The following is a 72,089-nucleotide window of genomic DNA, read 5'->3' on the forward strand; positions in this document are numbered from 1 at the left end:
GCATATAAAATAACCTCATTGACCTGTTTTTGACTTGAACATGCACTTCCATAGATTTCAACTAAAGTTGTTTGAGCATAACAAATGGTTTTGTTTAATAGAATTTTGCTTTATTTCTACTTGAGCAGTACACAGAAGATAAATGTGTTTATTGCAGTGGAAGTAGCAGGAGTGTCAGACTAATAGCAATATCATTGCTATAAATTGGAAGATGGACAATATTTTTTTCTAGCTTTGCTTCAGATATTTAAATCATTATCTGAAGTATGTATGAGTGCCAAAAATAATTCTGTGTGAAATACTGAGAAAAAAGATGTCAAAAGGTTAAGGCAAAATAAAATGATACATTAGACTTAGAAGACAATACATAATTCTCTTTTTAATATTTTACTGAGCTCAGATAAACCTTTTTGAAAAATCTCTGTACAAAAAATAACTGTTATCATGACTGTTGGTCTGGAACATTAGAAAGAAATCTGCTTCTGCAAAGTCAAAAAAGTTTTTACTTTTAGAACCAAAGTGTTGCTGCTTGGTTCAACTTATCTTGACCTGTATGCACTGAATATACCTGTAATGCCTGTGCTGCCCAAATACTGTGATTCAAGTGTCTTTTGCTGTCAGTGGCTTGTGCTCCAGTATTAGTCTTTAGCTCCTCTGAAGCACTATTTCAGAGTTGCGGGACAGAAGAGCGTCACAAAATCCGGCTGTCTAAAGAGAGAGAATAACACAGAGAATGACGGCTTGAGGAAATTGTACTACAGTTCTTATGAAACCTAACACAAGCTTCTGCTTGACAACCTAGAACAAAATATCACAGTCAATTTGAGATGGGATAGTTTCACCATGGAATGCCTTGACTTTCTAAACTAATACCTTTTATTTATTAAGAAAATTAAAACTAGAATTTCCCTGAACAAAAAAAAAGCAGTTGTAAGGAAACTATATTTCCTACTGATAAATGGAAAAAAGAATATCCTGAGCCACTCTACTTAAAATATGATGTTCCAGATGAGAATTTATTGTATTTTTTCAGTGCCATTCAGAAATTATTACAAACAGATCTGTAATATTTTTATGAAATATTTATGAAAACACAGTAACACTGTAATATTAGTAATATTTCAAATAGATTGAAAATTATACATTTGGTTACTCAAGAGTGAGGAGCATTTTCAATTATGTGGTTATGTTAACTCAAGCAAAATAGTAGACTTTTAAAATTTTTCTTGAACTGTGTGGTGTTTTAGTATTGTAAGCAGTAAGTGCTGCTCACAACAGTTTAAATATCTTATTTATTACTACAAAATCAGGACTGAGTAAAAAAAAATTGAAATCTACAGTTCAAATTCAGATAGTGTTCCCAAGGTAGAAATCTAATGAGATCCTCAGCTTGTGGCTCTGTTTTCTTCCATGGCAGTGTACTTTTTGTGCTGCCAAGATCTCAGCGAGCCCATATAAAATTGTAGGATCCTGCTCTACAAAACCCAAGTAAAAAAAGAAAGCCATAGACTCAATGTTGCATGCTGCTGACACTTTAATAAGAGGTTTTTTGCTTTAAAGGTTTAAACCAGGATTAGTATCACTACTCAAAAGTTGTCTTCCTTTCCTGAAAACCATTCAGTCTTCATTATTAAATGACATGATTAAAGATACGACAGGCAGCAGGCTTCTAAATTACAACTGAAATAAAAGAAATAAAACTAATGTGTTTTAGTCAGGATTAAACTGTATGCTATTTTAAAAGAAAAAAACTAGAAAAAGAATTTGCACAGAATTTTTAATGAACCAAGCATTTGTTCACATCTTCAGATACATTTTTCTCCCACAATTCGCAGTAACTGAAAAATGTCCACATCTCACTAAGAAAGCAACTTTAAGAAAGTTTGCAAAAATTATGCAGCAGTAGAAATTTGTATACAGAAATGGACTGGAACTGCACTGAGGGATAATATTGTGATCGCTGTTTGATGTGCAACACCAATATGAAAAACAGCTAGCAAACTTTCAAGAAGTTGCATTAAACAATATGCTGTTTATCAATAAAAAGTTGGTAAAAAGTAGTATGAGAAGTAGACAATTACTGCTTTACCAAAAGCTGTACTTTGAAAAATCATTTTTTCTCAAGCAGTTCTTCCCCTTTCTATTTCTAGACACGCAAGAGACCATAGCTAGTTCAGACACTCGTACTTCACACAACATTACTGTTCAGTAGGATCACAAAGAATTCAGCATATGTTTCTGAAGACTAGATATTACTATAAAGCACAATTAGGAAAAATATTTCTGATTTACATAAGGTGATTGTGGAAATATTTACACAAGACTTCATTTCATTTTACATTAAAAAATCTCTCTGATGGGCTTTGGCTGTATGGCATAGACTTTCCAAATGTCCAGAAAGTCATACGTATTTCAAATATTTGCCTTTTTATCTAAATATGTGGTTAGCAAAATGAAAGAGAGCTTGTTAACATTTTAGTAAATTTCAGCACAAATTCTCCAGATATAAAAGAATACAGCTTTATATATTAGTACCACTTTTTCTCCCTTAAAGAATGTTTCCAGAAACCATACTTACAGTTGGTGCTGTAAGATATAGGAGATACCAGTCCCACTGAAGTCAATGCAATTTTAGTGATACTTAAGATAATCAAGGCTACGGGACCAAGTAAAAATAGCAATACTTCAGATATTATGGGTAGAGCACATAGCATACTCAATTGCTTCAGAAAAACTTGAAGAGCTGGAAGGGACACTTTCTTAAGGTAGCATGGGGTTTAGTCATGGTTCCTGGGGATTACTGGTGCTAATGGCTGTGGCATTGACTCAAAGGGCATCAGGAAGGATCTTTTAAAAAGCATTTTCCTGATAGCAGACTCAGAAACTTGTCATCCAGTTCTGACATGAGTTAATCTGGTTATGCAACTGAAAGTTTCTTCTCCAATTTATAGAATGAGAGGTTCACAGACAACTCTCAAACTTTTTGCTAACCTATCCATCAAAGCTGAAGAAGCAAAATTTGAGGGAAAACTACTGATTTGGTGATCTAGGAAAAAAAAAAAAAAGCTAGTCCCTCTATATAACTCTGTTGTATTTGCACAATGTTGTGTACACTATGATTACTATAGATATGATACAGAAGTAAAATGACATAGGTAATATATTTCAGTATTTTGCTTCTTCAGATCATATTCTAAGCCACATTAAGGTATTATTGGAATAACAGAATCCAGTAGAGCTGTTTTTGTGGGAAAATAAAAGCCAGATTTAATTAAGATTCTAGAATCATAAAGACATCTTCAATTAACACATTCAAATAAGCTTTCAAAATATCAATGCAAAATACATTGACATATGAAGTAACAATTCTCCATGTTGCTTATTAGCAAACTTATATTGTTCCCGAGTGTTTTTTCCTCTTCTTGAAGGACTTCAGCTACCAGTGTCAGTGATAGAATACTTGCTATTGCCTCCTCACGTCACAAAGGTTCTAAGATTTTATTTTCTTGTCAGTGTTAGAAAAGAGAACTGGCACAGTATATTATAGCCCTCTCAGTATAACCTGTCTTTGGAGACTTAAATGGTAGTCATAGTTTGGCACAAAAATCTGACTAAAAGTTCCTGGTTGTCACTGAAGTCCTTTTAGACTTAAGTAAAGCTGTAACGGTATGGAGAAAAGATGAAGCCAACGTCCTCCTGGGTGACAGTGTCAATGTGGCAGCGACGGTTGTGGGAAATTGTTGGTCATGCTCCCCGCCATAAGAGTGAAAGCATGACAGGCCATGGTGGGATTTTTGTTTAACTGAGAACTTCATAAAGGGATGAAAATATATTATGTTTATATGATTATTATTTATAACTATTGCTGGTGATGGGAGAAATGATTGAAAGTGCCGTTTTGTAGCGTTCCTTGAATGACATGCAAAATAAAGCGATGCATTTGAAAGTGCTTATTTAGTCTTGAGTTGACTAATTATTAATTACATTCTTTCCCTGCCTTGTCAGTGAGGTGCTATTAACTCAAATCTGCTTATCGTAGGAGATCACTCAGCAGTACAGTAGTTTAACACTCTCTTATATGACATTAATTCATGCCAATGCTGTATGCACACAAGGATCCCCTCTTACCGCTCCGCTCTGTAATCAGATCTCTCAGATCATTGGTACCTGTTGGTACATTTGTAGTGCTAGGTGGAGAGAAAGAAATAAATTTTAAGCCAACTTCAACTTTCCCTTCACTGACAAAGTCCTGCTTTTGACCTTGAAACGGGGCATCCTTTGGAGATCCTCATATAAGTAGGAATCCCTGAAATTTTAGCACTATTTCCTAGTTATAAATAATAACAATATTCCTGATGGTTGGCAGATAAAGAGTGTCAGTGTAAAAGGAAATTTCAGTAGGAAGGGGCCTTACTGACTGGAGTACTGCACGGTGCTGTACTTTGTCACTCTTCTCCGGGAGGTGCCAGGGGATACTGTGCCCATTGCCTGGCCAAGGTGACAGTCGGCGCTGAGCATCTGACCTGCGCTGCTCAGGCCCCCCAGATTTGTCCCTCCCAGGCTTGTGCCCCCCAGACTGCTCATCCCAGACCCTGACACTACCCTCTCGGTGACCACCACGTTGTGGGCATTTGATAACTCTGAGGGAATATTTATTAAGCTGCCTGGCATGCCAGAGGCAGGCCTGATAACCCTTTCTGTCACCACCACATTCGATCCATCTACCAAATCGGGAATGCTCAGAGAGGCTGGGAGCCGGGAGTTGGGAGCAATTACTCTTTCTGTGACAATAACATTGGACCCTTCTGTGAGATCAGGGATATCTAGCATGCCACGCAAGTCAGAGGCAGATGCAGGACCAACAACCCTTTCTGTTACAACAACGTTGGATGCACGCAGAGGGTCAACACAAAGAGAGGGGGAGCCAGAGGTGTAGGTCTCAGTCACTGTCATGTTGCCATGGAGCAAAGGATCTGGCATCGGCCTTGGGGGCTGTATGGTTGACCCAGATGTGTAGGTATTTTCAGTAACGACTGTTGTAGTGCCGACTGGGGGAGGAATAGGTGCAGATCCATTGACAATGATGGTTGTTCCAGGTGGTGGGAGGTTTAGATCACTTTCAGGACTGGGAAAGGTGACATTAATGCCTGGCCAAGGTGGGTTGACATCAGGGAATGGTTCAATCTCTTTGCCCAGACAGATCTCCGCCAGAGTCTTAAATTTTGGTCCTAATGTATCCAAATACGTTTCATCTGTATCTTCTCCAATAAAGCTGCAGCAGCCCACAGAACCAACAGGAGTACCAACTCCTTCATGATCATATATTAGTAGGCAGTCATTTGCTGGACGACCTTCATCTTCATCTGCATACACAAATGCTTTCTGTAGTTTGCAAAAACAGAAAAAAAATGTGGAACAGAGTGACTTTTCATCAGGTTTTTAACCATGGAGACTGAAGCATTAGTAAGGATTCCTTAGCCACAATAAGACCCAGCTGACTTGAAAAACAGGACATCAACTGGACTAATTGTACCTTCAACATTTTCATGATCTTGAAATAAGTTTTATTCAAATATTATGGATATTTTATTCTTGTTTCTGCAAACAGTATCTCAAATTTGGTCTGCTATCAGTGGATCTGAGTGTTGGGGTGAAGGGAAAGAGTGAAAGGGACAGAAGAACAAATGTATTCTTCAGGCAGCAATATCCAGACAAAGCAGTAGGAAGAAATGCAAAGCAGGATAGTGAGGGGAGCAGTGGAGAGGCCAGGACAGAGAGGATGGGATGGAGGGTTGGCCACAGTGGGGAAGCCTTGGTGAGCCCAGAGGGGATTCCATTTTTAGCAGGATGGAGATCACAGATTTGTGATGGCCTTGGAGATGGTGTGATGGTCGGTGCAGAGGTACTGTGCAGGAAAGAGGAGAATTTCAAGTGAGTGAAGGGTTGTTTTGGATGAAGCAGGGAAGAATGGAAGGGGAGGGCTGTGAAGGCAGAGTTTGGAGACTGAGATGGTCAGTAGATGAGGTAATCTGTGGGGGCCTACAGCTGGCAAACAGCTAATACGTAATACTCCTAGCCTAGGCAGGGAGATCGCATTCTGGGAGTAGTCTGTGCTCAGGACTTAAGACTACTCTGTCCTCTGCTTCATGGAATCTTGTTTACATTTTGAAATGCATCAATACTTATATATTAATTGATATTTTAGTGATGTATGGAATTACAGTAATTATACCTCACAGTTCATGCTAATTATGAAAATATATTCCATTAATCATGCAAAAAACATAGCATTTTTCTTATCCCATATGTAAAGAATAATTATATGTTGCCAATTACAAAATAGCAAATTTGTGTCACTTGTAATAGGCTCACAGATATAATGCAAAGAAGATCAGGTCATTACCTCAGAGAAATAGTTGTCTAGAAAGGCCATGTTCACCCCTCCTTCTCGATACTCTTTTATTGTTCCTCCAATTGATCCTTTTGCTTCCCCTGTTCCAGAAATTCCTCCAGCTGTTCCATAACCAGTACCAGTGCCATATCCAACTCCTGTAGTTTCTTCAACACCAGAAGCTACTACTCCTCCTCCTCCATATGTGTTTGTATATATGTCTGAAAATAGAAAAATAAAAATTTTCCTTCCTGTGCTCTGTGAAAATTTACATAAATTTGCTAGTATTTTTACAAGTAGTACAATGACATTACTGAGTTTCTAAAAGTATTTTAGGCTAGTTTAAGTTACAAATGCATGCATGTGCCAAACATTGAAACTACAATAAAAATTAAGTGCATATTAGCAGACATCCAATATCTTGATTTTATTCCTGAGTCTAGGGAGTATGAGAATATATGCTTTAGAAAATCAATGGTTTACTTGTGTAATTGGCTGGAAAGATTCCTCTGTCCAGTGTACATGTATGCTGTCATGGGATTTGCATTAGAAAAACAGGTAATGCTTATGGATATTTATGCAAAAGCCATAAATACATATTTATGATCACATCGGGGTTAAAATTGTTTTGCCTTAAACTGTTTTCAAAAAGAAATAGTTTTGTAGCTCTCTTCATATTTTCTAGTCATCAGATGGTTAAGTAGGATTTGGAAGAACAACAGTTGATCCTAATAACCACCAGTGTTCATAATCCAGAATGAAAAGGACCTTTACAATAAATTTTAAAGTCATACTTGCAGGATTTTATCTTCTCCAGATTTTTTTCATATGTGGTAACAAAGAGTGAGTGGTCTTAAATATCAGCATGTAGTGTAGTACTTGCACACTGTAGTCTTGACTATGATTACATTAAGAAACATAGGCTAAATAATATATTTTTTTAATTTAATCTTGCTGGTCTCAGTTTATAGAATTTGAATCAGACACTTTCACTGTAGTAGTAATGAACAGTAGAAATAAAGTAAATCACGTGTAAGTCTTAAACTTTTCAGTTTTCATGGCAGCAGAACTTCCCTGAGAAAGAAGACTCTTAATTTATGTTTATGCCCAAAAATGTTCTTTTTTTTTTATTTTAATTTAAAGATGAGAACATTTTTGAAGAATCAATAGTCATCAGAGAAGTTGTCTTGCAGAGTGACATTTCTTCCTTTCAGAAGCTAGTGAAAATGGATCTGAGTAAGCATCCTTACTTCCTGTTGTGGAGTAAGGAATGGAGAAAAGGAGAAAGTGGCACTGCATATCTTGGCTTATTATCATAGTATCATAGTATCATAGAACAGTTAGGGTTGGAAGGGACCTTAAAGATCATCTAGTTCCAACCCCCCTGCCATGGGCAGGGACATCCCACTAAATCAGGCTGCCCAAGTCCCCATCAAACTTGGCCTTGAACACCTCCAGGGATGGGGCATCCACAACCTCCCTGGGCAACCTGTGCCAGTGCCTCACCGCTCTCATGGTGAAGAAATTTTTCCTAATGTCCATACCAAATCTGCCCCTCGCCAGTTCATACCTGTCCCCCCGGTCCTATCCCCACAAGCCATTACGAATAGCCCCTCTCCAGCTTTCCTGTAGGCCTTTTCCTGTAAGCCCCATGTTCTCTATGGCCATAAAATTCCTGGGGAAACCTTATCTCAGAAACACGAATATACTGTCCTATGTATCCAGCTTTGTGTCTCGGCTTGTGCATAAATGGTCAATAATTAACCAGCTACTTGACAGGTTCTTCCTGTGGGAAGTACCTTCCTGTGGTCCTTCCCTTGTGGGAAGCAGAGACTGGAAACTTGGAAGAACTAAACCTTTCACCATGGAGTTATGAAAGAAAATTTCCTTATTCCGGCCTCAAGACTGATTTCTACTAAAACTGGTGTCTTGAAAAGGCCCTCCATTCACTTGATGGAATGGTAAAGAAAAATTCCGTGAAATTTGAAAGCTTTCACAGGTATTTCAAAATAAATGTAGTTTGCAGAGATTAATTTGCTCAAAGGCTCAAATCTCAGATCCTTTATTCATACCGGAAGTCCTACTAGCATCAGTTTGACAATCTGCACGTGTAAGATTGGAAGGCCTTAGTTACAGCTGAAAAACCAAAGTGCTCGTTGAATCAGTAGACCTGAAGTTCTGAAGGACAGTTTTATGTGACAGTGCATATAAAAAATCTTAGGATCTGCTTACCAGAGGGTTCACCAAAATCACCTCCCGCAGCTGTTGTTGGGGCAAGAATGTGTGAGACATCCTGGAAAACAACAATTTGATTCCTTCAACAATGACTTTGAAATTCCCATTTGAAGACAAAGATTTGTAAATCATGTTAAGGAATTAGCAGTCTATGCTATTAATGATAGCTATTAATAAACATCTCCAATAATAATAAAAAATTCTCCAAGTTTTTCTCGTTTTCAAAGTAGATGCTAATCAGTGAAGATGGTTTATGTTGTCTTGTCCTACTTTGCACTGAGAAAGCTTGCTAGTTATTTTGTTTCAGACGAGGGAATAGTAACGGGACGCTGTTGTGCCACACTAACTGGACACAACTTAAAACAAAAAAACTCCATCTGCAAATGTTAATTAAGAATCACCTTTAATATCTGCCTGGCAATTACTCACAATGCCAGGTTTCTTTTAGAAGATGACACGGTACTACCATCACTTTCATGCTTCTCGTCAAATGCAGTCTTATCTGTAAACATGAGTTACTGTAGGTTTTAGAAACATGGGATGTACTGACCCTGTCTTCAGGCTGTGCACCTTCTATTCCCCATGGATGAATTGCTCCTTCTGTGCACTCAGGTACAGGTTCAAATCCAGCTCCAACTCCACCTGCAGCACCGGGTCCACAGCCACAACAGTCACTCATTGACATCAAAATTGGAATCACTTAACAGGAAAGAAATGGGAAACAGGAATTTAGAATATCTCTTCCTCATAGAAATAGCTGATTTTCCCAGAGGGCAAGTGCTCAAGAACTTTTGAAAATATGTATTTTAAAATATTGCAAACCAAGAAGCCTGCAAGTCTGGCTCTCAGAATCATTGGCTGCTTCTGGAAATGTGTGTATTTGGAAATTCAGAATAGCTACCTTTAGTTAGAGCTGAGCAAAGAGGGAGTGGAGTCAGGCTGTTACTCCAAATATATGCCTATACACCTGGGAACAGACTTTGATCTATCTCAGCTGAATGCATATAAGTTGCATACAGATGAAAATTAAACAAACGGAACCAGTTTTGCTATGTATAGCATTCAGTGATATTCTTGACACATAAGCATACATTAGTCTCTTCAGATATTGTAACTGAAAAGAAATACACATTAATAATAATAAGCTTATGAGAATCAGTGGAGAGATGCTTATCTGGCTATACTGATCCTTGGCTAAAACTCCAGCTGCATTTTTCACATCACATATACATAATGCTTTCTTTGAAAAAACAGTAGAGGCAAACCCTCAACCTCAAGTTTTAACAAACGATTACATAGAGTGAGTCAGATTTCCCAGTGTGCTGTATTGTGCTTAGTTGTTTTAGTTTTTTCAAGAACTTGGTGTTAGAAATTGCAGAATGCTTTAAATGTCAACACTGAAAACATTGCTCATTTTAGAGAGGCTCTCCAATGTTAGTTCTGGCTGTCTTTATCTCCTTAACCTAGATGGCTAAGTTAGTAACCTCATATTACTGCAGGAGTGCAGAGAGACACTTGCCTACACTAAACTAAGCAGAGCATCTAAAACTCCCAGTTTAACATCAAAGTAAGCTAAAGAGAAAAGAGGAAAGGGCTATACAGTGTACAAAGTGCACAACTAAGGGCATGTTTACTCCAGACTACTAACTAGCAAAGGAGATTTCCAAAGGCAGGAAGACAGTCTGTCCTGTAACATCAACCACCTGGGAACTACAAACAATGCAGCTTCAAAATTTTCAGTTTGTTGATTCCCACTAATCAAAGATTAAACACCCAAATGTCCTGTCTCCCATTCTTCTTCAAAAAATCACTTTTCTTTGGTTTTATAGTCAGTATTTCTGCACTGAGAAATTTCAGATGTTCATTGCTTGATGCCCAGACCAAGAAAGACAGATGGTCACATCTGTTTAAGGTTGTCTGATAAGTAATTGCTTACATAAAATCTAACCTGACTTATTCCTGAAACTCATGTTTCTTAAAAAATGCCAAGATGTGAATGAATGATTTGCTGTTTTGATCCTGTTATCACGAATGACACTTGTTTTTAACAGATGTAATGTTTGGCAGCAACAGTGAAAAGGTTCAAAATTCAAGATGATTATATTTATTGTTTTACTTCTAAAATCTGTCTTTAAGTTCAAAGAAGGCTTATTCTTTACATCTTTTCATACCCGTCTTTGAGCTGATACTTGTCCATTTCCTTTGGTAAGGTAATGGAGGTATGAACTGCAATGTGAATGAAGTTGTTAATTGACAGGGACAGCTCTTGCCCAAAACCTTCTGAATCTTCTACTAAACTATTTTACGCTGTCTTATGGTCTGAGAACTGGATAAATCTTTAGGAATAAAGCCTCTAAGTCTTAGGAAGGAAATAGTTATTAGTGAATGAAATATGTATAGAAATATGTGGAGTCTAAAATGTACAGAAATTCCTATAATTTAAAAGAAATTGTTTTCTTTTTCAAATGGCCCATGGGAACCAACAGTTTAACAGCCTATTTTAGAATAATTAGAATAATATATTTCTTAGACAATTAATAAAATCTTCTTAATTTTATACTTACGAACAAATATTAATCCACCAAGAAACATCAGGCCAATGGCAGAACCACTAAGTGTGGTGGCAGATTCGCCCTGCCTGCCAGAAAATCCATTATCATTGTAAGTATCTTCAGTGGCTGCAGTATATCCTTCATAACCTTCGCTGTATCCACCAGTGTAATATTGCCAGTCTGTGTTGCTATCGGTTTCTGCAGGTCTATACTCACCACCACCACCTTGGTCTGTTCCTCCTCCACCTTGCTGGCCTCCACCACCAACACCACCACCACCAGCACTGCCGCCACCGCCAGCACTGCTGCCGCCACCACCAGCACCACCACTGCTGCCACCACTACCACCACCACCAATGATAATTATTCTTGTGGCCCCACTGGTGCAGTAATTACGACTGTCACACTGGCAAGCTTGCACGGGAATTATATGTGGTTTAAGGCAGCGTCGGCCTTGGCTATCTCTTACGCTGACATAGATCCTATACATGTAAAAGTCAATGTTCTGATTCACTAATTCTGCAGAGGAAGCTTTGGAGGGAAAAAAAGGAAAAATATTTAGATTAAGGCATTGACTACAAACACTGTACATTACATCTATAATTTTTATAAGTAATGTTCATAGAACCAAATGAAGACTGTTCCCATTCTAAGGTCTTCAGTTACTTATGCATCTACAGTACTTATTCAAAGCTGAAACTTTGATATTAATCTGTGCTAGGGTTTTTTTTTGGTTTTGAAAACCTGAGCCAGATCAGTCTAGTCACCATGTTTTAACCTGAAAAATATAAAAGGCATAAAAGCACTTTTTTATATCTACTGCTGCTTTTCCTGATTTTTAGTCGTGCATTAGTGAATGTAAAAATCACAAGTTTTATGCGGTTTTTTTCTTCTCACATGAACTTACATGTAGTTTTCAGAAGTTTTTTCAATAGTTTTAAAATATTTAAAGCAAAACATTTACATCTGTTTTGGACAAATAGGAGACGTAAGAGTATTTGTAATTGTGATGTTTACTATTTAATATAGTCTTCCATACATACAGTAAGTTATGTAAATTCTCTCATTTAGTAAGTATGAGATTTGATTAATTCATTAGTTTGTCATGTCCTGTTGAAGGAAACTGAAAAGCTCCACTGAGCACTGGCTAAACCTTTTTCTAAGAAATACAAGTAAATAAATAATAAATTGCAAAAGCTGCAATCTTTATTTTCAGTTTTCACACGCCTCTCATAAAGGTAAATTTTGCCAACTAATAATTTTATACTCTAATAAATAAATGTGAGAGTTTTGTCACATGCTTAGAATTTTGATAATAATATAGAAATAAAAAGGTATCAAATTTCTCCGGACCAGTAGAGATGCTCATCATAACATACACTTAAGTAAGGTACAGTTTTGCTGCTCTATTTTTATCAGTATATTTTTTATTTCCTTTAAAAGATGGTATCTAGATAAAGCATAGATAATGATTCTGATTCTAGTTCTAATATGCAACTTCTTGGATTCATATTTACATAAAAGGACATTTAAGTGAGATTAGAATAGATATTAATACTAAATTTTTTGTTATTAAAAGGTTAACCTATCTGTTAAATAAGAGTTTATTACTATGGTCTATTCTCTTATAAAATGTAGGTTAATTTACCATTTATTGATCTGATAATCCATGTAGTTTGTGGTTCACCATGTATGCTGAATGTGAAGGGAAGACCATATGAATCACCACCTGCATTCTTTGCTGTGATAATCACTGATGGAGAATGCATACATACTTTCCTTAATTCAGTATTAATAGTTGGGCAATTGTCATTGATGTCTCTTATTGAAAGCAAAATGGTGCCAGTAGCAGTATATCGAGGAACCCCTGTAAAAAGAAGATATTTATAAACAATACAGTTCAGGTGGGAAAACTAGAAGCAGGAGAAAACGTTGAGGAAAAAAGAGATTTTGTTTCAGGAAATTTAATCTCTTCTTACCTCTGGTGATAGCCAGAACCTCTGCTTTGTACTGCCCATTGGTTACATAGACTGATTCCCAGTCAACAACTTTGCTCAGTGTGATTTCACCAGTGTTTTGATTGATTCTGAACCAGGCACCTGGATCGCGTCCTATACTATATCTGTATTTGGTGAAGTAAAAACACTCAGCTTAATGCTATGAATATATGTATTACATATTCAGTTTGCAAATAGTATTTGTGACTTTTGAATATTTTTCTCTAGACTGTGCTGTGTTCTGTTGTATTTCATCTGTTCAAGCAAAAATCCTTTAGACTTCAAAAGAAGTAGACTAGAAAACTAATTAGGAATAAAGTAATTGCATAGAAGTCCTTTATATTTTAAAAGTGGTATCATAGTCTAAGTTATTGCTATTATTCTATTGCTTACCTGTTCCCATTTTTTAGGTTTATTAAGATACCTGTTTCTCATCTCACTGAAATCTCAATTAAAATAATTATTCCATCTAGAGAATTAAGCAGATCAGAGCTTACACAACGTTTGATGCAGTGATGCCAGTGTCCTCATCGATGGCTGTGTATGTTCCCAGAACATAATTCGCCCTTGTGCTTTCTGATACATAAAACACATTTGTAGATGGATGAAATCTTGGTGGTTCAATCATATTTGTTACTTCTATAGTGAGAGGTGTTCCAGACATTTTGTAGTCATTCACAACAGAGTGGTGGAAGGCAGCTACGTTCCTGACACCAATCATCAGTGAGTGACTTTGGAGATGTTCATAATTCAGTTCCTAAAAGATAAATCACAGAGAACTAGATAATAAATAAAAGTTCCTTTAGTTTTATTTAAGAGTTGCCTATTTTAAATAGCTGATTGACAGTGTTTTTAACTAACGTAATTTTGTTAAGAATTAATTAAAAATATTTTAAGATGATTATTTCAACAGTTGAATCACAGTATTTGTCCATACCTTAATTACTCTAAGGATTCCTTGATTCGTGGCTCTATCTGTAACAATTTCAAAGCAGTTATCTTCATTACCGGATATAAAGAAAAACTCTGCTAACCAATTGTCTGTAAACTCTTCATCAGCATCCAGAGCTTGTATTCGTAACAGATCTGAACTGAGTGAATTTTCTGAAATGCTTGCTGAAAACTGGAATGACAGATGAATACCCATTAGTAAACACTAAAATATATAATATGAGGAAAACACAGTTGACTGCAGAGATCCTTTCAAAGGATTCCCTGTCCACAGTCCATGCCAATTTAATAAAAATGGTGTGTAAATTGTGATTATAGTTGCAGATCTGAAGAGCTGTATCACCTCAAGTATTTGCAGACGCCATTCAGAGGAAGTGGATTTGTGCTTTCAATAGCAAAAGATCACACAAAGATTGGGTTAATTATATAGTCCGGCTGTATTGCATGGACCTGGGCACCTGAATGACTGGATTTTTCTGAATACAGAGAGAAGAGTCTCAGGATTTAGTTCTTTGAATGCAAAAATAATCTATGTGTGTGTTATCAGGTTTGGTGTGCAAATGACAGACTGGATTTTGAGGACGCTTCAAGGAAACAATCCTGTTAATCCCATGGGGCATTCAACTGTGAAAGCACTCTATGGGTTAGTAAGGGCTCTATTATCAACCAGGCTTTTGAACAAGGTTTAAAAAACAGTTATGTTTCTTTTGGTATTGAAAACTTACAGAACTTTGAGCAAGAGTTGGGAAGTTGTCATTGACATCAATGACTTTAATGTTGCAGCTACAAAGGGATGATATTCCATCTGCAGCTCCATCCCGATCTGATGCCTTCACAACGAGAGTGTAGCTACTATGTTGCTGTCACAGAAAGAGAAATGAATGTGTTAGAAGGACCACCTGCACATCTTAAATGTTATAAGTATTTATGTGTTTCCACTGTTTCTTAATGCAGGAATTAGCCTTAGACAATTTATTGTAACATTCAGAAAAAAAACATTTCTCCCTTATTTTTTGCAACGCCCCCACCATCTTTCTCTTTTTTCCTAGTCCCCCAGGTCCCCCCACTCTCATAACCCATATATACCGTAACATGTAATTTGACTTCAGAAAGGGAAATATTACCTCTCTGTCAAGATAATTTGCAAGATGAAGTTCTCCAGTATATTTATTCATAATGAACATGGGTGGACCTGGAGGGTCTTGACTTTCTATCTTAAAGGCAATTTTAGAATTCAAGTGATTAGGTTCATCTGCATCTGTTGCAATTATTTTCATCACCAGTGTGTCTAGAATTAAAAAGTAATAATTAAAAAAACAAATCAGAAAATCTGTTTTGTTCCTGCAAGCAACTCATTGAGACAATGTTAAATCTTGGTCTATATGATAGACTGCTATCTATTCATTGATGTTTACAAAGAAAATGGAAAATAATATTGTAGTTATGATTCTGAATGTATATTAAGGACTTTAAAATGTATTAAAAAGTAAGGTCAAGTGGGATAATGCAGATTTTTACTGAACTTCTTTAAGTCACCATAGAGACTACATAAAAACAGTAAGTACTGAGCTTGTAGATCTTAATGTAAGAAATTTCTATGGTTTAAAAAGAGATTTTCTAGAAAGTAGAAAATGAGGATTGTCTCAGTGCTGTTTGCATTTCTAATGTTGATTGCTGTAATTTTGGTAAAAAGAACCATTTTAGTGGTTTAAATAAGGGTTTATTTAGTAATATTCTACTGCAACTGCAGTACTCAGACTACAAATACAAGTATTTGGAATAGAAAAAATGGGAGAAACATATTTTACATACCCTCAAAGGAAATAAGTGTAGGTGTAATGTTAATTTTTTTAATGAGAAAGAATGAATTGATTTATTTTAAATTTTCACATCTTAAAAAAATTGCATGATACTATAACATTCAGCATTCATGTGTAGGAGGAAAGGGAGAAGGAATTACCACCACTTAATTTTAAGCTCGGGCCCTGGCTTGAATGGCATTTGGAGAAGCATCTGCCACTCCTTCCTATGCGACACTGGCCAATATATATCATTGCCTAAGAAAAAGTAGAATGAGCACACTAGGTTTACGTTAGCTGTGTTCCGGGAGCTTTATTAACTATACTATAATAGTTACAATATGGTTACTTACTGTCCATACTGCTTTCTTCAATAGATCCTGTAAATACAGTTTGTGCAAATATGGGAGGGTTATCATTTATATCCAGAACTCTGACTCGAAGTTCAAGAGGTGTTTCCAGATCTGCCCCCGTCACTGAGTGTTTAGCAAAGCAACGTATCTAGATGAAGAGATTTACTTGTTTTAAAACTAAAAGTGAAGCAAGCAAAGTAGCAATCTGAAACAAATGAATTTGTCTCCTTCTGTTATTCCTGCCCCACCCTGGATCCATCATTATAAAAGTAAAAAAGAAAGGGGAGTACTTACAACAAATACTGGAGTTACTTCCCTATCCACTATTGATGTTATATTGATTTCTCCTGTTTTTGGGTTAACAACAAATATTCCATAGGGAGGACTATCAATTCCAACTCCAGAGATGCTGTATGTAATTGGATTGTTTTCTTCACAATCTGATCGGATCTACAATAATAGATAACAAAAATTTATGCCAGTTTACTGAGGACACATGCAGGACTTTTTTTCCTGTAATTAGTTCCTGTGAAAAAAATCTAATTTCACCTTCTCAACCTCATATCACAACGTTCAATTGACAGAACAAGTTGAAGGCTTTTCTACAAAATGGTGAACCTACAGATCCATCTCCCCTCAGGAGCTGGACAGGTTTTCTATTTCTCTTAAATCTGGCAGGGAAGTGGAGAGAGAAATTTCCAAAACTATCATGCTGTGGCTGGACCTCACTAAGGGAGGAAGACGTCTTTGCTCTCTTTCCCACAGAAGTCACCGACTACCCTTAGGCTTTGGATTAGGTGTTTTTCAGGGTGAGAGAGAAAATAAAAAATATTGTGATCTAGTACACAGATACCGCACATGAAGAGATTATGGTTAGACCTGTCTAGGAAGTCAACTGATGGCAATGTTCTAGAAAGCCTTTGGTCACTCCTTAGCAGCCATGTGGGTTCACCTTATGAAACTGTCTCAGCAGAGCTGGAAATGTTGCATTGTCTTTCTTTTATTCTACATTGCTTGCTTTCACTGCTCTAAGCAAATAAACTTTTAAATCTCTCTGCTTTTATCAGCCTGTCTTTTGAAAAACTTCCTTGTGAACACTTTTGTTTTTCTTTCTACTTACTCTGGCAATTGGATTCCTCTTAGAATTATCTTCTCCTTCTCTGCAAGCTGCAGCAAATTTGATCCATTCACGTTTTTGTCTTCTGAAGGTTTTCCATCTTACCATTCCATTTTCATCCCATTCTTTTACCTTTGACAGAAAGTTCCAGTATCATACAACCAGTAACTTCAATCCACTTTAAATTAATACAGACATTTAGGATTTTAAACAATAAGGAGAAAAGTTGCTTGTTTTATATGTCTGCAAGTCCTAAACTCTAAGACTGTACATATTTACTTTAAAATTATTTGGGTTCAGGAGAACTTCTCTTGGGAGGGTGAGCAGTTATTATCTGTGACTGCTTAGTATTTAAATGTAATTTCAAACTTCAAGTACAGAAATGCCTCAGTTCAGTGTTTTCCATTTCATTTTTGCAACAGTTACATTCCATTTGATCAGAAAATTGGTTTCTAAAGAAACATATATTACCTCTACATGAAATCCTGTGCTGAAATCCAAGAATACCTGCAAGAACAAGAAGATTGGCATATCAAAATGCAGATAAGTATGAAAAACCTAACTGCCTTACATTGCTGTATTGCAGGACTGGAGCAGTACTTTTTCTCAAGTCTATTGCAATAGCCTATCTCAGACATAGCTATGGGATTTCCACAAATGACTTTGTGTAATTAATTTTTTTCTATATCCACCACTTGAATTTTTTTGACAGTTAACACCTTCAAAATTAATGCTGTCTTTCAAGGTAGGACTTTGAGTTTTAATGGATGTGTCATAATAAATTTGAAGTCATACCTACATCAAAATATAGCTTTGACACAGAATTTTAAGTTGGAAAACCTCAGCTGGAATAAGAAGTATTTGCAAGTGTTGTTATTAAAAAGTATGTCTAGAAAACCAGAAAAGGAGCATATATTTATTCTAAAGAATGTATTCCTTATTTTTTTTCTTATTTAAAAAATCTGCAGTAAACCTGGAGAACTTCACTAAGTAGTTTAACCACAAAGAATGAAAATACTTTCTTGAAACTTCCCACTGAGACTGAAAAGATTCAACATAAGATGGAAGGCCAAGTCATCAGAGAGATTTCTCTGGAGTGCAGTGGGTTTTGATGTCTAAATATGAAACCAAAGTTTTGAATAAATAAAGGTGGCAGGATCAGATGGAATATGTAATTACTTTAAAATTAAAATTGAAATAATAGAGAATCATTAATTTATTGATTAGCGCAATTTAAAAGTAGGCACAGTTTAACTAACCTCGTTCCTAAATAAGGTGTGAAAATGAAGTTCACTTGGTGAATTTACCTCTCCAGAGCATCTTTTTTGGGTTTAGGACCTACCTCTGCTCTCTGCAGACAACAAAGGGTGAAGAACCATAGGATTTGCAGGACTGAATGCTTGCTTCATTCATAATTGGGATAAATAAATACCCAGGTGACTCAAGTTATCGATTTTCCATTTTCCTTCTCATTTCCCAGTACTGTTCAATAGTTGGTTTTTTTTGGTTTTTTTTTTGATCTGACATGTTTTATCTGGTGGTTAGACAAACTCTTTCTCTGTGGTATCTTTGCCTTGTGGGACTTGCTTCACTTCAAATTTATTGCATTGTTCTGTCAAGGCTGGAAAATTGGCAGATTTTTTTCCACTTCATGTTAAAACAACCTCTTATGTGCAGTAGAGTAATGGAGAGCAGCTTCATCCTCCTTCCTCTGCCTTCCTTCTTTTCCCCATTTACCTATGAGCTGTAAGAGGTCTGCCATCCGTCATTTACAAAGCAACGTCTCCAATAATTTGATCTTGCCCAAAACATTCCCTGTGACCTCGGCACATGATGGCTGCCCTAATGTGCTTCTGAATGAGGGAATTTAGACTCTGGTTTTGCCCGTTTGGAGGGCATAGACCTTGAAATTTATTGACTATTCATGGAGTAAAGATCTTTTTTCCTTGCTTCTTTGAAGAAGCTATTGACATAAATGGTTAAGAAAAGTACTCTGCAGGAAAATATTACAATATATTAATGCTGTGCTGAAAGCATCAATACATTTTTTAATTTCAGTTTATATCTTGGTGACTATTTCAATCTTCAGCTGCTGAATGGGGTTCAAATTCATGTGCAGTCATTACTCATCTTAAAGAAGGGACAATATCAGACTGCATTTAAACTGCACAGTTGTTTCACCCCAGTGGGTGTTCAGACTGGTCCTTTTATAATCCCCCTTGAAGCGTGGAGAAACGTGGGAGAGAGTGGAAGTGGCAGATTACACCCTCACCAGAGAAGCTGAGTGAAAAAGTCCACCAGAAATAGCACCAATTCAACATCTCTTTATCTGTTGAGTGGAGAGCAGAGCCTCCTTTGGTGGATACAATGAAATACCCTCTGCCCTTAGGCGTGCAAACAATTGCCTTGATCCAGCAAAGAATGGTCATACACCTCTAAGGGCAGCATTAGTGAATCTTGTCAACTGTCTGCATCCTGTGGCCTATTCTGTTATTTAACAGCGGAACTATCTCACATCCAGCCCCATCAATCGCGTGCTTGGCAGGCCTAACTGGAAAACTGTGTTGAGTATCTCTGAAATGTGAATTGTACCTGCAAATAATTCTGTTCTTTAAGGATGTGAATATTCATAAAATACTTGCTTTCGGCCCATAGGGAGTTTTATTTTCAAGCAGTGAAAAATACATATTTTACATTGTAGTTTCATCTTTTGTTTTTCAGTGCCAGAAATGAGAATGCCAAGAATTTGTCCATCAGTAAAACTGGGGATTGTAAATTTAGGCCCCGTATTGCCACACTTGTCCTGTGCTGACTAAGGAAAATCCCATTCTGCTGTGTGTTGCTAATGGAAGGTCTTGAAAAATGTTTTTTCATTTTGAATCCAAAGTCCTTAGTACAGTTTGTGATTCTAATTGAAAAGACTGATCTGATGAACTTGATGCCTCCATTTGGTATGTCTCTCTCAGTCACTGCTGTGTTATAGGAAGGAGGGCAGGCAGACACCAGACAAAGTTGCCTAGTTCACCAGCTAAACCTCAACACTTCTCAAGTTACATCTATCCAACTTTATCCAGGGCTGAATGTTCTTCTGCCTCCTCAATTAACGTTTTCCAGACCTTAACTATTATCAGCAGTTAGAAGGCTGTTTCCACGCCAGCTGTCTATTTCTAAAATCTCTGCAATGCAATCGCTTTTTTTCTAGTGCTGTTTCCAGGAGAGAAGTACTGTCTCCTAGCAGTTAACTGCAGTATAGTTCTAGGTAGTGAATAAACTTACCTTCTAAATTAGTAACTGAGTATCTACATCGAGCACTTTCCATAAGCCAGTGATTAGTGATAGTTAAAGTAACAGAAGCCACTGAAACTTGTGGGATGAATCCAATAGACCTTGGAGTAGGCAAGCTGATCAGAATGATATCAAGATTTGCTGTCCGTGAAAAAATGGAAACTGCAGAGAAGCTAGAGGCTCATTGCACAAGTTGTTTCTGGTTTAGGTTGGGAGAGGTGCGGGTTGGAATCGTGTTGATGGTGATGGTCATTCACACAGTGGCCTGTCTGAAAGCTTGTCTTTTATTGTAATGATCGAGCCTGAAAACTGATGTGTTAGAATCATGCTGGAGTTATATTAGATTTACTCTGATGTTACTGGGAATAGAATTAGGCCCATAGGATGTATATTGTTCTTTGCACCTTCAAAGCAATTTACAAACAAGAATTAACTAATCATTAATTGACTGCCAAGCAATATTATATGTAATTATGGAATCCTCCCTTCTCCACCTACTCAAATCTAAATGACTGAACACGCCTTTAACTTCTTCCCAGCATTATTCATATTGGATATGCTTCTCTCTCTTTGAAGTCAATGGTGCTATTGTTATTGGCCTGGATGGGAGGAGTGCTGAGAACTCACACATATTATATTAGTCATCAGGGTGCCATAGTAGCTCTGGTTGTGTCAGCATTCTGGGACTTTTACACCTTTCTTACTCAGACAAAGCTCTGAGTAGTAAAGGGCTGAAATAACGAGCACTTTCTTTTATTCATTCTGCATCTCTTTAAAAAATAATAAATCAATGCACATGAAATAATGAGTTCAAACATAAGACAAAGTGTCATACTTCAAAAAGAAACCATTTGATCACTTTTAAATCTAAATACAAATGTTTTTTTCTATACTTTTTTTTCCGTAGGTCACTAATGAACTTGCTTCTTCCAGTTTAAAGGGCAAGTTTTCCAGAATTATTTTTCTGACATTTTGTTTTCCAATTCTGCACAATTCAGGTGTTTCTGTTGCTTCCTGTGTTAGCAACCGACATCAATATTTCGTATTGCACTCAGGATGGAGAATATATTGCTATTTTAGCATAAGGATGACAATGCTTATGTGAGTCAAAAGAATATATTCCAAAGTTTTATTTATTTTAAAATACCTTTATTCAAAGAACTGACCGCTATGGGAGAATATCCACTGAGAATGTTTCTGTGCTGCTGATCTAAGTAACACAGGACAAGTCATACAAAAATAAAGAATTTCCATACAATAACTGAGCTTAACTATTAGCAAAATGAAGGGAAAATGAATGGTAATACAGGGTGAAAGCCATTATAATTTTCAAATTAGTTTTGCTAAATCTCCTCAATACACCTCCTCAATAAAAACTGAATTCTAATGTGGTTTAGAGTGCTCTAGCTGCAAATACATGTTTTCTTAGGGGCCATTTTTGCTTAGGAATGAAAGAACAAATCTTAGGTGATAATTTGTGGATGTTTATTTTCTATTTCTACAATGAAATTCTTCGGCAGAAGAGCCTGCCAGTTCCTGATGACAGCCTGGTAGATGTTTTGTTTGCATATGCATGGAGAGGATTTGGCCCCTTAATATTTTTACATGCAACCAAGTTATGAGTAGGAGATGTTACCACAGCTTAACAACTGGGGAAAAAAAAAAAAAGCAGCATAGATAACACATGGGAAAATGTGGCCAGACAAAAGTGCATATAAGAGATGCGGTGAATTTTAAATTATAAGCTGTCACATGATAGCTGGCAGGAGAAGAGTCATACCTGATCAAACAGGTTATTTCCATAAAATGTGTCTGTGCATGCATCACAAACAGAACTCCCTTACTCATGAGAATAATGTCTTTGAAGCCACGTGAGCAAGGATTGCAGAATCAGTCCCACCAATGGTGAAATACATGTAGAAATTATTAGTTTCAGGGCTGGTAAGTTTTCTTTTTTTGAAAGCGTAATATTGTACTAAAATATCTATAACTCCAGAACGATTTTATTTAATACAACTTATTATAAATATGTGAAACAGACATACAATTCAGATGGGTGATTTTCATGAAAGATTAATCAAGACAAAACCCAAGACAGTTTCTCAGAATACACTAACACTGTATTTCTTATTTATTTAATTCCTACACTTTGCCTGTCAACTTTCTGTAAGGTGCTGAAAGATACTATTAAGCTGTACAGGTCACCATGATCACTGCTGTCAGAAGAATGCACAATAGGATTGTTTCCTCTATGCAGTAAAATTTCAAATATTTGATAGTCATCAAAACATAATGCTAGTTTTCAAAATTGCTCCTTTTTCCTGACCCAATGCATATCCTTCATCAGCCACAATTGTAACAATAATATACTGAAAGAATAGAAATTGTCTCAGAGTTGCTGGGAGAAGATAAAGCAGTAAAATCTCTTTTGTGTGGACAGATCTTTGATATAGTGTAGTAAGCTTTCTTTTGAAATTCGACACATCAGGAGTATGCATCACCAGGTAACTGAGTAAAACAAATAGTCACCAATGCTCCATGGAAATCCAGAAGTATTAGTGTGATGTGCAATATGCCAATCTCAGAGACCTCTGTGCTGGATTAAACAAGCAGAAACTCATCTGAACTGTAACTTGCTTTTGCCAACTTTTGTTGTTGTTTGCCTGGCAGCTACCCTCTGTTGGTTAGTTCCACTTTACTGACTGCAGAGCTGTCAACTAAAATGAATGGATTATCTTTTCAGAGTAAATTGTAGGATTTCATGTTCTACAATAATGTTTTTTTCCCTGATTATAACATTTCTAGAAGGGTCGGTAACAAGTTTAAAACATTTACACTTAATAATCAATTGTTGAAAAAGAAAGCAAAGGAAGCATAATTAAAATAGAAATCATACTCTTTTCAGTCTTCAGAGCCTTAAACCTCTACCTAATTTCAGAAGAGCAGCACAGATGAGTAAAAATAATACGTGCAAAAATCAGATTGCAGGAGTTGAAGGGTGTCAACTTAACTATAGCCACAACTTTATTTTAAGAGTGAGAAAAACAAACCTAAGAGCGACACTTTCATCAAACATTCACTTGCTCTGCACATGGCGGCTCAGACACTTATGCACCACAAGACAGGAATTCTTCATAACATTAAATAATAGGCCAAATCTTGTTTTTTACCCAGCTAAGATCTCCACTAAATTGAATGCTTTTCTTTTTCCTGGCATATACTAGTAAGATTTTGTCAGCTCTGAAGCGCTCTTACGAATCAGTTTAGGAGAGATTTGCTCTTCATGTTCCCTCAACCGGTAAAACCAAAAAGACACAGAACCAAATAATATCCAGTCAGGTTACTAAGATTTTACAGTGCTCAGATTTTTATTAATCTGTAACCCCTTAAATAGTAGCCATAGACAGTGTTCACCTGAAAAGTCATGCATTAAACATAGAAAGTCACATATTGAACATCAACAGACCGCATAAAGTCACAATCAAAAGATACATTTGTCAGTGTTTAATGAAAAAGTAAATAATTTTGAAAGGATATTCAGAAGTGCAGTTTAAAATAAGCACAGCTTTATTTTTTAGGCTAAATTGCACCAGATTTTTTCTGTGTGGTGTTTTCGCTGTAAAATGTAATGGTCTGCTGAGAAAGACTCAACTCGTATAATCAAAGAGTTTACAAATATAGTTTTAAAATCTGACTTACCAATAAAAGGAACAGAAAAAGAGCCGTTCGGTGAGGGAGCCAATCCATGGCATCTGACTTCTTGGATACAAGTCCAAGTGAGTTGTGGATACAAGCCTGTTCCTTTTCCCCTCCCCCCCCAGCTCTAGTGTTCATTTAAAAAGACACTCAGTAGATGTCCTTATACCCAGCCCTTCAAGGTGTCTCTGCCTCCCTCTGAGGGAAGCACTGAAGATGCTGTATAACACAGTGTCTTTCCCCACCCCAAAATCCTGGGCTGGTCTCACCTGAAATGCTTGACAACATCATTATTGCTTGCAGGTAAAAGCTAAGAGACACACCTTAATTCTTATTGCACTGAAACCCTTTGTTGGATACGAAAGGGTACATTTTAAAAACAGAAGGTAAGCTTCGCTGAGAAGATACCAAGTGATTTATAAATTACTCACAACATAAGGAATCATTAAAATGGTAACTTATCATTGCTTTGAATACAATTACCAGTTTTCTCCTTGCACCAAGTGTAACAGAAGAACTTAATGAATAGTACTGTAGAGAATATGGACTTTAATAAATTATTAGTTTGAATAAAATCTAAGTCCATTTGTTTACTTCTAGGTGTGATGAAGTCAGTTCCATGCACGTTCACAGAAGTGCAGCATTCAGAGCAGAATGGGTTGTAATTGAAAAGATAACATTAATTCTGGGGGAAAAAAACAGTGTTTTGTTCATTAGTCTACAGGAATATCTGAAGCAGAAGAAGGAGACTTTCTGCTTTCACCAGCTGCAAATCCTCTTCGTGCCATACTTTTCCTTTCCTATGGGTTGTGCTCTCCCGGACACGGTGGAGAGGGAGATGTACATGTGCCCCGTGCAGGAGAAACCTGAGAGCTGCTCAGAGCAATAGCAGAGGAGGATGTGCTGCACAGCTGACTTCTGGCCTCATGTTGAATGGCACAGGCACAAATACGTGAGGGAGGGAGAAATCAAAGAGAATTCCTCACTCTGCTCAGCAATAGGTCCCTCTGTTCTGCAGCAGAGGCATTGTTAAGTTCCTCCTTGTGTCCTTGGGACACTAAAACTGCCCCGTAATGAACAACTGAACCTGTGAGGAGGGTGCATGCTTCATCCCTGAATGTGCGGTACATTTTGTGTGCTCCTGAGCCTGACAAGCCCACCACTGTGCTGGGCATCTCCCAAGAATGAACTCAAGATGGGAAAAGGCAGCTCAGCACCTCTGGGGTTACTCAGCATCTCCTGGGATGAGACCTCATGCTCCTGCTGGGTAAGCAGCTTCACAACATGCTGTGCCTACACGTGGCTTAGCACGAGCTGCCTTGCAGCTGGCTAGAACTGCCAAAGCCAGTAGTGCACGTCCCTGCTGTCACTTAGCTTTTGGTACTGAGCTCTACATGTCCAGCAAACTGGGAGTGAGGCAAACTGGGACAGGAAATGTTAAAAGGATCACATGTAGAGCTTTGGTTTTTTTGCAAAAATTTCAACAATATGGAATTTTCTTTTGGATTATGTAAAAATAAAAAGGTATTTTTTGTTTATGTATGCTTCATATATGTTATTCTTTTATGAACAAATGTATCTGATTTAAGACCTTTTGCTTAATCAAATATTCCAAAAGATGCAAATTTAAAAACATCTTTCCTTCTAAATTGTTCAAATGTTTTATTTGGAGGGTTAATTTTCTTATTTTGAGGAATATTCGGTGTTATGTTTTAAATGTTTTTTAATGTTTCATACAATGCTGATATCATTATTAGTGCAGTAACACTTGAAATATCCATACTACTAATGCAATAACCAGAGGTTGAGGTGGGATAGTATTATGGCATTTCAGAGTTAGTTCTGCAATCTCTGTGAAATGGAAATAGACTATTTGCCTAGAATAACGGCAAAAACAATTTCAGAATTAATGGTTCTCAAACTTCTCTACAGACCTTCAGAGTTGGGTTGGTAGACTGTTCTTGGACTATCTTTGAAAGAAGATTGATAAAACTTATTTTATTTAGATTACAGAGTAGTCACTGCATGTCAAAGATATGTAGGAATCTTGATGGAACCAAGAAAGGCTGAACATGTGTGTCATTCAAAACTGCTCCTAGCAGTTCTGAATTTCCATTTTGACCAATGGATAGAAGACATTATGTAAAATATGCATAGTCTTTTACAGATCAAATTATCTCCTTTTTGTTGTGTCATTTTTTTTTCTTATGACAGAAGATAATTTGATCTACAAAAGATGATAAAATGCCTCAAACAACAATATTAGTCGCTACAAAAGTGAAAACAAAACTCCCAGCTGTTACATGCCTCGTTATGAAGAAGAGTGCACATGGACTCATCAGAAAAGATAAATAAGAAAAATCATTCAGTGGGAAATCTGTCATGTAATTTCAAATGGGATTTTGAAACAAATGTTTAAACTTTCAAAAATATGATTTGAAGAATAATTGATAAAAAAATGGTTTAGTCTAAACAAAAATGTCAAAAATGTACAGTAGTTTGATCTAATTTGAACAGGAAATCCCAAGCCACTGATCATTGCCCTTTAGGAATACTGGAGTTAATAAGACAGAATTAGCGGCATCTACCTAACGCTCATTTTATGCTCTCAGAGCTTTTCCCTCCTTTACACTTTGTATGAAGATTATTGTGTTTTTTCTCTTACCCCATTAGCACCTTGCAGAGCAGCAGAGGAAAGGATCTTGGTTCATTGTGTAAACAGAGTTGTATAATTCAAAACATAATGGGACTATAATGCAATTAATTAAAATTCCACTTTTCTTCTAATGGAAAGATTTTGAAATGTGTTTTAATGTCTAAAAGTCCAGTCACTTATTGATATTTCAAAGCCAGCTAAGAGCCCAGTTCCTGGTGACTCCCATTTGCGTTAGGGAACTGACATGTTTGAGTGCTTTAGAAATCATGCTTTTCCTACTGTAGTGGTCTCACTATTTTTAAAACACAAAAGTTTATTTTTTTCCTAGAATCTGTAAGATGTCCAGTGAGAAGGAGATGCACAGCAAAGTTAGTAGAATAAGAAAGATACATAAAAAAGCAGTAATTGCAATAATACAGTGCTGTTCTGTGTGCTTAATTTCAATAGAAACTTTCTTAATGTTTTGACAGCTAAGTTCAACTTCTGTGTCCCATCTAGATGGCAAAACATGATAATTTTTTTCACTTAATAAAGTTTCTGACAATACTGTGATTGTTAATTGTGTCTCTAAATTATTGCTCTTCATTGAACAAAACTGACCAACATATTAAGTGTCATTTGCGAAATACATGAAAATGGAACTGATATGATCTGAAGTTACCCATAAGCCTGTTCTCATGATGAATGAGTTGGAGAATCAGAATCATCCTACAGTGTGAAATGACTACAAAAGGAAAGGCTATATGATTTTTTTGGCTTGTTTGTGTCACAAGTGAAGGAAGAAGTAGTCACTGATGATGAAGAGATAACTGAATTACAGATGAGAAATTCCAACTGGCCTAAATCCATATCCAGCACTTCCTTCAGTGTGAGGGCTGGTGAAAAGCCTCACTCAAAGAGAGCTAATCTCCAGCTCCCAAGTCCCCCTCCCTTCAGGATGAGTTATGAGGTTACCAAGTGGGAATGCTAAAGAAATCAGGGAAGTGGTGTCAGATTGAGTATCTCAGTCAGATGTATGCTGTAGCTATTTTCATACATGACTAACATTAAAGTTCCAGTAGGCTGAAGCACACGATCTTAACTCAAGAGTTGTTCTATAAGGGGAAAACACGTGAAAGAAAATAAATGTGCCTTTAAAGGTAAGCATAGTACAGTCTGGGATCATAAACCCAGAACTGAATCATGACAAATTTATCATGATTTTATTAGACTCTTACAGAGCAGGCTAATGGGCATGTCTTAATTGAATTTTTAAATTAAAAGCTTTATCACTTAATTTATTCCGTTTAGTTCTTCAGTTTCATAATACCAATCACATCTTGTAAAGTTTTTCTTTTTTATTAATATTTATTTTTCAGTTTAACTTTTTTTTCTGTCTTTTGATTCACTTCGGTCTGTTTTTTAAGGGCATTTTCATTCTGGTGGTTTTTTTTTTTTGTTTGGATTTTCACAAATTTTATGTTAATTAGTTTCCAAGTTTTTCTTAACTAAGCATATGTATTTATACCATTTTATATTACCCGCAACTGTAAAGAACATGCATATAATCACATGTATGAGAGGCTTCATATAATTTTCAGATTTCCTAAACACCTTAGAGCCTGCATTTTTTAAAGATATCAAACATCCAGAGCAGATGATGGCAGAGAGGAAGAGCTGTGGGTGTCAAGCCAGGGGCAGAGGATGGGTAGCACAGTCCCTTTGAGCTGTAGAAAGGGCTTGGATCTACATGAGATAACAGTGAACAAACCTCCTAATACTGTAGTCTCAGACTTAGCCTTGAGTGAAAGTCTCCTGTGTGTGAAGAAGTGAAAAAAATCAACCAATAAATTATTTAAACTTTCGGCTGTAGCCTTATCATTTTGATTAAAGGAAGCATATTTCCCCAGAACTTACCTAAGGATCTGACATTCCTAAGTTTGGGTATGTTTTGATATGTTTTGGGAATGTCATTTAAATATCATCAGGATCGCTGTTGTTACTCATAAAATTTTTAAGGACTACCTATTATTTCAGACAGCTAAGTGTCCCTTTCGATCCAAAAGAAGTTATTTCTAACAAAAAGATTTTTAGCATGGGTAATATCTCTTGTTATCAGCCTCATTAACAACATTGCACATTATGTTATCAACCCACCTGTCTGGAATAAGAAATTGAATGCTAAAATTTGATTTAGGCAAGGTCATGCCAAAGGCAATTTTTTATCCTCCTCAGAGCAAAGATTTTTGCAGCCTATCCATTTCAACTTACTTATTTTTAGTAACTCTTGGTAATAATAATCATCATGATAACACTGTCATTTCCGAGTTGCTGAAGATGTGTGTAGCAAACCTAGGAGCATAATCAGGAAGACAGTCTTGAAGCAAAACTAGGAAAATTAAACATGATGCAAGGAGCAGAAGGCAAGGAATAAAAATAAGGTGTGTGGCTATTAGAATGATTAGAGCAATGCCATCATGAGATATTTCTGGACAAGTTGTCTTACTGTTGGATGAACAAGTTCAGAGCGCTCTGGGTAAGTACTGACTCAAGGACAGAGCTCAAACTGTTGTAGTGAATGCGGCTACATCTGCCTGTAGACCGGACACCAACAGTGCTCCTCAGAGTTCAATTCTGTGTCCAAAGCTGGTGAAAAAGCTGGAAGGCACAACCTATGAGGATCGGCTGAGAACTTTAGGCTTGTCTAATCTGGAGAAAAAGAGGCTTAGAAGTGACCTCATTGCTCTCTGCAGCTTCCTGGGGAGCGGAAGTGGAGAGGGAGGTGCTGATCTCTTCTCTCTGATATCCAGTGACAGCATACATGGGATTGGTTCAAAGCTGTGCTGGGGGAGGTTCAGACTGGTCATCAAGAAGCGTTTCTTTACTGAGAGGGTGGTCGAAGACTGGAAGAGGGTTCCTAGAGAGGTGGTTGATGCCCCAAGCCTGTCAGTGTTTAAGAGGCATTTGGACAATGCCCTTAATAACATACTTTAACTTGGTCAGCCCTGAATTGGACAGGCAATTGGACTAGATGATCGTTATGGGTCCCTTCCAACTGAAATAGCCTATTCTATTCTATTCTATTCTATTCTATTCTATTCTATTCTATTCTATTCTATTCTATTCTATTCCATTCTATTCCACTCCATTCCATTCCATTCTACTCTACTCTACTCTACTCTACTCCATTCCATTCCATTCCATTCCATTCCATTCCATTCTATTCTATTCTATTCTATTCTATTCTATTCTATTCTATTCTATTCTATTCTATTCCATTCCACTCCACTCCACTCCACTCTACTCTACTCTACTCTACTCTACTCCATTCCATTCTATTCTATTCTATTCTATTCTATTCTATTCTATTCTATTCTATTCTATTCTATTCTATTCTATTCTATTCCATTCCATTCCATTCCACTCCACTCCACTCTACTCTACTCCACTCCACTCCACTCCACTCTACTCTACTCTACTCTACTCTACTCCATTCCATTCTATTCTATTCTATTCCATTCCATTCCATTCCATTCCACTCCATTCCACTCTACTCTACTCTACTCTACTCTACTCTACTCTACTCTACTCTACTCTACTCTACTCCACTCTACTCTATTCTGTTCCATGCTATAGCTGTGCTATACTATTCTATTCTAAGACAGGGTAATAGACATCAAATAGGCCCTAGAAAACAGCAGCAAACAAGAAGCAGGCAACGTCAAACAGGTCTTGGTTTTAAGAAACACAGCACTAGATTTTGGTTTTGTTTCTGGTGAAGCAGTATTTATTTGTAAGGAACAGACTGTGCCTTACTCCTATCACTCTTTTACCAGATAGAGTAACAGATAGGCCCAGAATCATAGCTCTGAGCAGTAGCAGGAGTGCTGGTGAAAGGTGAAGGCAATGGCCTTCTGGCACACAGAGAAATTCTAAATGCATCCATCGTGAACAAAGCTTAGCCTAACTTTTAAAGTCAAGCAAAAGGAAGGAGACAGGCAGTAACTTCTGCACAGTTTTTACAAAGTATCACAGAAAATAGTAATATTAGAGACTTACAGTTCATATTACTGAAAGATGAACATTTTGTATTGCTGGAGGGATTAGCAAAGTCATTATGAATCCATATCTTTGCTGGCATCTTGCTGGCACCACAGTTTATGGTGGTGATCTTGGTGCTGCTGTTTTGGAGAGGTTTAGGTATGAAGACAAGCAACCATGGAGCAGGAAACAAACCAGAGGAGAGGTGCACCTATTGCTGAGCCAAGGTTAGACAGGTCAGTGGCAGGACCTGTGTGCTGCTTCACTGCAGGATACTGCCATCTGGGATGCTGCATGGAAAAGACAGAGCTGCCTGTATAGTTGTCCCATTTCTTCTAGTTTACTAAATAAAGAAAGAAACTATAAAATGTTCTAATACAGTGGGAGAAAGAAAACTTTTTAACTGTTTAATTCAGACAATAAGAAAAGATTATGTGAGTGCAAAGAAATGGTTTAATATTACTGTTTTTTTAAAATAGTCAGGATGATTAAAACAGCATTTGCAATGTATAATTACCTTCTTTCTATACTTCCCTCCAGACCGATCAATTTGCAAATCTGTCTCAGATGATAACTTGCCTGACTTACTTCCGAATTTTTTGAAGTTGATGTATTTTCCTGCACCATGTCAATGTCTTGTCAGCATTTCAAAGCTTCTGGATATAATCTGCTGCAAGTTTCTGTTCTTATGTAGGGTTGGAGACAAAGAATCAGACTTGCAACAGAGATGCATAGATTCAGAAATAAAGGGGACACGGTTATGTACTTGACTTCAGAAACACTGGAGAACAATCAGTTCCTCACCTTAAAATGCACAAAATGTAGAAACTAGATTTGTGTAAAAAATCTGTGAATTGGAAACTGAATGCTTCAGGAATTATTTCACAAAACATTTCCATTAAGAGCATTGGAAAGCTGGTCTTCGGAGTATGTGTGGCATAAGTATAGAATTGAAGACACTATGATATTAGTTGAAATGTCCATGAGAAGCCAAGAAATGTGTGTTCTTTTGAAGGCCAGTGCTGTATTTGGCATTATACTGCGCATCAAAATAAAAAAGAAGTCAGATCATAACTTGTATGATTGAACCCATGTGTTGCAGTAATGCACAGAAACTGCCCAGAGGCTGCTCTTGGCATCAGGCCCCATTGTGTTTGTTGCTAAAAGACTTATACAAACTGAAAGGGTCTTCCAGACATCTTGCAGACATTATAGCTTATTAAAAAAAAAACCAAACTCCTATTTATATTACATTGCAAATATTTTAATATTATTATCTGCTTGATTATTTATTTAAGTTTTTTGAATCATCAGTGTTATGTGAAAGATATTTTATGTGGTATCTGATAACATTTCTGGAATTTTAATAATGCCAAAGATTTATATTATATCCATATATGAGAGGGAAGTGTGTGTGAAGGAAGTTAAAGCTAGACTTTGGGAACAGTAGGATGGCTAAACCAATGTGGAAAACTAAAATCAGTCCTAATGTTTGGAATGTGTTGTATACTTTACTTTCATGCTTTTCAGTGGCTAAAGAGCAAAACTATAATATTAATTTGGAAAATTCGTTTTTACCCTATAGTTTGTTAAACTAAAAGTTCATTAGAAATCTCATGAGCTATCTTTCTTACAGATAAAGAAGGGAACCTCTGTGCTGGGATGAAGAAGATATGTAATCCTAGATTTAAGGTAGAAAATAACCAAAGAAGGAAGAAAAGTTAAAATGCTCTAGAGCTATAGGAGCAATCTGGAGCTACCCAGGACCAATTCTGTAACAACTGGAGGCTCACCTTGAAGCAACATTTCTAAAAGGCTTGTAAAGTCATGTCCAAGAATCTAAGTGGCATAACTTTCAAATATGTCAAGTAACACCAGATTAGTGCTACTAAAATCAGGCCTGCTAATTAGAAAACCGAGTTGAGTAACAGCATCACAGCATCACTTCAAAAGAAGAGTCTAACTTAAAAAGCCACTAAAAAAAACACCCCAAACCAAAAAATACCCAACAGACCTAGAAAATCTTGGCTTGGAATCTAAAGCATGAAGCCCTATGCTTACATGATCTAAAGGTGAATTTGTTTTACATGGTGAAAAGTTAGGTATCGCTTTCAACAAGTCTGACTTTGGATAAGCAAGTGGAAAAGCGGAAGCATGCCTGTGCATAAAAGTTAAAGTTATAAAACTGTGTCTGGACAGCTTCTTCACTCTTCCAGTGTGCCTCCTGCAGCTGACTTGCTAAGCTTTTGTACTCGGTAAGGAGATTTTTTTTTTCTGGGCTTAGGAGTAATGTAATTGACTTTCAGTGTTTTTAAAATGTGACTTGGATCGATTTTGCAGTTTGATCTCTCAACTGAAAAAGAAAAGTCCATACTGACATTTCACATTTTTACAATGTGGCTGCTAGTAAGAACCAAATGTATGTTCATTTGGCCTTTTGACATCAGTTGCAGCTAAAAATTATGATTTTGCCTCAAAATAAGCTTTCTGAATGGTGGTGCCACCTCATATGTCCTGTAGCATTCTGTTTTCACGGGAGGAGTGCGTGCAGGGACACATGCCACTTAGGAACTAGTGAAGTAAACACCAAGGATAAGGTCTGTGTATAAACTTGAAAAGATGAACATTCATGACAGGACAGTTTGGATTTTTTAGATATATGTATATCTCTTTATTCTAAGCCCATGATCAGCATCAAATAAGCCAGGAATCCATGTCTAAATTCACATAAGCAATGTCACCATCTCAATTTGCATATATTGTACTAAAGCATCCATGGTTTCTAAACCCTGAACAATGTTATACTGTTATCCAGTCTTACTGCTTTTGGTAACCAAGAGCAAATAAACTCCTGAAGCATAATGCTGTCATCCTACTTTTACTTTCAATTTTTTTCCATGCTTGCCAAGAGGACGTGATTGAAAGCCACATTCCCGTGTTGGCTTATACCAAGTCTTGGTTGGTTGGATGACTGTCTTATCTTAGACACCCTGCACAAGTTATACACCTGGATCCTTCCCCTTGAAAGCTGCTGAGCAGGATGGGCAGATGAGAGGATGCTGAAGGCAAGAACTTAAGAAGATAACTGGTCTGAGGAGGGCTGTCTGTTAGGAGTGGCACTAGAGTTGGGCACCTGCAACAACACTGGGAGGCTTTTTTAACTCTGGGTAGCAGCTTAGAGGAGATAGCTTATGGGTTTTTTTTGCCTTTGAGATTTGAAGTTATAGCACTTTAATGAGCTTTCCCATCCTAACCTCCATTTGCGGGCATCAGACATTTCTTGCAATAAACTGCTTGTCAATCTTAGCACTTCGTATATACACACTCGCTTCTGGTTTAATTAGCAATGAAACACCAGAATAGACTGTCTGGTATAGTACCCTGTCCCACCTCTATTTCTAGCATAATTTGAGAATATCTCTTCCTCCCAGGCACATGTATGACTCTAGCCATCTGTTTGCACTTGCAAGTCATGTGAGACAGACAGCTCTCCGTCCAGCTCTCGCTGTATGGAGCTAGAGGAGAGCTGAGAGTTTTGCTGGGTGCATGCTCTTTGCAGTGTCTTTACATGTGGTGGGAGAAGAGCTTATACCTTAACTGCCTTTTCCTGGGAAAAAAGGAAGGATAAATGAAAGAGGAAACCAGTGAAAGGAAACTCTCTTTCTAACCCTTAGAGCCTGTACTCTAATTAATAGAGTAGCCTTGAAGGTGATTGCAAAGAAATCCCAGCACAGGTTTAAGATAGCAATGACCAGATATTTCCATATCTTGCTGCAGGACATGGTCAGTGGTCATCATCTACTGCCTTTGCTGAGGCTCAGGGAGCATTTATGCTTCCATAGCACTAAAAAAAACTCTGTCATGACACTGCTGCGAATGTGATCACTTCTTTTCAACCGAGTGTATAGAGGAAGTATGTGAGCCACAAGAAAAGCGTGCACTTTCTTGTCTAATCTGACTGCTCAGGCAGTGACTGCTGTGTGAATTGCATGACTAATAGCACGAAGACATTCTGAAACCAGCCTGATTCAAGTATGAACTGGGGCCCCAAAGAAGCTTGGATGTTTTTGCTGTCTTAGTCATCACTGCATCGATAATAACTTCAGGTGCTGCCCCACCTTTCCAAATTATTTTAGTGCATGGATATCCATGTCTTTTTTTCATAGAAGATCTGTGTGGTGTAGCCCACATCTGAGATTTCAGGTAATGAGAAAGTGGAATTTATATGGTTTGACAATCGTCATTAAAATATCACCATTGGCAACAGTAACAAGTAAAGTCAAACCCATCTCTCTAATACAATGCTATATTAAAAATTAGTAACTAGCCAAGGAAATAATTGAATAAATTTAAGGTTATTTTCTTTTTTCTTTGAAGAGGGAGAATCGTGGTATTTCAGTACTTTGTCACCAACAGAAGATACTGAATTCCTAAGTAGTGACAACTCTTCATTTCAACAACTAGCTTTTGTGAAATGATCACAAATATCCACATCACCCACAAAAAATATTTTAAGATGTCAGATTTTTTATTTATTTTCTTGGGGAAAAAGCCAATGCTCAGGCTTGAGCCTGAAATATGTATTTTAGTGTTTCCATAATGTAATACTTCTACTTTACTTTTTATTTATATAACATATTACACATCATCTTCTTTAATACAACGGCATTGTTATTTTCTATTTTTATCTGAACACTAGTAACATAAGCCTATAGAACATTGTATTGCCCAAGAATCTTTGCATATTCTATTCTTGTACACTGAATTAGTGAGATGCCTTAATAAAATTATTAAGTGTAGGTAATGACATAAGAATACATCACACCAGTAGCCATAGACATCAAACTGAAGTTCCCTCTAGCCTGTTAGCTTGCCTTTGAGAGTGGCCAACACTAGTTACTTAGTGTAACAGCCAAGTTCAAAGAGGAACTCCCAGAAGTATCATTGGTGGTTAGGAACTTCAGGAGCTGAAAATTGCATCCATATGGCTATGCCTAATAGTATTTAATGCACCTGTCTTTCATTAATTTGTTTTAACACTTTTATACCACCAAAACTTCCTCTGGCAATGAGTTCCTCAGATTTAGTTATGTGCTATGTGAAAAAATTCTTCCTTCTGTTGTTTTAAATATGAGGACTGATTATTTCAATGAATGCACTGTTATGAGCAGCAGCATAGTAGTCATTCATTAGTCACCTTCTCGAGGTCATTCACTGGCATCCTACTGAACAAGGTGGACTTACACAACAAAATAAAGTGCATACCTTCTAAGAATGACTGCTAAACTTCTCTTTTAATCAAGAGTCATATTTCCTGCAAATAACAATCATTATGCACCATTAAGGATGAACACGGTGCACTGCTGGAAATAAAGATCAGTTTGTTTTATCTCTCCAGTTGTTCTGGCTTCTGTCTTTCATCTCAGGGATGTGACTGACCCAGAGACTATTGAATTCATGGAAAAGGATGTCTTTGAGTTCACTGAACTCTGGAACAGATCCATGATGGGAAATATTTTTCCCTAATTTATGTAACCAAGGAGAGCAAGAAATGCCTCTACAGGAGCCTTGAATACAGATCCATGAAATCAGAGTTCAAGATTATGTGGATCGTGCTTTTGATTTATTCTCCTGACACAGGTGTACTTGCACACTGTATCAGAAGACCCAAAGCAGCCACCCTTGCTAGGCCTTGCAAATGCTCTGCTGAAGAACAGATGGTGGAGATTTCTCACATCACTAAATCCAGGAAATAAGCTCCTACAGGGCCTAAAGTGAATTGACAGAGGCTTAAAAGCATTTAGTAAATTGAGTGTCTGCTATTGGTACAATGCAGCCTGTTTCCCATACCCTGCTCTGTTGACCAGCTCTTCTTCATATTCCTCCAAAGCCTAGATTCATATCACCTGCCTAATGTAAGCAACACAAGTACATGTATAGTCAATAGAGGGACATCTGCTCAAGACAATTAAAAGATAATCACCCAGAAATGGTGCTTTTTGACTGTTTAAAAGCCAAAGTGACTGTGCTCCTAACATTACACCTTTGATGAGTGGGCACTTAGTCAGGCTGATGGGATTTGTCTTGGCCTGAGTTCCAAGTTGTGTGTGAACTGAAGAGGTGGCTGACCCCTACACTGGTCACTTAATGATGTGCAAACTTATCGTGCATTGCTCCATCATACCTATGTCAGCTTCTGTTGCAATATGGCCCACAGACATCTCGGACAAGTTGCTGAAGAACACCTAGACTGGGTTGGGTACCTATTATAAGTCTAATTAGAAGGAAACAATTACTAGGATTACACGCACAACCAAGATTCTGTGCAAGCAAATATCCACTTTGACATTTATTGAAGCTTCTGTTTTAAAATTCTTCTTATAAAATTGTTTGTCTATTAATTTCAAGTAATTGTATATATAACGCAGAGAGTTGAGTTAAATTTGTTACAAAGCTCTGCATTTTATCAAAGTCTTTCTAGCAAATTCAGCCTGGTTTTGTTTCTTCTGGAATCTCAAGAGACTGATTTTCTAGTTCAGTTACCATAACATGGGGCAAAGGCATTGCCCCTTCACAAAATTTTGGATCCTATTGCTCTCCAGTTTAATTAATGCATCTTTTGCTATGCTCCTTGTTGACTGTCTTCAGTTTTCACCCGCTGCAGGACCTGGAGGTCCTAAGGTGCATAGTGATGACAGAGCTGCCTCTGAGCACCTGGGGAGCTAGTGGGACTGCAAAAACTGCTGCTGGGTTTTCATTCACCCTGTGTATGTTATCTAAAGGACAAATCACATTTTTAAAGTTGTGCTTACTTTAAGGTATTTGAACCTAGGTATAATAGAAAATCTAGGTATACTAGATTTCTAGGCGTACTAGAAAATCTAGAGAAACATGTATTCTCCATGTTGACTGCTTTGTTTTTTTGTTATTTTCCCACTTCTGGTGGTATACATGGCAAAATTGTCTCTAGAAAATACCTGTAAACAAACATACATGTATTTTTCTAATTTGGTTTGCATGGTATTTTATATAAAATGGCTCCGATCTAAACCACACAAATCTAAAAGTGACCATTTTTCATTACACCCCCAGGAACAGTATGTACTTGCTGAGACTGTGTTGAGCCCCTTAGCATTTTGGGTTGTGTCTCAGGGATCTCCCACAGGAAGGCAAATGTCACTGTGGTAGGTCCTTCTCTGGTGCGTGCAGTGGAGGATCTTTATCCTCCAGACCTTTACAGTCTCCCCAACTTCCTCTTCTGGTGTCCTCTCTCAGGATAGTTCCCTCACTGCCTTGAAAGATGCAGAAGGTATACCAGGCACTATTTCTGATCATTTGGTCTATCTAATGCATGCATGAAATATGACAGTGTACTTGAATGCACATTCATAAATTAATGAATATAGCTGGAATATATAAACACCTTGCATCTGTCAAAAGATGGTGAGATACTCGTGTAAGTTCACACAATATTAAATTGTCTGCCACTTGTCTGAATTCACAGTCATCCTCTCCTCCACCTCCCCCTACATACATTCCTCAGCTAGGGATGTATCAAGCTTTGACTTTGACAAGAAGGTATATCTTGTAGCAAATTTAGATGAAGACTGCATACTACTGGCCTCAGACTGGCATCCTTGAGCTAAAGCACTTTTAAACTATTTGGATTTCGTCATACACAAAGACAAAGGGTGAGAAAGTGAATCTGTCAAGTGCAAAGCAAGGCAAAAGAAATTACAAGGATAAGTTTTCAAATACTGGATTTCTCACTAGTGTTTCATTCTGAAAACAGTAAATCATTATCAGTAGTCTACACCTTTATGACTGAGATGAATAAAGTACGTTGTCAGAAGAAGCGAAGATTAAATACTTAAAATGTCTTAGTAATTTTTAGATATAAAATTGATGCTTCAACAACAGAAGCAATCACTGAAAGAGCTATCATGATATTAGCAAGTTATCCGCTCGATTTCTCAAGAGTATGACAGTGGACATGTAATTAGAGAGAGAATGACAGTGGTGAAAATGGAGAGGTGCGGTTTCATAGTGCAGTGAGTACAGGCACACACCTATGAAAACAGCTACTCACTCGGGAAGCTGATAAAAAGTTTCTCTACCTTACGTTCAAGGTAATAAGCCTCTCTGGACAGCCAGAAAACTCCATCCACTGTTTCAGCTGTATACCTGAGAAGAACAAGTCTGCCAAACTACCTTAAGAAAGGCATGTGAACCCTAAGCGTACCTCAGCAAAGCATTGACTTCAGGTTGACTAGAAGAGCACAGCTCCAGGAAGCAATGCATAGGGTACTGCATATTGCACAAGGACATGTCAGTCTGCTTACTATACGTATGTGTACACACACATATATATACGAACATATGCCTATATACGTCCATATATGAACACAGAATAGAATTATAGAATCATAGGGTGGTTTGAATTAAAAGGGACCTTAAAGATCCTCTTGTTCCAATCCCCCTGTCATGGGCAAGGACACTTCTTCCGCTGGATCAGGTTGCTCAAAGCCTCATCCAACCTGGCCTTGAACACCTCCAGGGATGGAGCACTCACAACTGCTCTGGACAACTTGTTCCAGTGCCTCAGCACCCTCACAGGAAAATATGCATCTATATATATATATAGTACTGGGTTTGACCTCCCACCTGTGACTATGATCTGACTGTGTCTATCTCTTTTGTTAAATAAATGGCAAATCTTTTTGGGAAAGAACATTTTATTTTAGTTATGTTTATGAAAATTACAGTGCAATATAAACACTTTATATAAGTAGCAATGGTATTAATAATGGTAATGACAATTGGGGAAACAAGAAAACTTTTGTGTGGTGTGCAACAGAATCTTTCTTGACAAGAAATATTTGGGGTTTTTTTTCCCTTCTAAGCAGTTGCTCAGATATTTCAGACTTATGGAACAGCAGACAAAACCAGAAATGTAAAGAATTTATAAGAAATTTAAAAAAGTAAAAAAACCCCTTTTTTTTACTGTGATGCTGAATATTTTGGAAAAGAGGACTGTGTGCCTATAATAAGCTCTTAGGTGAGATTTGCAGATTATAAATGCTATTTATTCTCTCATGATTTTCTAAAATAACCCTACAGTCTTTTTCTTAGCAGTTGTGAAAAAAAAGCTAAAAGAAGGATAATAAATGAACCTCACTGTACTGGTAAAACTGGATTTGGGAAACTGCTGAGAAAGACAGTGACACAGACATTAGTTTTGTATGGAAATTGCTAAGAAAGCAAAAAGCAAGCTGTCATTCTGTCCAGTGAAGGCAGCTCTTTCACCTTACAGCAAATCCATAGACCAAGGGTGGAAACAGTTTTTCTAAGGGTCTTGTTAAAATTCAGTCATGATTTGTAATGAATAAAAAGCCAGTCCTTCAAAATAAGGCCCTATGAAGTCTGGCTTCCACTATGCTTTTCTGCTTTTCTTTGTGTTGATCACTAAAAATAGATGGAAAATATCATCTGATGTATACCTGTTGGCACAATCTTGGAATTTCTGATATTCTAAAAATAAAAAATTAACAGTTAGAAGTCTGATTTTACCATCAAGTTGAAATTATTTGAGGAAAGGTGATCAAAGTCTTCACATTTTTCTAAACCATGTCAGATTTGATTCTTTACTTTACAAACGTATACAATTCGTGTTCAACCAGTTTTTGAATAGGAGGACAGCATCTAGAAAAGTCTGAGGAATCTGCAGATAAATAATTTGTGATGGCTGTGGTGAGCTGAGTTTGCACTTGTAACCTTTCAAACTTGATATGTTTTGCTGGAGCTTCAAGAAAGGTGGTACTTGGCTAGCATCTCTGCACAGATATAGCAAGCAAACCAAAATGGATGGACCACCAGCACCAGTGGAAGAACATTCCAAAAACCTGTTTTTCACCCTCAGCTGCAATTTCCCAGATGCTTTGCCTGAGCCACCACTGCTGGTGCAATCGCTATTGGTACCGAGAGCAGTATGGAAGAATTCTCTATTTGTGTTGGTCGCTGTTGTCTTACATTAACCTACTGCACCAATTTTCTCTCAAGCACCTTTCCTTTGGGGTGTGGTTTTAAGGACAGCAGCAGTGGCTGGTGTAATAAACTCCTTCTCCTCTTGGCCTTCTGCATTATGTTGCTAGACCAGAGGAAGCAGTTCATATGTTTTAAGGCTAGAGGGGACCATTACAATAATTTTACTTGCAATGCATTAGTCTTGAGTTAAAGCCTTTGAGTGCTGCATATTCCATCACTTCCCCGGTTATTTATTTAATATTATATTTCCACATGAAAAAAATGCACTGCATTTCCAGCTTGTGTTTCCGTAGCATACAGATTCTAGATTCTGAGTCTTGCTATGGCTTAATTTACTGAAGTTATCGAGTCCTCTAATGTAAAAATTTTCCACTCAGGTACATAATTATGGCACATGAAAATACCTATGGACCTCTGCTCCCAGTCTCAAGTGGTAACACCAGCAAAAGTCACAACTCGCTTTTCCTCCTAAAAGACATTGTGAACTGCAAGACCTTTTCCTCAGTCTCTGTTTGCAAAAGAAGTCTCCATCTTTTAATCAAGAGCTCTCTGTTTTCCCTCTCTTTGCATCTGAACTATGCAATTATATTTATTTATATTTATTTATATTTATTTATTCTTATTATAATTATACATGGCGAATTACACGATACCAACAGCAGACTTTGAAAGGAGAGAAGCAAGAGAGATGAGCAACAGGCACTCAAAAAATCCTAGTAGTTGTCCTTGTAAGAGTGATTGATGAGGGATGTTATACTCTGTATCCAAAAGCTTGTGTGCCATTTCCTTTCTACCTGTCATAAATCCCCTGCACGCTAGGCTACCATGTGTTTTGCTCTTCCTTCTTGTTTTCTCTTCATGCAATCATTCAGTAGAAAAACAATCCCTCAGAGATTTTGCTTCTCCCAGAAGGAAGTACCCAGAAAGGCAACAAATATATCTGAACAGGAAGATTTTTTTTTTAATCTCCTTTTACCCACTATACTGGGTCCATCAGTGAGGCTGGAAAGTCTGGTTGTAGGAGCATAAGATTTATAGCTAGAGAGGTAAGAGTGGTCCCAAACCATTCCCAAAATGTTTGGTGTAAAGTCTTAGTGTGGTTGATGACGATAATAGTAGTAATAATAATAATAATAATAATAATAATAATAATAATAATAATAATAATAACCCCCCCCCTTTTTTACTATTTCTGTGAGAAAAGGATATAGTGCCCAGTCTATAAATGCCTTTCTCATATGCAGAGGAGAGTAGACATATTCTAAATAGAAATTCTGTGTAACTTGTTTTCCAGGACAAAAAAGGAAACAAAGAGGGAAGAATTTACAGGAATTCCCTTGGCTAGTCTGGAGAAATCTTTAGTTCGTTTAACTTTATGCACCTAACTTCGGCAAATCAAAGAGGAGCACAGTCTCTCTGTGCAGTCATTGGAGAGGAATTTACCTGTAGAACATGAATCAGAGCATCTAAGATGTCAATTACTCACTAGAGACGCTTATCTATTCCCTGCAACTACAGAGGGAGGACAGGATGAGAGCATTTAGTAAGTCAGAGCATCAGCTAGAGGCCTACAGAGAGCAGGCTTTCCATCCTTCCAAAGAAATCCACTGTACAGATATTTCTCCACTTGTAGAAGATATTCTGCATGGTGTGACTACAGAAACAATGTGGCATGACTTAAGTGAGTTGCATGGCAGGTCTAACTCTAACCTTTGTCGTTTGGATGTTTAAATGAATTCATCAGCAGTCTTTGCAGTGGCCTTGCAGCATCACATTGCCATTTCAGATAAATTCAAAGCCAATATATAAAGGAATAAACTGCTCTTAAATCCTAAGTAGTTTTCAATACAGGCTGTTTACATACGGTATTAGCTGCAAGCTGGTCACGCAGCCATCTAAAGGTTTTTGTGGACAATTAGCACACAACAAAAGCTGACTCCTAAAAAGAGAGAAGAATGATTCTGTGGTTAGGGTGCACATGTGGCTCACTTCCTCTCCTGCCACCCTTCATCTGTGACACGGAGTCAAGCATCTACTCATATTTCAGTTTCAATGCTCAAACTATCCATTAAATGGAAAATGATAGTGGAATCATGTACCATCAGGTTGCAATCTAACCAAATGCAAGATCACTTGTTCACCCTTCAAAGCATAACATTTTCAATGAAGGACCAAAGTTTTTCTTTGTGAACTCAAACTTTCGAGTAGCTTTATAACTGCAGAGGCTCTTACTCTTTTGCAGCTTCTTTCACCTCTTACTTCGTCACTTTGCAGCTCTAATTCATCAAGTACCACAAGTAAACGTTCAGAGATAACTGAATGCCACACATTCCATCAGGCTCATGCTCCATAGTCCTTTCAATGCCTTAAATATATGATAGTTTCAAAGCTTTTACAACTGGCTGGAAGAGAAGCCTCAAGGCTTATGCTTTGTTTAGACGTTAGCAGCCCTCTTCTGCATAGCTTGCAAAACAAGCTAAAATGTCTATGCTGCAGCTGAATTTACGAGAAATTCCATGAAGATATGAAAAGGTAAAATAAAACCTATCCTATCATTTGCAGGTTACAAATTCAGCCAATAAGGAGGCATTCATGCTGCTTAAACTTGGACATTAATCATACAATCCACAGCAATGGCAGTTGAACTTGGAAACCATATGTAAGTTGAAATATGCTGATTTGAGCATTCTTGGAGATATGGGCTTCAGAATGATGAATCACCGCTGAGAGCTGGCATAATTCAAACCTCTCTAGCCAGTGTCAGCAGTAGTCACTGAGCCTGAGGGACAGCTGAGCTCCTCACTGAGGGGATGGGAATCTGCCCAGCAATTTTGTGGTAGTACGCAAGGCAAAGGAAGTTTAGAAAGTTATGCCTGCAATTCCTGCACGTCTGCTTACCACAGCAACGTGTCTCATAAGGTTATGCCAATAGTCTGCAGACACCCAAAAGATATACAGGTGATTGAGGGCACTGCATTGCACTACAGACCTCTGCTAGGGAGATTATCTTCACAGGGAACTGTAGATACCTGCATAGAAGACTTCCTCTGGAATGCATTGTGGTTTAACATGGTGAGACTTAAAGCAAAGTCTCCCTCTACAAAATGCAATCCTGCTTTTCCTCCCCCTATGAGCAGTCCTATGGACCAGAGGAACAAGCTGGGCTTGTAGGTTATATGTATATGAGCCTTTGCACTAAAATCTACTTCCAGTTACACCTCCATGAATTATAGTAAGTCTTGCACTTCACTGAAACTATCTGGAACCTTTCATTGCTGTTACAGAGGAAAGATGACAGCTTTGGTCCTTTTCACTCATTTCAGAGTTCCAGCTTTCTAGCACAACAGCGAAAGACCAAGTGAAAAAATTATTTACTCTATTCACTTATTTTTCTTGTTTTCTGAATCCATATCTGTTCAGAAAAATAAATATTTCTGACCAGGCTTTATAATAAGGCATTCCTTGACCAGAATTCAGCTACAGCTTTAAGTAACCCTGTTCTATTCAGAAGTCTAAGGAAGATTCACGTAGCGTAGCATTTATCTGATTTACTAATCTTGTGCAAACATGTTTTATTTTAAATTAAAAAGAAGAAAAGGGAGCGGAACTTTTCTGCAAGAGAGAGTTACGATTTTTCTTCCATTTGGGAGAAATAGAAAGGATAAGAAGACAGGCCCATGAGGCAAAGGAGTCTGCTGTGAACACAGTTATTTTGCCTGTTTTCCCTAAAGCAAAGGATTTCAGGGCAGTTTCAGAAATAAATGTTTGTAAAAAAAATATTTCACAGACAGAGATACATTAGCAGTAATTTTGGCTGAGAAGAGCAGAGGAAACCTGTGAAGCAAGAAACAACAGTTCGTGTAGAAACTTTGTTTTAATAAGATCAAGTTTTGCCCTGCCGTGTTTTGAAACTATCTGGAAGAGCCTGTTGCCTTCCACAAAGAACAAACACATCTAAAATTACTAACGCAATGACTCTACTTAACAAACAACTTAATACCTGCAGACTTTCTAACTGGGTGTGGAGGTGTAATTTGCTCTTTTGGATCTTTCTGCTTGGACAGTAGCCAATGTAAACTCCCAAGCCTAGTCACTCTCGTTTAAAAACCTTTTTCTGAAGCTCTTGGTTCCCATGAAATCCTGATATCTGTTTAAGAACTAGACATTCAGATACAATTGAAACACTTAATTTGGAGTCTTTCTCTAAATAAAATCAATAAATGCTGAAGCACTGCATTTTACTGCATTAAAAAGATTTTTTTTATTTTAAGGTTGCATTGTACTTCTTTTATCTTTGCACATTAGGCATTGTTGTTTATAATTTTAACCAGAGAAAATCTCTGCAAAGAATTCCAGCCACTTTCACGCTGTCAGAAAAATATTGTGAAATTTTTTTGGAGGCACAATAACCAGGAGCAATGGTAAAACTTTCTACTTATGACTAAGATATCATGTACTTTTCTGTTTGCCTTTTTATAAAACACCTTTGGACATCTTTAACTTGTGAATGCTGGAAAGGCTCCGAGGCTTTCATTGTGCAATTGCATTGACTTCTTTTTGCACAAATACAGATACATATCCACTCATCAAAATATGTGAAATACTTTCATCAAGCATGATGGCAAAAACTTTAAATTAATTTAAAGGCAAATTTGCCTTTAAAATACAGGCAAAACTTTAAATTAATTTAAAAATACAGGGATATAAATCAGTCATCGGAAAAGTTTATAAGCAGCAGCTAATTTAATGATCTTTCTAATCATTCATCTAGGTCTGAATGGTCTGTAAAAATATTTATGGCTTGTCTAGTCATAGCCTGGGTGAAAGCTCAGGTTAGAAATCAGGAAAACAGATCTCTTTAGAGAAGAAGGAGGAGGAACAGAGAGATGGGATTCCCGCTTTCTTTGTGTGACGGTTGCCAGAAATGAATGGATAGAGAAGCAGGAGACAGACGAACTGCCATTGCAGAAGGGTGTACAGGAAAAACTGCATTCTAGTGATGGACCCTGCCGTGTGTGTGGACAGTCCAGTTAATACATCCTGTTACACTCGGGGCTCTTCTACAAGTCTGTTTCAGAAACAGAGGCCTCATTTCTGTTCAGTTTACCTTTTGCTGTCCGTTGAATATATATATTTTAAATCTCACTGTACTTATTATTTTTTATCCAGACTAATGAGAATGGTGGATAAGTAACACTTGCCATTAGTTGAAGTAATATCAGTTTTCTTTGTGATAGACTCCAACATGTTGGTTTCACATGTCAGCCTACAATCACACCTGGAGAGTAAAGAAACCCAGGTGAAAACAAAACCACAGCTATAACACTCACAATCGTGCAACCACACCAGAGATGAGCTAATTCTGCCTTGGTGGAGCTGGGGCCAGAGGCAATACAGTGGATCTCTGACAGCTGCATTGTTGCCAGAGAGAGCTGATAAAAAACTTTTTGGAGTGAAATTCTAAAGAAGCTGCATCAGGAACTCCCCAACACAAATAACAGGCTGTCAGCACCATTGTCATTTCATCTGATGTTATAGGAGCACAGTATATTCAATAGCAATTCTCTTAACTTTACTGAGGTTATATACACATTTTTGCAGAGCTGTTAAAGTCTTCCTGTTTCATCTCTTAACACAGGGAACGCTTGCTGTAGGAACTGAAAATAATGAAGGTAAATTGCAATACTAAAATTAATCAGAAAAAAAACCCTTTTGAAGTGCTGCCCTGTGGGACTAGCTTAGACAAGTTTCGCCAGGTTTGGGAAGTGTTAGAAGACGGAAGATCTGAAAATGCATAGAATCTCAGTTCTGACATGAGAGAAAAGGCATGTTACCCATCTCATCACTGACAGATGTAAGACTGAACAAGACAGAGGCAAACCCACTAAAGGATTTCGATGTGGAAAAAAACATGTGACTAGCAGGTAAGCTAAGTGTTATTCATGCTATTTCAATATTTTCAAGGCATGTTTTCTCCTCAGTGCTTTTTTCCTATTAAATAATATGTTCTTTACAAAACTGGCTTGTTGCTGGGCGTCTCTGGGAGAGCGGCAGGCCAGGAGAAGTGCAGGGAAGCCAGGCCATTCTTGACAGCTGAACAAGACCCATACACAAACCACTGATCTGGAGGTTTCTCCCTCGGGAATGTGGCAACCAGAGGCCTGTGCTACAGCATGGAAAGAGTCCCATTGGACTGGAAAACATGCTCTGCATGCCAGAAAGTGGCTAGTAAGAACTAAGGGCTAGTTTGCAACATTTAGGTGTAGCCATTATTAAGGAATGATGCAAATTCATTCTTACAGGAAGAAGCACTGGGGAACGTGTCCACATATAGGTTTACCTTCCCGTAGTTATGTTAACCTGCATGGGGTGGTTCACCCCGCTTACCTAAGTGAGAGAGGCTGGACTCACCCTCTTTGAAAAGCCTGTTTTCACTGAGGAGATGTGGATGGAGTAAAGCTTGCATTCCTTGCAGTGTAAGATTCCCTCTGGCTGTCCCAGGGACTTTGCAAAAGTGACCTAAACCTGCTTTGTTTCTGTTTTGAGTCTAGTTAAATAAAAGGATTATTCTATAATCTTTAAGCTTAATGGAACTCCTTCAGCCCCTTCGCACAAATTTCAGTATGATCTCAAGTGTTTGCTATCAAATGAAGTTTTTTTTAAAAAATTGCTTATGTAAAAAAGTGTGATTCATCCCTCTGTATACATGGGGACATGGGTGTGTAAAAGGCTTACCCCCTCCATTTCTCGTAACCAGTGAGCCTAAATAGACATAGCTAGTAACTATGAGCAATAAAGTAAAAAAAAAGAAAAAGTGCTTGTAGACAAATACGACCTCCCTACACTGTTCATTTCATGTTATGAAGAAAGCTTTAAAATGGACAGAGAAGTCAATACATCTACAATATGACTCCTTTTACAGAGCTTATATTAAGTAAAATGACCTTTGTGAAACAAAGGTTCAGGCCAAAGAAGTTTAATATTCACCATTTCTGTCATGTAATGCTTATAATTCATGAAGACTGGTAGCATATAATGCTAAAGCATGTTTAAAAGAAAGGATATTCTTTTTAAGTTTTACAGATCAAGATAAAAGATGGGAAATATTCACTGCAAATCCTGCACCAACTTCAGGCACAGAATTTAGTCTCAGTTATTCATGCTAAAAGGTCATGTGTGGCACTGCTGTTAAATTAACACTTGTAATTGCATGGTCACGTTCTGGGTTTTGTCACGCATTGAAGGCTTTATATAGACTTGGTCATGATGCCGCCACCTTCAGGAAATAAGCTTTATGTAAATTTAAGGTAACTGTAGTTGTGAGATGAAATAACTCTAGTGGTAATCTAATTTTATCTATTTTGCCAAATGTGTAAACCACCTTAGATTCACACTGGATTCCCTGCTTTTCTAATAGATCATCTTGGAGTTTAGCCTTCATAGTCTAAGGCTAAGAAATTCTAAGGCAATCCAAGACTGGTTTGATTAGTGTGCCAAGAGACTGGGTAAGCATGTGCCGTGTTAAACAGATAGTAAAATGCCATATGAATGTGTAAATTAAAGTAAATCCCTATTAAACTACTCCTGCTCTGGGCATATATTCCACCATATGGATCAAAAGAGTTAGATGTTCAAATATGCCTTGGAAGACTAGCAAAAAACGGTGTGGAAATGAAATGAGTAAAAGATATATTTTCCATCCCTTTAAACTATTAGAGATTTTCAAACATAACCTGTACTTCACTGCAATGAAAAGGGGATCTTCTAGAATTTTGAATGCCATTAACATCAGAATACTAACTATGACAGCTCCTTAGTTAGTAGACTTTGCTAGGGTGTAAAATGTACTGGGTTTGGTCCTTTCTCTGACTAACGAAGCACAAAGATTTGTCCCAAGGTCTTTCCTATTCCAAGAAAGTAAAGTAACCTAATCAGTTGGATATTTTAAACTATGCCTTGCTCAGGCTTTTTGATGAGATCTTTTTAACATACAAATGAACCTTACAGAAAAGTTTGAAGTGTCATAGAATCATAGAATAGTTTGGGTTGGAAGGTACCTTAAAGATCATCTAGTTTCAACCCACCTCACAAGGGCCAATTTTCATTTATTTCACTTCTTGATGTTGTGAGGTAGATGTCTACATCTGAGCTAGTCACACAGGTAACCTAGGGTCACCCAGTCACCATCTGTAGTCAGTGGAAATAGAGTAAATACAATCAATGCCACATAGGGTAAAAATAGGCCTCTAGTTTAGGATGAGACATATACATCAAGTATTGTCCAGATCTCTGCTGACTGTAAAAAACCTTAAGCTCAGATGTTTCTGTCAGTGTAGTAAACAATCTTTTATACAGATGAGTTCTTACGCAATTCCGCACGTTAACTAAATTTCAGGAACTGGTCATGATACATACCTTGGGTGTTTGGGAAAAACAGTTATATGTACCCTTAATTAATTTTCTCACATCCTCCTACCTATCAGACCTGGTCCACATTGTAAAAACAACTGAATGTTTTTTGGCCAGCAAGACTGATTCTGTGATTGATCTGATTTTTGTAGGATATAGTTTCAACTTGGGTTTGTAAGCAATTTCAGCTAATTCTCTGCCCTTTAAACCATGTTTCAGTCAAAATAAAAAATTGTACATATGCAATTTATTTCTCAATTTTCCCACAAATTTGTTCAGAAAGTGAAATTTTCCTGCCTAAAATTGAGTGTATGCCATAAGAAAAGGCTTTCAGCTTATGAAAGATATGTTTTCTATTAGAAGTAGAATATATTCTCCCTTGTTATCTACTTTTAAAAAAATGTATGTAATGCAGTATTATGGAATCCATATATCATAACTTTAAAGTTATGCTAAGGGGAAAAATGTAAATACAATGAAAATTATTATTATTCTTTGTTAACTGGTCCCTGTCTCATGCAGTCCATTTTCCAGATAATATAATAAACAGAAAGTTAATTACCTTATAGGAAGAAAAATAACCCAACGAGTCTATAATATCCTTGTGTACCCTACAGATTTTATCTGCCCCTAACATTTGATGATCTCAGGTTTAGAATTATATATAGATATCTATAATAAGACTTTGCTTTGAACTGCTTGAAACACAACATAAAAGAAGTGCACACTCCAAATGCAGTATTAATTTGGCTTGCTATCATATTGGAAGGCAGCACGCAGGTAAACTAATTACGGGACAGAAGGTTTGTGTCTTGCCCAAGGCTATACCACAATCTCAAGAAAGTCTAATTTAACTTCTTGCTCAAGCCAGAGGGATTCTTTCTGGTGACTTCAGTAGCAATTGGCCTGGAACCAGAAAAGAAAGAGAGGATGCTAACAGGCATCAACTACTTTGTCTTGATAGGAGCCAGAGACAGACATGTTTTGGAGAGTTATTTTCAACAGCCAGGGAAGAAGCTCCATGGTGTAAATACATGGATGTAGCCTCACCCTCAAATACTTCCCGTTCCTAATCGGAAACAAACAGGCTGCGATATAAGTTTTCAAATATTTTCCTTCTTTTTATCATTTGACCACAACTTCTATTGTGGCGGTATTACACCTCAGGTTGTAACAACATTCTTTTTTCTTTTTAATGTGTGAATTTAAGAAAAAGAGTGTGAATGATTATGGAAATTTCATGGAGTAACAATAATTTTCATTTTTATATCTTCTAACAGGAAGAAATATTTTGTAGTTGCAAAAAAATGCTTTTGTCTTCTCCAAAAAATGAGATATTTTTTTATTTCAGTTTTCTAGGCCACTGTATTTTATACAAGAACTCACGGAAAGAGAAATAAAGACAAAAAAAGACAAATGACAAGGCAATCCAGAAAAGCTTCAAACCCCAAAGTTACATGCCTTTTTATAAATATATTTTTTATTCTTAAGAATCTGAAAGTTGAGCTACAAAGCTTGGATGTGAGTTAGCTGACGGAATATGGCCCTTTGGTTTCACAATTACATGCAACAATAATACTTTTACTATGGGAAGGGCTAATTTCCATGTCCAATAGAGATCCCAGCAAGGTACTTTCTGGTAGAGTGTGTTACCTCAACAAGATGATTTTGTTGTCCCAATATCATCATTGTATGCGATAACTAATGTATTAAAGGTCTGGTGAAATACCACATCCAGTTTGTCATATTCAGGATATAAGTATTTCTTTTATTTATTTACTTCTCCCTTTGCAAGAATAGGAGTAATCACTCCCTCTATTTATATAAAAGCATTAGAATGAAGAATAAAGAATTTTGTCAGGAAAGATTTCATTTTCCACAGTGATACAAGTTTAAAGTACAGATAGCTGCAGTCATAATTGAAATGTGTACTCAAAATGTGGAGTAATATTCATTCTTGCATCCATGTATAATTTGAAAAAAATCCTAAACAGATAAAAACTCCAGTTGTATTTCTTATATTTTTGTTTTCTGACCACAATACAGCTCTCATGAAGGTAACAAAATGTGTTCAGACTTTATATAAATCAGCAAGTATGCCTGGTTAGTTAAAAAAAATCCAGAATTTACAAAATGATATCATCGTTAAGTGAAATGGTACTTTAAGATTACAGACCTCAAAAAGCATGTGGATGAGCTGCATATTAACAGGTGTCTGATAACAGAGGAATGCAGGGTCTTGTTTTGAGCCTTTAAAAATAGAAGTGACAAGTTTGTAAAATAGCAAATTAACCTGTTTTTCAGTAGGGAGAAAATAACTTATTATGAATAGGTAATCTAAATATAGGCAGAAATGAAACAAGCAGTTAACGCTGAGATCAGCCAGTCCGTATACAGAGGCACTTCAAGTAAGTTTCTTTTTTATATGCATAGGCCTCCCCCCAAACAGACTTGCAAATTATGGTATTCTATAAATAATATAGAACTTTCCTATTTGTCAGTCATTAAATCTTTCAAGGTCTTCACACAGAGCCTGTTTGGGTCTCTTCAGAAACATACGCTTAACTTGGGAGGTGAGGTTGGCCGAGTGAGGCACAAGGGAAAGGAAAAGAGACTAGCGGTAGGAGACTGTTCCTGTGTTAGGAGGGACCAGTGGTGCTCTCGGAAAGATCCACCTCTCTGGGAATTAGGGAGGGATGGGAGAGACGGTCCAAGTAAAAACAAAAAAAAAGCTAGGCACGCACACTGACCATGTTGAAGGTCTGCCAGATGCTAATAAATGGCATGGAAAAGGGTCTTCCTCTGTTTTGTTTCAGACCACATTACCTCTGTATAGAGATCCTCCCACAGTTTCACTTACCTTTAAATTACCTCCCTCCTCTTCGACTTTTTTATTCCAGCAGTAGCGTTGAACAAGTTATGATGCCTCTTCTGGGTCTCCTCTTCTTTGGACTAAATAAGTTCTTTCAAGCTGTAATCATAAGCCAAGTTTCTTAGGTCTTTGAACAACCTTGTAGCTCTTTTATAGGCACCTTACAAATGACCCACATGAAATAAACCTTATCAGAGATTAGGAGGTCAGAAAGTTGTGTTGTATGTCTCACAAACAGTGCTTCTATTTATATACCAGTGTTATCAGGAAAATAATTTTGTTGTTCCTATAGGCTGTTTTTCTGCAGTCGTTGAAAATCTTGGATCCAATTCAGCTTGTGATCCTCAAAAACTTTGAACCTACTTTGTATACTTGTTGCTTAGTTACCCATTCTCCATCCTCTGTTTGTGAAGCTATGTATTTTTATGCAGAAGTAGTATATTTTTGACACAACTCACACAGATGGAATGATTTCCTCTTTTAAAGTTTAAAATATACAAGTATTGCTGAATAATGCCAAAATCAAACTTACTGTTGTTACACTCCATAGAATTAGTTCCCATAGGTATGTTTTCTAGTAGGAAAATTGAACGTATATTTTGTGTTTGTATGTGTTGATATGGGTTGAATGGAATACTCAAGTATGTGAAAATCACGTTGATTGATCACCACTAACATTTGTATATCAACATGCATGTTGCAGCTTGGTTTCCACAGCATTCAACTAAAACAGTTCAGAGTATACCTTGCTCTTTTCAGTACCTATTAGTCTTGTTTGGGAGTAATCACATATGCATATCTCTAAAAAAAAAAAGAAAGAAAAGAAAGCCTAAATTGGTAAGAAAGATTTTAGTCTTTATGGTTTTCTGAAGGTGGAAGATATTTGGTGTTTAATGTTTATTTACATAATATTTTTTTCATCTGGCTTTTTGCAAAAAGAGAGATAAGTAAGGGTGGGCAAAATTGTCTGGAGGTAGATTTGGTTTGCTAAATTATTCCTCCTGAATTTCATCTAACCACACAAAGGACAACTGAGTGTTTCACATCTGAGTCAGATTTTATATGATCTTTGAGGGAATAGTTATCATGAAACTGATAAAAACATCAGGAAAACATAAACAGTGAAAAGGACAACGCAGGTTTGATGTGGTTTGGTATGGTGTAAATATGGTAAACAGTGCAGAAGTGTATCAGCGAACTCCAGAGAGCTTCAGAGATTTTGCAGAACTTTATGTCACTCAGATTTTAAATAGAGAACAAGATACTGCCTGTTGCTTATCCTTGGCAGCCAAAGAAAACACCAGAAAAATAGTCTTGACAAGTTACTTTCTGCTTAATTGGCATGCAATCCAACGTGCTTCATCATGCATATTAATATTTTTGAAGAGTGGTGAGTAGGCTTGTTTTTCAGTTCACTTCATTGCTATCAAAGCTATCAAGAGCTCTTTCAAAAAAATCAACAGTATTATAAAGGTGTAAAAAGGTACAATTGGTTAGGAAACAAGGTCCACCATGCTCCCAGTTGTTCATGTAAGGTGCCATTAAGTAGTTATTCTTTACTCCATTACTCTCTACTGCATCCTTCCTTGTACAGTGATTTGCAAAGTGAAGAGTAGTAATTTGTATTTCGTATTACAAGTGTTTATAACTGTAATTATTTTCTGCACACTTTCCACAGGGAGAAATGACTAGCTAAGTTAGAGTGCTTGATTCTGAAGGTCATTTTGACTGAGTAAGGACTGTAGCATTTGAGTGTCAATCAAAATACTTTGAAGGACTGCAAAGGGAGTTAAATTGTTCTGGAGACATCTTCCTTTTTATTCTTCAAAGCTGTCAAATGCTATGGCAAATGACATACAACATAATCATGCTTATAAAGTAGGTGTGAATGACAGCGCTTCTGATTGGCTCAAAATGTCTCATTATGCATTACGTTAACTAATGATACTAAAATTAAGGACAAAAATAGCTAAAATTTCTCATATAAAATCTGTCACTGAAATCTTAGATGTAATTAACTCTTTCCCAAGAGTAATTTCTTGTATGGAAATAAACTATCTTTGTTGACCATAATTAAATGAAATACTAAAGTTATGACACAACACTTTAAGAGTTTATTATGTTCTAAGATAACGTCCAAAGCTGTGCCAAGTGAGGTTCAGACAGGAAGCACTTTTTTACTGAGAGGGTGGTCAAACATTTGAATAGGCTTCCTCGAGAGCTGGTTGACGCCCCAAGCCTATCAGTGCTTAAGAGGCATTTGGGTAATGCCCTTAATAACTTGCTTTGACTTTTGGTCAGGCCTGAATAGGTCAGGCAGTCAAACTGGATGTTTGCTGTAGCCTTCCCTTCCCTTCCCTTCCCTTCCCTTCCCTTCCCTTCCCTTCCCTTCCCTTCCCTTCCCTTCCCTTCCCTTCCCTTCCCTTCCCTTCCCTTCCCTTCCCTTCCCTTCCCTTCCCTTCCCTTCCCTTCCCTTCCCTTCCCTTCCCTTCCCTTCCCTTCCCTTCCCTTCCCTTCCCTTCCCTTCCCTTCCCTTCCCTTCCCTTCCCTTCCCTTCCCTTCCCTTCCCTTCCCTTCCCTTCCCTTCCCTTCCCTTCCCTTCCCTTCCCTTCCCTCCTAAGATTGGTCATACCTTAAGAGGCTGCTTCTTTAGTGTTTTTTGTGCCATCAACCATTTTGGTTTCAGTTTGTCACACCTGGAGAAAAATCTTTTATTTGTCAATATTACTGGTCCTAAAAGAGAGAGCACCTTGAACCTCAGAAGATGCTCGGAGACTCGGCAGAGAAACAACTGAACTAACAGACTCACAAAGAGTAATCAAGCGACAGATAAGGACTGAAATGCTGTTAGGTGGTAACCAGACAAATGCTAAAATCAATTTTTGACAAACGTTTATCTTCTCAGTACCTAGAAGAAAGCAATTATTAAACATAAAAGGAACGGACAGATTTCTTGCAGTAAATGTAGGTTCAGTTAATTATTTTCAAGTTGTGTATAAAAACATTGACCACTAATCTCTCATATAACAAAAAAATTGTTTTGAAATGGCACCATAACTCAAAGAACTATCAACTCAAAATGATCAGATATTACTATTAACTATACCGTTAAGAAGTTGTGGCAGTTTGGTGAAGACCTCATTGACTGGAAAAGGGGAAACATAACCATCATTTTTAAAAAGGGAAATAATAAAGACCTGGGGAGCTACAGGCCAGCCAGTTTCACCTCTGTGCCTGGTGAGTTCATGGAGCCGATCCTCCTGGAAACTATGCTGAGGCATATAGTAAACAAGGAGGTCACTAGTGATAGCATGGCTTCACAAAGGGCAATTCATGGCTGATGAATTTGATGGCCTTCTATTACAGAGTTATGGCACTGGTGGATAAGGGAAGAGCAAATAATGTCATCTACCCGGACTTGTGCAAATCATTTGACACACAATGTCCTTGTCTCTGAATTGGAGAGACATGGATTTGACAGGTGGACCACACGGTGGATAAGGAATTAGCTGGATGGTTGCACTGAAATAGTTGTGATCGATGGCTCAGTGTCCAAAGGGGGACCAGTGAGAAGTGGTGTTCTGCAGGGGTCAGTACTGGGACCAGTGCTGTTCAACATCTTTGTTGGGAACATGGACAGTAGGATTGAAAGCACCCTGAGCAAGTCTGCCAATGACATCACGCTGTGTGGTGTGGTTAACATGCTACAGGGAAGGGAGGCCATCCTGAGCCATCTTGACAGGCTTGAGAGATGGACCTGTGTGAACCTCATGAGTTCAACAAGGCCAAGTGCCAGGTTCTCCACATGGGTCAGGGCAATCCCAAGCATAAATATAGGCTGGGTGGAAAATGGAATTAAAGCAGCCCTGAGGAGAAAGTCTTGATTGATGAGAAGCTAAACATGACCTTGCAATGTGTGCCTACAGCCCAGAAAGGCAGCTATAACCTGAGCTGCATCAAAAAAAGTGTGGCTAACATGTTGAGGGAGAGGATTCCGCCCCTCTACTTTGCTCTTGTGAGACCTCACCTGGAGTACTGTGCCCAGCTCTGGGGCTGCCAGCATAAGGAATACAAAGACCTGTTGGAGTGGCTCCAGAGGATGGTCACAAAGATGATCAGAGGGCTGGAGCGCCTCTCCTATGAAGACAGGCTAGGAGAAGAGAACTGAAAGGAGGCCTCTAAGAAAGCTGCAGAGGGACATTTTACAAGGGCTTGTTGTAATAGGACAAGGGGTAACGTCTTTGAACTGAAAGAGGGTACATTTAGATTATATATATGGAAAAAATTCTTTACTATGAGGGTAATGAAGCACTGTAACAGGTTGTCCAGAGAAGCTGTGGATGCCCCATCCCGGGAGGTGTTCAAGGCCAAGCTGGATGGGGCCTTGGGCAGCCTGGTCTAGTAGCAGGTGTCCCTGCCCATGGCAGGGGAGTTGGAACTGGATGATATTTAAGGTCCCTTCTGGCCCAAACCATGCTATGGTTCTATAAAACAGTGTATGAAGCAGTGAGACACAGGGACTGCAACTTTGAGCTTTGACATTCATTGTATATTTAGTAACAGAATGAGAAAGTTGTTTTGTCGGGTTTTTTTATTACTGACAGTAAATTTATGTCAGATCCCATATGAAAATCACAGAGAATTTTATGGACTTCCGTATCAGATATATCAAGAAAAGAAAACTGTTGTGAACTACATGTGCAGTCCAAAATACAATAAAAATGTTACAGTATTGTAATTTTTGCATTTGTAGAAACACTGAATTTTCATTTCCTGGCTGAAGGGGTATGATCATTTTGTTACCTATATTTTACTCATTTACCTATTTTGTTACTCATTATATCAAAAATAACTACACGCTTTGCTTCTTATTTCTGTGAACTTTATTTTTTACTGAAGCTGGTGTCCTACTGACAATAGAAACATCCTGCCACCTTGATGTGTTTTGCTGAGTGCTCTGTTTTTTCCCTAACTCTCACTCCAAAGTTTCTAGCCTTCTGCACATTCAATTCAGAGCTGTAGTTCTCCTTGGACTAGCAACATCGTAGGGGACAGGGCAGCTAATGTGCCCTGCTTTGGCACCTCAGGTGGGCTAGGACGAGCCCAGTGTTGACAGCAGCTGGCCACGGAGCTGTGCGCTTCCTTAGTGAAAACATGGAGATTGAGTCTGACTTGAGTAATGGGGTGGAAAGTGTGCTCATATATATTTTACTTACACTGTCAGTCATAAGTAGCCCAATAAAATGATATTAATATCAAAGACATTTTGTTTGCCTGACTACATATAAATACTTTCAGAAGAAATTATCCTTATTTATGAAAAAAATACTTACACATACTTCTGGAATAAATAATTCTTGCTTATTAATCAAAATAGGCCTTTATAAAATAGGCATGTGATTGCAAATGCAGGAAACCTCTTCCTCATAGTAATGTTTGTGATTTTTATATTTATTCACATTTTTATTTTGTGTATGTTGCCAATATATTGTACATATGCATACAAAATCCATGGGCAAAAGGCACATTTTCAAACAAATAAAAAAATATTCCTATTTTAACTTACTTAGGTGACTAGCATGTTGTATTTACTGTCTGACAAACATATAAGGAAATAAAGTATTGCATGATCCTAAAATATTTCATTCAGCAAGCCTGAATTGTTTTTAATCACAGAGGGGAAACATGAATCTCCCGTGAGTGCCAAGAATCCGCATCTGCAACCATCAGCACAGCCTGGAAATCAGCTCTGCCTGCTTCTTTAAAGAGGTAATCACAGCATTAAGTGAAAAAGAACACATAAATAAGAGCCATGGAACGTGGCCTCGCTAACCAGATCAAGTTAGGTACAATCTCACCTCTCTAAAGGGAATCTGATTTCAGGCTTTTAGGGACAAACCAACTGAGATGAAGTAACAGTTTAACTTGTTTAACTAGTTGCATTTCATTCAGAGTAAACGCTAAAGCCTGAAAGCTTAATCTTCTTTCCTGTTTTTTTCTCAGTCCTCTTACGCCCTTTCATTTTTTTTTTTTTTTTCCAGTTCTGGAATTATAAGCATCTCATACAGAAATAAATGCAGAGACATTTTAAAAGGAGAGTACTGGGAATGTCGGTGTCACCTTTCTGCTGGTGGTTGCCTCCCCACATCTGGGTTGCAGAAGTGGACATGAACCATTTCCTTAAGCACAGCAGCTCACAGCTGGGTGCCGACCAAAGACCAAAGTGGATGTTGTTCAACGCATCCAGCTGTGAATTACAGAAGCCAAATGCTGGCCTGAACTTGCTGAGTCTGTGAAAAATCTGAGGGTGGAAAAAAATCTTACACTTTCTGTTGTATCTTTCCTTACAGATTATAGAGGATTTTCATCTTTACCCACTAGGATTTTTTGGTGGTGGGCACCATTATTCTCAAACCAGTAACTAAGTGGGAATTGTGTTTTGTCTAGAGTTTGTACTGGAACATGCGTCATACTAACACAGAATTTTATAGGCTGGTGTTTAGGAGAACAGGGCAAATGAGGGAGAAAGATCAAAAATGAAATAGTGAAAAATTGAACATGCAAATGAGAAGTTCATGCCAGAAGCAGAGCTTTTCAAAACCGTACTTGAGAAACAGGGAAGCACACTGCACCCACAGCGTGCACAGTAGGCTATAAAAAGAGCTGTGCAGCATAAGTGGAAATAAGGCTAACAATAAGCTAAGCAATAAGTTAGCTAGCTGGTAGCATGCTAACTTTGAATTATATGCTGGACCAATCACTCAGTCTCCCAGTTCTGTTGCCACCAAGCCTGTTAACAAAAGTTTTAGAACACCTGAATATATGAACTCCAAACTAAAAAGCTAACTGAGGTGGATTTTAGCCCTGTAACATCTTACCAAAAGCATTTTTTGTGGGGCTTCAAAAGAAACCAAGCCCTGAACATGTTACTCGGTATCTGAGCATGGGAGACAGTGTGTAGTCAGGCAAAACCACAATTCTCCACTTTTCAAGTCTATTAAAAATTTTATTGCCCATTAAATGTTTGTTTTCTCAGCCTGAAGTTGAAACCACAGCACTGTAAACATTGCTAGCAAATGCTATTTGAGGTTTTGACCGAAACCTCAGTCAGATGTGAGATTCATTGGACTTTCTCAGAGAATCAGCCATGAGTCTCAGCATAAAAACAAGCCTGAGTGATGACAGATGGCCAATATCATGCTGCTGAAGCTTGTTGTTTGTGGAGGGATGCGGGGAATGCCCCTCACCCAGGGTGCCCCCCTGGCTCACCTTCTGCTGGGTAATTCCCACACCTGAGACTCTGGGTGGTGGAGCCATCATGACTGAGCAATGAGTGCAAGAAGAAGGATACACAGCTCTTTCTTTGCACTTTGAGATCAATGAAGTCTTCTATTGAAAGCCTCCTGGAATTCATGGGATCAGAAAATAATTTTTTTGTCCTTAGAAATGTGCTTTTTGGTTTTGTTGCTTTTCTTTTTCTTTTTCTTTTTTTTTTTTTTGGTGATAATAGACAAAACAATTAATTTAAAAACAATGTATTAAACAAAGGTGAAATTTAATGTGTTAAAGTCGGGTGTTTTTTTTAATCCTTTTTTAATCCAATTTAGTCCAAGCCTAGTATAGAACTTCCTGGAGTTTGCAGTAGAGACTAAACCATGTTGTGTTTCTGATACAGCTGCATAAAAGCTGAAGTGAAGAGAAATACATGAAACTTCATGAGTTATATCTGCAAATAGTAGTATAGGTCACTTTATTTTTTTCCCCTAAGGAAGAATATTAATGTATTTTTATTGGCTACATTATAATGATGTCATTACAAAAAGCTCAGAAGATGTTGCTAAAAGGCTGTTTCTAGCTGCCTACAAAGCACTTATTTCACTAAAATTCCTGCATAATACAGAAAAGAAGGGATATTTTCTTATTCAAAAGGAGTCTAATTCATAAATATTTTATTTTTAAAATAGATTGATTTTTTAAAAAATGTCAGAATATGTAAAAATTTTTGCTCTTTTATTGTGTCAATATTGAAAGCAAAATGAAATTGAAGTGCCCTTATCTTCAATTTCTCTTCAGGTGTGCAAGTTAGCCTTTCCTCTTTGACATTCTAAAATATATGAAAGAATAACAATCCACAGATACTTGCCCAATGCTTTATTCACTAGTTAGATGATGACTTCTTAGTGGTATTAACACCATCAGTTCAGTAAATATGAATATTCACATGAGGAGTGTGGCTTGAAGCAAGTTCAACAGCCCGAGTGTACAGATACAAGTTGATGTTATTGAAGAGCTACAGAGAGCAAAATGCTAACACTCACAGCAGTGTGTTGGGCCTATTTTATTAACTGAATAGACAATGATCTGGTGAACTTCTCAATTCAGTGAGTAAGGAGACCAAGTTTCTAATAATTTTGGATAAGAATATTTTTTCTAATAGTCCTAGAGCTTTAATACATAGTTGGCAAGCATTTTTTTTTTAATGGAAGCAATTATTGCTACACAGGGTGAAAGAAGCAAAGTCTTTTATTCTTGACAATTTTCATAACAACATGTACATTTCCCATGTGTGTTAGCAAAACCTAATGACCTACAACATTAACTACGAGGGTAGAAAATGGGTTTGAATTTTTTCTAAATTAGTCACAAATTCATTCTCATGGGATATTACATAGATATAAACAAATTAGAATGTGGTTAAGAGTCTTCAAAATTGGAAACAGATAATCAATTCTATACTATTATAATTCTTGAGAAAATCTATGAGATAGAGAATTTCGGGGGGTTGCTCAAGGTCACAGGCAGATCTGGAAATGCATCAAGGATTAAAATGGAGGGAAAAGCTCATTATCATTCAGTTCACACTTCCTGTAGAATGTCCAGTGAAGATCATATGCAGCTAGATCAGATACCTGAGATTATTTGACCCTTTCTTTTATTTAATGAAACATGTCTGAAAAAAAAAGGGTATAATGTGTAAAAAAATAAATAAGAATACATATTGACAAAGATGAATTTATTTCATTTCACAGTCTTTGACAAATGTACCTACTAAATAGGTCAGGTGAAGATTCTGCTCTATCAGCACACTGATTGTTGTACATATTGTTCTTATGCCATCAAGAAAAAATGTGTCATTGAGTTTCATCACTTACATAAAAGAAAGAAAAAATAACATATCTTGGAAGTGATTAAACCACACCAAAATGAACAATGGATAAACATAACTGAATGGTGAGCCTTAAAATCCATTTTTACAGTATACATATATATATATATATAAGAAATATATACACATATACACACACATATATATTTGTTGCAGTATGCAAGGGTGAAGATTTTATCACCTGAAACATCAGGACAATGCATAAACTCTATAATGTGGTTCTAGCTGTATAAAGACAGATCAAACATTGAGCCCGGGTGTGGCTCTGGAGTTTCACTGCTCAGGGCTAATTATTCACGAAAAGTCCCCACCCTAGAGAGTTGTCGAGCAGGTTTATCTTTTGGCTGGTAGACATTTTAAAGAAGACACTACCTAAGCTCATCTGTTTTGTGACACACCACACCATCCAAAACAATTTCACAGATTTCATGAGATATTTGACAAACTTCATATTACATGTGAATGTAGTTTTCTCTCCCAGAAGCAGATAGGAGTTTCCAAGACCTTGAGCTCATGCTGAGCTCTAATTAAAACCAATTTTAGTGAATAGGCAACAGTGCAATGCCATAAAGATTGCTGAAACTTTTACCTCCATAAAAAGTAAACCTACAAAACCCATTATTCTGAACATGACCAAAACATGTGAAATATTACACTACATACAACAAAATAATGAATGCACCATTACCAAGTGCCTTTTAGAGACCATTTTTTAAAGACAGCCTCTACCTTTATTTCCTTATGAGTCACCAACTGCAATCAAGACTGCTCCATTCTGTTTTTAAAAAAAATAAACAGGCAAAAGATTTACTGCAATCATTTGTCCATGTCATAGCTAAAAGGAGGAGTAGCAAAGAAAAACAATAGCATTTTTATAGGGAATATAACTCTGTCTTGGGCACCAAGCTAAAGCTAAAGAAGCACAAACATTCTTGTTTCTTGTTGCAGTTTTCTGACTCTGTTCAATATTATCTTCTGGATTTTTTTTTTAATGGTACAGCTGGACCATTCAAGAGTCTCACTCAATTATAAGGGCAAGAACTGCATAGAAAACATTAAGCTTATTTCTCAGTAGTAGCAGCACGTTTAATAAAATGGATTATAATATTTTATGTAAACAAACTACTTTTTTCCTAGCAGTTGAGATTGTGGGGTCAGTGGGTTTGCCTGTCTCTGCTCTCATTTTAAATACTTTTTTCTATTTCTGTCTGCCCTGGTATTTCCATATCTACCTGTTAGAAATGTTTTGATAGCACTGAAAAGTACTAGCATCTGTTATAGAAATTTCAAGAGGCAGGTAAACTAAGTGGTCAATTTGCATGAATATTTGAATTTAACAATAAAAGCTGATACTCAGTAAAAATTCTGGAAGACAATGCAATATCCATCTGACTTAGGAATGGGTACCCATTTCACAAAAGAGTACAACTGAAGAGCTTTTCATCTGCCAATAAGATTATGAACATCAACATATCAATAAAATATATTTGTAAAGAAGGTGTCATTATCTGTGTTTTGAGATGCAGATACTTTAATAGAAGAAAGATAAATATATATGAGTAATTACATGAGCTTTTAGTGGGATCAAGGAGGCTAGGGTTTTAATGCTGTATTTAGTCCATTGTAGTGCACCTGCCATAAAATATTGCATCTGCTTATTAAGGCCTATCTGTGCACAGAAAGAAGCTGACTGGGTCACTGGGCAGGATGCTCTAGTATGGCCACAGGCCACCAAAGACTGGCTTCCTTTTTAAGGCAGGTAGGTAAGTATCCTCTTTCCCTCTATAAAAACAATGTTTTAGTCACTTAAATTTATTAGGTGGTTATAACTCCTATGAATAAGGAAACAGAAACCATTTACGTCTGTGGCTGCACAAGATTCAGTCTTTCAGGAAGATGAAATCTGCATCAGAATGTCAATGCATTTGGTAATTTTGATACCAATGAAAAAGTTTCGTATGACTTTTTTAGTAGAGTAAAAATAAAGTTGTGATAAATTAAATAACACTTCGAGCAATTCTGATTCCAGATGTGATTCTCCCCTTTGTTCAGTTTTTGCATGATCTTGGCTATTTGTATCAGATTAGAAGATCACAAAGATCCCTTTCTCCCTTTACACAATGAAATAATTTCTGTCTCCTCTCCCATCTATGAGCTGTGTAATTGGAAAAATATTGTATTGTTATATTTTAGATGGCACTTTCTGGGTAGACTAATGTACCTTTATGCTCTGATTTTTTTCCGTTAAAACATATCATGTAGAAGAATTCAAGTAATAATAATGTAAGTAGTTTAATCTTCCTACCATTTGTACATATGTGTTTATATACATACTCTCCTCACAATGTTACAACTGGGCTTTCAGCAAGAGTACAGTTTTCCTAAAGCCCTACAGAAAAGTAAATTAAAAGAGATTCTTCATGGTGTAATCTGAACAACTTTCTTAAGTGACAGTAGCTTGGAGGAGGAAGCAGAATTTACCTGAGATCTTAGGAAAAGGTGCATGAGACCGGCTTGATCCATCAAACCTGGGGTTCAGCCAAAGAAACACAGTCTTGGCATAGCTGGAGAAATAATGTCATTTGAAATAAATAAGAACTTTAAATACTTTAAACACTTGATTGTGATTTCATTTACTTAATTTTAATTATTTGGGTCTTGCATGTGATGTAAGAACCGAGTGATGTGTTAAGATGTTTTTAATCACAGCACTCAGGAGGTCTTCTAGCAACAACAGAGCCTGTTAACATGGATTTTGATGACCACCTGCAGGCCTCAATGGATAAAATGCAGTCTTGTGAAGAAAGCATACGGATGGTTATCTGAAATTTGATCACAGATTATTCGTTGTTCTATATTGATTGTTAATTTTTCTATATTAATTATTAGTTGTTTTCTGTGCAGTAAAAGCAAATCACTGAAAAAAAATGTGTAGGAGTAGCTTCTTTCACTTGATGTCATTCCATTAATGCAGGCTTTTTTGGAATTACGTAATGGGAAAACGCTGGTTTACTTTTTAGCACATGCTATGTAAGGAAGTTAGATTTAAGCTGCCTGACCTTGGGCTCAAATAAATGCGGACTATCATAGATTGCATGCCTGGTAACTCCACTCAGATGGGTGGGGATACAGTCAACACTAAATAAGTAGTGTTTATAATAGCTTATACATTATTTAATATAAATAACTCTAAACAAACAGCCCATAAATGAGCATAACAAGATGATACAATTTGTTAGTGATGTTGTTCACTGTACATGTATTGCTTCTTCCTCTGGGAATAGGGAAAGGAGGGAGAGGAAGAAGCAGCCGAGAGCTCTCTCAGGCACACAGTGCCTCCTGAGGCTACCTGAAGGTGAGATAGAGCTCACTGGCCGTGCTTGGCTCAGACATCTGACCTGAAATGTTTGCCACGCTAGTATGGAAATAGCAGCAATGAGCCCATGTAATGCATAAACATGAACATATGTAGTTCACCTGTGCAGACTAAACTGTAGACTAGACTACTTGTTGACTAAATGTGACTGGAGATGTCAAGTTTTCTTTTTCAAGTTCTGTATTTTGGAGGAGGGAAAAGAAGCACTACAGAAAGAGAAACTGAAAAATAGTCAGTGTTTTCAGGAACTTTTCAAGTATTCAAAAATTAAAACTGCTAAATAATAGTCAGAACACTATTTTTTTTTTTTCACAAGCTTCTGCAGATGACACACCTTATTTGAACTGATTATTATACAAATCATGAACTATGAAGATAATTGCTTTCCTGGCCAAGTGACAAAGGAATTTTTATTTCCAGCATATGCCCTGTTGAATGCCGAGGGCACTGTACATGCTAAGGCTAATGCTTTGCTCTGTGATAGACAGCTACTGATTAGTAGTGCTCTAACTTACTTTGGTCATGGTATGATAAATTAGGGAGTGTGTTTCTAAGTAAAACTGACATAATGCTTTTTTTTCCCACTGGAACTAAAATAAATCTGTGCTTCTAAAACAACACCTTCAGAAAAGTTCATTAGATTAAAACTAAAACAATTTTTGAAGTTCATGTATTTCATTATTTTAAAAAATAACCTCATTCTTCTCACGTTTGAATGTTGTGTCTAATTGTTTTAAAAGTTTACATTAAGCATCTTGCCTACCAGGCTCACGTGTGGCTCCTTTGTCTATATCTCTCCTCAGGCGAAATTATGATTTTTTTTTCTTTACATTCTACTGATGTTTTTATTTGTAAGAAGTCAAAGAAGATTGCCTGTAATTATTTGGCTGCTGTGTGGGATACACACATTTCTCTAGCCGGAACCCTAGCAAAGGGAGGAAACTAAATGCATTTACCTGGGAAATATTTCTGAGAAGACAGATGCTGGAGCATGACTCCAAAAGGCATAGACAATTATTATATTGATGGTGTCTCACTGGTAGCTGAGGGTGAGAGAAAACATATTGTCTGCTGCTGGAATGAGAATAGGCTCTGTTGCTCTGGCAAAAGTTTGTAACAGAGACAGAGGAAAGTGGTCTTATATCTCCCGGAGTCTTGGACCTAAGTGACTGCCCAATGATCAGCTAAGTCAGGAAAGCACATGCAGCCGGCTGTTATTTTGTCTGGCTCTGTAACTTTTTCTTATGTTTCATAAAGATCAGTGAGGTTTGTGAACTCTTGCCAAAAATATAACTGGATGACTCAAATCAAGTTTGTCGTTGAAAGGTGAGCTATACAGCTTGAAAGCCTTCGAGACTGAGCTTGTGAGAAAGTACAAGAAATCAAGAACTGAGTCCAGCTTAATCTGGTGGGCTCATGCAGCCCCACATTGATAAGCCTGCAGCAGCCTGGAGTCTGTCCTGAGCAGGTGACCAGTGTAAAGTCCTTAGATCTGTTCAGCTGAGCAGATGCTGAGGAGCCCCTAGGACCTCGCACAGCAGCTCGGCATAAAACGTTTTGAGATCAGTGTTTTTTCACCTGTTTACCCTAAATGAGTTTGGAATATCCTTGCTAACACATAAGGACAAGGAGCCAAACCGTTATCAAAAATACGCAAAACGTATACCAAAGCAAATACGTGAATCATGAAAAAAAAAAAATTTGTAGGCAAATAAGGGGTTTTACAGGCATTGGAGCAGTAGGAGGGAGAAAGTTTGCACCATCCTCTGTGATAAGTTTGCACTGTGCTGTTCATGTGGGAGTAGTTACCAAAGATCAAAGCTCATATTTCAGCAGAGGAAAAGAATAATGTATTCACACACAGCTTTATTATTCCCACTTAGCTAGAAGACAAACATAACTGTTATTTATATATTATAGAGATTCTGTCTTTATATTTGTGGGTCACACTGTGAAACCCCACAGACACTACATTACAGACTCCACCTTCCAGTGTGTGTTGATACATGAGCTAGTACACATGTTCTAAAGTACATAATAGCATCATGAAGAAACGCTAGGTAAGGTTTATGAAACGGTGTAACAGCTTTTCAGTCAATTAGTCTGAATGCAACATGCCACTGACGCAGTTAGCAGTGCTAGCTCAATACTAGTTCAGGAATTCCTGCTCTATTGCATAGTACAGACTTCCCTGTAGTGTTATTCATGTTACATTATTTAGCTACTTTTACATTTAGGTACTTTTACACAATTTAGGTACTTTTCCTGGTTGTATATACAATTTCATATCTCTCAAGCAGATTCACATTGAATAAATGTGAAATAGACTTTGTTTAAAGCATCTGGAATACGTGCAAAATAAATTGGTCAATTCTAGATCTGTTTCCTGGTCTAAGCAAGTTTGCTTGCAGACACCAAGTTTTAGGATTGGTGTCATAACCCCAGAAAATTACTATTTTGCATCCTTTCCTTCATCATTGGAGGATGGGCTGGGGTTTGGAAGGAATAAAAGAAAACATATTCCCTGTTACTGTCCATGGTTTGAGGGCAGGCTCAGAATGCTCTATTGTGCCTTGCAGTGGGACCCTGGATGTCAAACTTTTCTTTCCCATTTGGCCCCCTCACTAGAGGTGATTCCAAGGCTCAGCAGGTACTCCAGTTCTGGTAGTCAGTTTTCCTATCTTGAAAACATATATTTAAGAGAGATGAAGCATCAGGGTGCTCTGGCAGAGAATGCAGTGATTTCCTTCGAGCTGCCTTTACCTATCATCAGACAAGGCAGGACCCAATGCGTGGCTAGGTCCAAGAGGGAGATGCTGCTTTTTCCTTTTACCAGGGCTTTTAGGCACACAGCAACTGCCACAGCATCACTTTTCTGCCAGTCTTTTGGTAGAGCAAACCTGAACCACAATACAACCACAAAAGTGACATGCCTGACCGTCCCTGAGAAAGAAAACCCCAAAGGAAGAATAGTGTTTCCTGAAGGGGCAACACTGTGTACCAGGGTTGGAGAAATAAGCCAAGGGAGTCTGACTTAAAACCATACCACTATTTTCTTGATGCTGGTTTTTCAAATGCTATCCTCAGTAACCTGCTCATGTTCCAGCTCTCCAGCAAACTCTATAGCAGGGCTTTTCTCTGTGTCGCTAAACAAAAAATAAGTTTCAGTGTCGACTGTGGTATAAATAATGGTCAAATCATTCAGCTTGAGTTAATCTTGATCTAATATTTTAGGAAAGACAAATCAGCCAAGGATTGAAAGCTGTATTAGGACCCAGCTGATCTGAATCTTCTTCTGGGACCTTTCAGCAGAGTCACTTGGACAAGTCACTTCACAGTTCTGTACTTGGTTTCCCTTCTGTAGAACAGCTGAAGACATTCCTACCCTGTGAGATGCTACAAGGAAGTTTCAGAAGGATGCTGTTTATGAACGAACAGCCACAAACTAGTAAGTAACCTCATATGGAGTATAATGGCTGTCAATTATCAGCATGACTATGTGAAGAAGATCCAGTAATGTCTGTCTTTAGAACTGCTTTCACTCTCCTTTCATAAACAAGGCACTAACCTGGCAATTTTAAGCATTCTTTCTTTGTTCAAAACAGTTGCCCTCTTTATTTTGTCTGCTTGGATAAAAAAATGAAACAAGCCAACCAATCTGGTCTAATGATAATTTATTTTGGATCTGGAAACACACAAGAGAGAAAAATGGCAGTATTTCTTGATGTTTATCACCACTAGACCCTCTGCTACTTTTTCAATAAAGCCCACTGTACTATGCATGCATCTCACTGTGTCTGCATGCTACTTCATTTGCTTATGTTATTCTACGCCTATCTGCCCCTCCTGTGTATACCTTTATTATATAAATAACTATGAGTTAGTGACTGTTCTGTGATCTACCCAGGAGCTTTAATAGTAAGCTGTTCGAGCTGATATTAGAAACAATAACAAAACTCTGTCAAAACAAGAAAACGCAAACACTTGGAGAATGCTTGACCTTGATGTGGTGGAGAAGTTTGTGTGTTTCCGTGGTCCCGCAGCTACTCCAATGGCAGTGGTGTTGCTAGCGCAACTCTGTGATCACTCAGACTGGACAGATAAGGTCCAGAACTAGTGATGCGGCACTCTTTTTTTCAGTTTGCCTATAAAAACACTGGGAAGCTCAAATAAGCCATGGAAAAAGAGAAATAACTAGGGCATCCCATAAGGATGTATGAGCTTGACCATGCAAAGGCACTGACTGTTTAAAAGTCTTCAAACAGAAGCTAGAAAACTGTCCTATATACTTCAAAGCCTTATAAGAGACATAGCGGCTGATAAAAGTTAGCAAACCTATCCTTCAAAACAACTGTAGAGGGACTGGAAAGCAACAGCAGTGAATAGAACAGACAAACTGTAAGTAAAAATCAGCTATGTAGAATGAATATTTTCATGGTAGGACTCTTGGCAAGGGTATGAGATTTATTGCTATTGCTCGAATTAAAGAGGATATTGGGACAGACATAAATACATTTGCATGTGGTTTTGTCTATCAAGAAGGCTGGCCCGAGGGAAGTTAACTGCAAATTGACTTTTATCTGCAAGTCAGTGATATAACTCCTTTAACATACTGACCTCAACTATTAATTTAAATTTAATTTATTTTAATATTTTATTCTCCTGCATTAGTAAGTTTAGTGAGCACTCATTTCATTTTTTTTAAAAAAAACTTTGCTTTAATTCATCCTACCGTAAAAGAGACCTTTCCATGTAAGAAACAAATATGAGGTCATTCTCTTTTAAAAGAATCTTTATTAAACTTATGTCTTGACATAAATATCAACATTCTGTTTGGTTTTCCCACTTTTTTGGTTTGGAGTGGGAATTTTTTCAAGGGCATCATCATGTTTTCCCCAACTTTGAGCAAATAATGGTCTTCAGGAAATCAGTTTTCATTCACAACTAAGGAAATGCTAAAATAAGCCTTCAGCTAATTTTCTAATATATCTCCTTCAAAATATTTATATGTATACATATATTCAGAAATATTTATTGCCCATAGAATTGAGAAAAAGAAAGACATGTTCTTTTATTTAAAATTAAATAACTCAGTAATTCCAGAATAATGCGGTTTCTTGCCAAAAAAAAATAGTAGTATTAGTAAAAACTATTTTTTTTAAATAGCCACACTGTTTCTTATTCTACAGGAACATATGTTATTTCATTACGGTTATATTTATTTAGGCTATGAAGAAGAAAAGGGTATGTAGGACAAATATATTTAACACCAGACATTTAGAACACATGAAAACTTACTTTTATTCACATTATATGTAGAATATCATAAGTAAAAAATACACAATGTAGTCTATATAATATAAGGTAAACTGTTTAGTATTAAGTATGTGGAATCTCACTTTTGTACCACTAAGATCTGTGAAAAATTAAAAAGAAAGACTATTTCTGGCCATATATTCTTCGCTCCACAAACAATTGGTTTCCAATTGTTGGTTGCTTTCCAGCTTACCTCCTCCCAGACCTCTGTTTCTGAAGGACAAATTTTATTCAACACTGGTAATAATCAAAAGCTCTTTGATCTTACTACTATCCTCAGTTGTCTCTCCATGTGGAGAGAAGAAATACACCGAGATCATTTAGCTGATCTGTCTTTTGTCATCTCAGTTGCATGCTTAAGGCACTGTTTGTTGTCTCATATATCAATGAATATTTCTATCTTCCCCATCTTCTCTACCAAGTTGTAGAGTCTCTTCTGCAGTGCTTACCATTCCTTTACGGGCCCTTTGCTCATTATTAATACACTCCATAAATGTCATATGATCTTCTAACTTGTTTGTAATTGCTATCTGATATTTCCCTATAAAGACTGAGTTTTTCAGCATTTCTGATATACCTGTGACTAATGTATTTTGTTGTAGTCTTTATGTTTCTTTTTAATACACAGATGCTGGAAAAGGATGCTAGAATTCAGGAGTTAAAGCTTAATGGCTCCTGCAGAAAAGAGTCAGGCAATTGCTGGCCTTTTGAGCTATCGTCAGGCCAGCTGGAGCAGCAATAGTAAATGCTTCAACAAAAAGGCATCCATCGGCTGCTCAAGCCATCCCAGCCTTTGGAAAATCTGATGCCCTTCCTCTGGCACCCACGCAAATCTGCTGCTGGCATTAATGTCTCCACAGCCACTGTGATTACTCGACAGCCTACTGACCTAGATGGTTTCCTGCTTTGCCTAAGCCAAAAGCCATCCCTGGATCCACATTCCCAGTTTGGCAAACAGTGGGAGGCACAGTTATGACAAAAGCTCAGTGGCATTACAGGCAGTCCTCACATCAGACATTTAGGTGCCGATGGGTCTTTACTGATGGTAATATAATGATAGAGGAATGCAGCTAGCATCAGTGGAGCCACCAAGCGACAGAGGCATCGGAGATCCTGCACATAAGCCTACAGTACCAATGATTTCCCTACATCCTTTTCTGGCTGGAGCTGTAAGTAACTTGCCAGTGTACCTAGAACGCAACTTTCTTTATCTAACATAATTATCATTTATTAAATTATCATTAATACCAAGCACACTGATTCCAGAGTCAGCTGAAAGAAAACTGACCATAAAACCAGCCTAAATAGTACTTAATATTTCTAGATGTTTGAAATTATTGATAAGTAATTCATCAACAGTCAGAAAGAGGAGGGGACAGAAAATATATTCTTCCTGAGGAAACCCATAGAATCATTAAGGTTGGGAAAGATCTCTAAGATCATCAACTCCAACCATCAGCCCAACCCGAATATGCCTACTAAACCATGTTCTGAAGTACCATGTCTATACTTTTTTGAACATCTCCAATGATGGTGGCTCCACCACTTCCTCGAGCAAACTGCTTCAATGCTTGATCTCTCTTTCAGTAAAGAACTTTTTCCTAATATCCAGTCTAAGCCTTCCTTGATACAACTTGTGGCTATTTCCTATTACCAGAAAAAAAGTTTTACTGACACTTATGATCAATTACCATAGACTTTTTATATGTAACCATATTAATAAAAACCATTTGCTTGTTCTCCTCCCTCTCACTGAAATAACATCCAGTCTAAGCTTAGAAGCACTTATGAATTCAAGTGTTTGCTGTCTTTGCTCGGCTGTATCCTGCAGTGCTCATTGAAATCACTGCCTAA

General features: G+C 37.4%; 1 protein-coding gene and 1 long non-coding RNA gene across 2 annotated transcripts; one reads left to right on the forward strand and one right to left on the reverse strand.

Annotated features, from left to right (window-relative positions):
• Positions 1-448: 448 nt before the first annotated feature.
• On the reverse strand, positions 449-24,593 carry LOC104059958 (desmoglein-1-like). The gene is made up of 16 exons (XM_009561682.2): positions 24,380-24,593; positions 17,867-17,902; positions 17,399-17,527; positions 16,573-16,728; positions 16,279-16,426; positions 15,251-15,414; positions 14,852-14,986; positions 14,113-14,298; positions 13,673-13,932; positions 13,158-13,300; positions 12,827-13,045; positions 11,191-11,709; positions 9,177-9,325; positions 8,624-8,684; positions 6,404-6,612; positions 449-5,382 (listed from the first exon to the last, which is right to left on the reverse strand). The coding sequence occupies exons 1-16, from the start codon at positions 24,512-24,514 to the stop codon at positions 4,411-4,413; spliced, it is 3,621 nt and encodes a 1,206-aa protein (XP_009559977.2). The 5' UTR covers positions 24,515-24,593; the 3' UTR covers positions 449-4,410.
• Positions 24,594-46,833: 22,240 nt separating this feature from the next.
• On the forward strand, positions 46,834-59,066 carry LOC128851414 (uncharacterized). The gene is made up of 3 exons (XR_008448791.1): positions 46,834-47,020; positions 58,054-58,146; positions 58,419-59,066. It is a non-coding gene; the product is annotated as an uncharacterized LOC128851414 (long non-coding RNA).
• Positions 59,067-72,089: the final 13,023 nt, after the last annotated feature.

Source organism: Cuculus canorus, chromosome 2 (genome assembly GCF_017976375.1).
Source record: "Cuculus canorus isolate bCucCan1 chromosome 2, bCucCan1.pri, whole genome shotgun sequence".
Lineage (NCBI taxonomy): Eukaryota > Metazoa > Chordata > Aves > Cuculiformes > Cuculidae > Cuculus > Cuculus canorus.

What these genes read in the sequence shown, in the direction of transcription:
- LOC104059958 (XM_009561682.2), bottom strand. Translation starts at nt 24,514, where the DNA reads ATGAACACTAGAGCTGGGGGGGGAGGGGAAAAGGAACAGGCTTGTATC. An exon ending in TGGTGGATTAATATTTGTTC is followed by an intron (nt 9,326 to 11,190) that starts GTAAGTATAAAA and finishes TTTCCTGTTAAG; the next exon opens with TGATTCCAATTTTGATGTCA. An exon ending in TGATTTTGGTGAACCCTCTG is followed by an intron (nt 6,613 to 8,623) that starts GTAAGCAGATCC and finishes TTCTATTTTCAG; the next exon opens with ACATATATACAAACACATAT.